Source organism: Dermochelys coriacea, chromosome 24, assembly GCF_009764565.3.
Source record: "Dermochelys coriacea isolate rDerCor1 chromosome 24, rDerCor1.pri.v4, whole genome shotgun sequence".
NCBI lineage: Eukaryota > Metazoa > Chordata > Testudines > Dermochelyidae > Dermochelys > Dermochelys coriacea.
Window position 1 is genome coordinate 13,888,274 of NC_050091.1, and position 70,093 is coordinate 13,958,366.

The following is a 70,093-nucleotide window of genomic DNA, read 5'->3' on the forward strand; positions in this document are numbered from 1 at the left end:
ATCGTGCAGCTGGAGGAGGATGATCGCTCTAAGGAGCAGATTCCTGACCCCAATGGGGCTATAGCAGGATCTGGGAGCAGCTGGAGCGGTAGCCAGGCATCCCCAAGACTCCTGTCCCCGACCAGACGGGGGTCTTCACGATCGGGTTCCCCACTGGGGGATCGGAGACGGACGGGATTGGAGCTGAGTCCGAGAGAGCAAGAGGACTGTGAGAGATGGCGAGAGCCTGAGAAAGAGCTGTAGAAGCAGCAGTAGCATGAACTGGCGGTGGTGGAGCAGAGAGGCAGAGGGGACCTCCCAGGGGTGAGCGGGGATAGGCCCTGGGTTGCCAGTTCTGCAGGGAACCTCGAGACTAAATTGCTGCCCCTGGTTAAGGAGGGGGGGATGTGGATGCCACCTCACTGCCTTTGAGCAGGCTGGCGACTTGAACCAGGGGAGAAAAGCCCCAGTGTCTAGCTCCCTTGCTGGATCTCAAGGCCATAGACTCCGTCAGCCAGATGGGTGGGGAGGTGGACAGGCTCCCACTCCTGACACCAACCTATATGTCTGTGTGGAGTCTCCTGGGCTCAGGCCCCTCGGACACCCAGTGGGAGCGGAAGGTGATGGTCAATGGGGAGACATTCCTGGGGTGGCGAGATCCTGGGACACAGAGAACTGTTGTCAGGCCCCGGGTGGTGCAGCCTCAGATGGTGAGGGGCTGTGTGAGCTGGGTGAGGGTCCCAGGGATAAAGCCCCTCGCCCTGCCTATGGCCCGGATCCCTGTGCAGACCCAGGAGGGGTGGGGCTGGCTGGTCGTTGGGGTTCTCCAGGATACCAGCTGTGAGACCCTGTTGGGGAGTAACTGTGTCTCCTTGGGACAGGATCCCTGCTCCTGTAATGGCCAAAGGTTTGAATTTGAATCCAGAGAACCAATCGGAGGAGAGGGAAATGATCAGTGAAAATGCAGATGACCTGGCTGGCAGCGGGGAGGAGCTGCTCAGCTTGGGCTACTTGCCTGTAACCAGCCCCCTGGGGCTGGGTGGGACAGAGAGATGCTCCCTGCCCCCATGCACACCAGAGAGGGGGCTCAGGCTGGCTCTGATGCAGTGAGGAAAGCAGCGAGCCCACTGCCTACCCCACTGGGACAGCAAGGGCAGCGCTGAGCAAGGGGGGAGCTGAGACCCCAGCTGAGGGGGGGGGGAGAGACACAGGCAGGGCAGGGGATCTGTGGGGAGTGGGAAGGTGCTTGGTAAGGAAAGTCTGGAGGAGCCTAGGCAGCCTTGTGAGCTGATGGCTTTGTCTAGACAGCAGCTGGGGATGGCCAGGAGAGCGGAAGATGAGAGTCCCTGCACCTTACCTGTTAGCTGGGTGGAGAATTGGGACAGGGAAGGAAACGTGCCTGTGTCTGTCAGGGGTATTGACTTGCCTGTGGAGGGAGCTACCCCGGTCTCCAAGCAGTTGTCTGTGAACAGCCCTGTGTGCTGGGACCAGGGGAATGATCCCAAGCTGGGTGTCTGGAAAGGAGAAAGTGTCTCCGGCTCCACTTTGTCTGTGGAGCAGACAGAAGGGGCCTTTCAGCCTGGGATGGTTGAGAATAGTGCAGTTGTCTCAGAGTTGGTTCTGGATTCAGCTAAAGCCCAGGAAGGGAATGGCCCTAAATTTGTGTCTGCTCGGGAGAATGGCCCTGTAACTAGGTCACATCCAGTTAGTGTCTATGTAAAATCCCAGAGACCAGATAATTCTGGTGCTTGTATTTTGCCTGTTGCTAGCGTGTTGTTGGGAAAGGGTGAAGCAACTCTGTCTAATCAGGGTGATACCCTAGCCAGGGCACAAGGAGAGCAGAAAGATGATTTGATTGTGTTACCTACTGAGGATGTGGAAACCTGTAGCAGGAAGGAAAAGATTCCTGAACTTGTGTGTGGCAAAGGGAAGGAGAAGGCTTCCAACCTTTTCTCTAGGAAGTCTGTGAGTTTGCCTGAAAGGGGATTGTGTAGGAATCCGCCTGATGGGCCAGAGGTGATTCTGGATGTAAGTGAGACCCAGGAAGAGTCTGTTGTTGCTCAGGCAAGTGTTTCTCTAGAGCAAGCCCCAGGTGAAGAGGGAAAGGGCAGAATTTCTGTGAAGGGTGAATTGTTGCATAGAAAAGCCCCTAGGGAAAGGAATCCTCCTGGAGTCTTTGCAAGCAGTTACTGCCACTGAAGGGTGTGAAAGTGATTTAATCAAGAAAGTTTCAGTTCCTAACAGCCAGAAATTTTCTGTTGTGAATGGATCCACTGACTTTCCTGTTGAATGACAGGTTTCAGAGTAGCAGCCGTGTTAGTCTGTATTCGCAAAAAGAAAAGGAGTACTTGTGGCACCTTAGAGTTTGTTAGTCTCTAAGGTGCCACAAGTACTCCTTTTCTTTTTTCCTGTTGAAGGATCCAGTGTGGATAGCTTTGAGAAGGTCTCAGATGGAGTGAAAGCTGTTAAGAAAATTAAACAGTCCTATCACCAAGTGGCTGTGTTTGGCCAGCTTGTTGGGAAGACAAGGTTGTTGAGAAAGGGATGTCTCCATGCTAGTTCTGTAAGTGAACAATATGTGGCCCAGGTCAAGATGGGAGCTCTTAACCAAGAGAGCCCGAATTGCAGGCCTCCAGACTGGAGCGCTGGGAGAAGACCCAATCCCAGTTTGATCCCCAGGGGTTTTGGGATGGCAAAAGGGCACGGGCCGCATAAACCTTTCCACATGCGGCATGCGAGTGCAAATGACCACCCCCGACCTAAGGGAGGGCATGAAACTGGAAGGGCCTGGTGTAACTCCCACCAAGGAACGGGAGAGATGCTGGGGCATCCATGGGAACGTTGGTGGGTTCAAACTTCCCCAGGTCACCGGCTAAAGTGACCCCGCTCAGTTCGGTCTCAAAGGGGGGAGAGTTGTGACGAAGCGGGACTGTTCTTAATGTTTCCTCTGAATATTGTGGGGGTGCCTCAGTTTCCCCTATGCAGTTCTTAAGTATCTAGGTGGTGGGATAACAGTGTATGATCATTGCAGAGCCCTAGAGGGCAGGTGTGTGCAGGGATCTGGACACAGACAATGGCCGACACCCTGTTTCCTGGCCACTGATGGCCTGGCCCTTCCCCCTGCAAGGTGAGAGCTAAAGGGTTGGAGAACAAAGGAATCAGGTGCCCTCCTGGCCTGGAAAGGGACAAAGCCCAGAGGAGGAGGGGCTGGAGGGGGAGTCAATTTGGGGCTGGCTGGGGACATGGAGTGAAGTGCAGATAGGGTTGTCTGGCTCACTGCCCCCAAAATGGACCCGGCTGAGGGGTCTTGTTCTCTACACCTACAAGCTCTGTTTTAGACCACGTTCCTGTCATCTAATAAACCTCTGTTTTACTGGCTGGCTGAGAGTCACGTCTGACTGTGAAGTTGGGGGGCAGGACCCTCTGGCCCCCCCAGGACCCCGCCTGGGTGGACTCGCCATGGAAAGCACACGGAGGGGCAGAGGACGCTGGATGCTCCAAGGTCAGACCCAGGAAGGGGGAAGCCGGGTGAGCTGGGTGTCCTGCAGACAGGCTGCTCCCGGAGAGGAGACTTCCCCAGAGTCCGGCCTGGCTTCATAGGGAGCAGGTCCAGAGCATCGCCCGGGGACGCCGTGACAGGAGCCGGCAGCCGGGACCTGAGACCAATTCAGTAACTATGACGACAGGCTCCTGACTTTAAAACCCATGTTTAATGTGCAATAACAAAAAGACATGGAAGCAAAGGAAACACTAAGTCAGGCGGGTCTGGGGCCGGGGGGGGCTGGGCTGAGACTCGGCGGGGCTGGGGCGGGGCTGGGCGTGGCTGGAGGTGACGGCGCCCCCTAGCGCTGCTCTGCTCCGGCTGCGTCTGTCCTGTGGGCTCGGGTGCAGCAGCAGAAGTCGCAGCCCAGGACCTGGCAGCCCACAGAGCAGTAGCTGCAGACCAGGAAGTGGCTGTTGTGGCACTTGGACTGTCGGAGTAGGGCCTGCAGGGGAGAGCAAGGTCAGGACTCCTGGGTTCAATCTCTGGCAAGGGTCTAAGGGTTAGCACAGGGGGGCTGGGAGCCAAGATCCTGTGTTCTCTCTGCAGCTCTGGGAGGGGAGCGGGGTCTAGTGGTTTGGGGGCAGGGGGCAGGGAGCCAGGATTCCCAAACACCTACAGGATGTCTATCAAGCATTCTTACAATGACAATATCCACCTGCTGAAGTGAAGAAACAGATTGACAGAGCCAGAAGATTACCCAGAAGTCACCTACTACAGGACAGGCCCAAAAAGAAAACAACAGAACGCCACTAGCCATCACCTTCAGCCCCCAACTAAAACCTCTCCAACAGATCATCAAGGATCTACAGCCTATCCTGAAGGACGACCCATCACTCTCACAGATCTTGGGAGACAGGCCAGTCCTTGCTTACAGACAGCCCCCCAACCTGAAGCAAATACTCACCAGCAACCACACAACAGAACCACCAACCCAGGAACCTATCCTTGCAACAAAGCCCGTTGCCAGCTCTGTCCACATATCTATTCAGGGGACACCATCATAGGGCCCAATCACATCAGCCACACTATCAGAGGCTCGTTCACCTGCGCATCTACCAATGTGATATATGCCATCATGTGCCAGCAATGCCCCTCTGCCATGTACATTGGTCAAACTGGACAGTCTCTACATAAAAGAATAAATGGACACAAATCAGACATCAAGAATTATAACATTCAAAAACCAGTCGGAGAACACTTCAATCTCTCTGGACACTCGATTATAGACCTAAAAGTTGCAATTCTTCAACAAAAAAACTTCAGAAACAGACTCCAACGAGAGACTGCTGAATTGGAATTAATTTGCAAACTGGATGCAATTAACTTAGACTTGAATAAAGACTGGGAGTGGATGAGTCATTACAGAATATAAAACTATTTCCCTTTGTTTATTCCCCCCCCCCCCGTCACACCTTCTTGTCAACTGCTGGAAATGGCCCACATTGATTATCACTACAAAAGGTTTTCTTCCCCGCCCCCACCCTTGCTGGTAATAGCTCACCTTACCTGATCACTCTCCTTACAGTGTGTATGGTAACACACTGTGTTTCATGTTCTCTGTGTATATAAATCTCCCCTCTGTATTTTCTACCAAATGCATCCGATGAAGTGAGCTGTAGCTCACGAAAGCTTATGCTCAAATAAATTTGTTAGTCTCTAAGGTGCCACAAGTCCTCCTGTTCTTTTAGGGTTCTCTCTGTGGCTCTGGGAGGAGAGTGGGGTCTAGTGGTTGGGGAGTGGGGGGTTGGGAGCCAGTACTCCTGGGTTTCTAGCCCAGGCCTGCCACAAGGGAAGTGTGTGGCCTCATTAATAGGCCCTAGTGTTTGACATTGAGTTAGCCCAGAACCATCCCGGAGGGCTGTGGGCTCAGGGACTGCGCTCCTGGCAGTGCAGCCTTCGGGGCCAGCCCTGCCTGCCAGGGGAGAGCCCCCACCCTGCCCTCTGAATCACCGTGCCCCCCTAGTGTCACACGGACATCAGGGCCAGCCCTGCCTGCCAGGGGAGAGCCCCCCAATTCAGTTCTTACCTGCAGAACCTGAGTTTCTTCTTTGGATTCCATTTCTTGCCTTAACAAACCAGCAGGATTTGCTGTCTGCAGAGACAGGGAGAAGACAGACCTGAGCGATATGCTCGTGCACTGGGTTAGAGCAGGGGGGGCTGGGAGCCGGGCCACCTGGTTTTAACCCTGGCTGTAGAAGGGGAGTGGGGTCTAGTGGGTTACAGGGGCAGGGACTGGGAATCAGGACTCCTGGGTTCTATCCTCAGTTCTTCCTCTAATTTGCTACACAGATTTCTGCAACTCAGGAAATTTACGTTGCATTTTGGTAGACACAATGTAATGCCACAGATTCAGAACATAAACCTGTGGGAAAGGCTGGAGAAAAAGTAGCAAATAAATTATAGAAAAAAGTTTTCCTTCAAAAGCCCCTGGGAGAAATATTCCTAGTCACTTTCGTGCCCCTTGTGTAGCTCACCAGTCTTTGCCCCACTAAGAACATTGAGTTTGTTCTGGAATAAACTCATTCACATTGTGAAAATGTGATTTTGGATAAAAACCTATCTGGACAATTTGTGGTGCAAAAGAAATGGCCATTTCACCCTTCCACAACTCTCTCTGAGATTCCAGATAGACCCTGCAGCTTTCCCAGAGCTTTTAATGGGCGCAGTTCTGGGGACCTTGAGCCAGATACTTGGTGGCTCTGTGCCTCAGTTTCCCCATGCCTGGAAAAAGGGGCTGATAATCCTGCCTAGCACAATGCGGCGCTGATTGGGCAGGGATGGTCTCTCGCTGTGTGACTGGGCAGCGCCCGGCAAAACAGGGCCCTGATCTCAGCTGGGACATCTCGGTACAACCATCGGACAAAGGAAAGAAAGAGCCTGGGAAGCGTTTATCAGGCCCGGGAAGCAGCAGGAGTTTTTGGCAGAGGTGATGAGGAGGATGAGATTCACGCAGGCCACTTGAAGCTTCATCGTGATGTTTTTCTGCCTTGTATTTTTCTGTCTCCTCTTCCCCGCTCCTCTGTCATGTCTCCAAAGGTGGCTGTGTTGGGTCCCTAACCCAGGGCTGTGTTTACAGCCCAGCCATCCCCACCCCGGTCCCAAAACAGCCAATCCCCTGTGTGCCATGAAAGGACAGGTGAGGAGAGGGAAACCGTAAACAGCCCGTCAATACGGTTTTCGCAGCTGGGCTCAAAATTCCAACAAACCATTGGTCAACTCCCCAGCTGATGTCAATGGGCCATTACACCACCGGGGTCATTGGGGGTACCCCAAGTTTCCCCTGTGACCTTGGCTCAGCTCTGCCCTGCAGCCACCTGCTAGCCCAGCACTGGGTTCCCCCCATCAGCTCTCCTGGTGCCCCTCACTCCTGACCCACAGCCCCCTGCTAGCTGATGGGGGCAGCAGGGAGGAGGCAGGTCACCAGGTTGGATGGGCCTAGAGGCGGAATGTTGATGATGCTTTCACCCCAGGCTGGGCAGCAGGGGCTCCAACTGCACCTGTTACCTCTTGATTATTAAAAAGATATTTCTTAACAATCAGGAATGAATACAATCATACAATACAGCGGCAGAGGGGATATTTTCTTCTTGGGTTATAAATCTTTTTCCTCTTATAATAATAATCACACATGCTACTAAGAAGGAAGGTCTTGTGTGTGAGTTACATGCCCGGGAGTGAGCAGATCCATGTTCGATTCGCAGCTTTTTGTCTGAATTCCTGCAACACACAAATTTTTCTCCCTTGCAAGGCACCTCAGAGGAACATCTAGAAGAGCTAACTCTGAAATAAACATCTCCTTGGGCCAACATGACACCCCTATGCCTCATTTTCAATGGACTAGGCACATTGCCCCCCAAGAAGTCCAGCGAGCAGGGATAGGGTGTGTGCAGGGCTCAGCATCCCGAGAGGACACGCTGCAACCAATGTGGAGAAAGGTGTAAGGGGAACAGGACCAAGTCTGCAGCCCAGCACATTTTGAGGGCATTTGTGTATCAAGGTTTCGAGAGTGAGTCCTGAAGCAGGACGACTTGCAACCACATCCTCTGTGTCCTAGGGTGCAGGACAACACGAATCTGTCAGTTGGTGGTTCAAGAGCACGTCACATGCCATTGCATCTACGAACTGATGATTAGACAATCCAGCACTGAAGCACTGGCCTAACTTCAACCATTTGAGCCGTCCTGCTCTGTTTAAAGTGACTCACATGCTTCCGTGCGGGTAGCATGGGGGCTGGGGAAATGCTGCTGCTCTGGATGGAGTCCTGGAGTACAATTCCCAGGGCGCTGTGTTTTAAAAATATTCATCTTAAAGATTTATAGAGCCAGAGGCGTCAACCAAGTTGGGGCCCCATTGTGCTAGGAACTAAGTTGATAAATAGTAAATGATCGTCCCAGGTGTTTACAGTCTAAAGACAGGATACAGGTGCATAGGCAAACACTGGGGCAGGTTGTCAGCAGGGCGTATGGCTGTGGGGTGTTTCTTTTAGAATGGAATCCTAATGAATAAATAAAGTCACTTGGCATAGCCTCCCAAGGATCAACTTTGCAGTTGACAAATCCCACTCAGTTAATTGCTCATCTAACTTTCAGCAACTTTCATGAAAATCTAGGTTCTTAATCTCTGAGATAAAAAAAATCCCCCATCCTCTCCCCATCCTCTGGAAACCGAACTACTTGGCGGCTTACTTGATACGAGTTCATTGTTTTTCATGTGACTTTCAAAATATGCTGTGCAAATATTTGAGCAACAGAACCTCCAAAGGTAGAAAAGGGCAAAACAAAATGGTTGTTTTTCCATCCGCAACTTTCAAAATCATTTTCTTTCTTTGTGCATTTTTAACAATATTAAAGTTAGTAAAACAAGACTTTTTTTAAGATGTGCTGGTCCAAGTAGAAACAAACTCACTTTGGATAAACGCATGCAAATACTTTATATTTACTCCTCAACCATGTAATTGGTCTTTTCTTATCTGAAATCTGAAGAATATTCCCATCTTGCATGACAAGCTATAATCTAGGCAGGGCTTCTTCTGAATTCTGTACCATTGTTCTGGAAGGTAACCAAGATTTTTCAATGGTGGACACAGAATCTGCTTTTCAAACACAAAGCACAAAAGGCCAAAAATACAATGTGATGGGATATCACGTTATTGAAGAACCCTAAATATGCATTTAGGCGCCAGCCCCCGTGCACCCCCTGGCTAACCTCTCCACGCTCGGGCTCTGCGGTTCCCTGGAGTGTGAGCCACTGACGCCGGGGCACGGGGCCCTGAGCCTGATCCGGGGGGGGGCAGCGGCGGGTCACACTCCCAGGAGCCACAGAGCCCGAGTGCGACGAGGGGGGAGCTGGGGTGTGCACGGGGGCTGCGGCCCACATGCATCTGATGCAGCCTGCAGGAGCCCTCGTGGGGGGCCACCGGGCCGCAGTCTGGGCAGGAGAGACGGGGGGTGCGGCTGCTACCAGCTAGCAGCGTCTCCCCTTTGCAGGGCTGCTGCCCCCCTGCACCGCGCCGGCTCCTCCATGGCTGGGGCTTGCCGCCCCCGCAAGCCGACGCTCTGGCTCTCTGGTTCCCCCGGAAGGCGGCTCCTCCCTGCTGAGCCAGGGCACCGCTTTCTCGCGCCCCCAGCCACTTGGCGCTTGTGGCGACCCCCCAGTTCGCCTCGTGGTTTCACTGGGCACAACCAGGTCCTGATCTCAGCTGGGGCAGGGACTGTCTTTGGCTGTGTCTCGGCCACGCCCACCACCCTGCCCCCCCCCAGCCCTGCCCCCCACCCCGCCCAGCCCTGGCCTCAGCTGGGGGCCACTTTGGGCTCTGCTAATACAACTAAGAGGCTACTGCTCTAGGCAGAGTTATGCCAAGCAGGTCGCCCTGTCTTAACCCTTTCACTGCTGCAGCTAAATTTAACCATTTCCAGCTTCTCCCCTGGCTGAAGAGTTTTATCTTGCCTTGGTTTCCCTCAGGGGTTCCCCTCCCTCTTCAAGCCGCTCGGCTGTGTCTGGACACTCACCGCCCAGGCCCGAGGGGAACCAAAGCACTGGGAAGTGGGTCATGATAAATAATGCCCGGTGCTGCGATGTACCCACCTCTGGGGTGGGAGAGCTGGGGACCAGCCACACAGCCATGGCACATGTCTCGCCCGGCTCTGAGATGCAGCCACCTCTGAAGTGTAGTGGTTAGAATGGGGGCGCGGGGGAGGACGGGAGGGAGCCAGGACTCCTGGGTTCTGTCCCTGGCTCCGGCAAGGGAGTGGGGTCTAGGGATTTAGAGCAGGGGGAGCTGGGAGACAGGACTCTTGGGTCCAATTCAGTAAGTATGATGACAGGCTCCTGACTTTAAAACCCACGTTTAATGTCCAATAACAAAAAGACATGGAAGCAAAGGAAGCAATAAATAAGGTGGGTCGGGAGCCGGGGGGCCAGGCTGAGACGCGGCGGGGCTGGGGGCTGGGCGCGGCTGAAGGTGATGGCGCCCCCTAGCGCTGCCCGGCTCCAGCTGTGTCCGACCGGCGGGCTCAGGTCCAGCAGCAGAAGCTGCAGCCCTGGTTCCTGCAGCACTTGCAGCAGTAGATGCAGATCGCTAAGTGGCTGTTGTGGCGCTTGGACCGTCGGAGCAGGGCCTGCAGGGAGAACAAGGGCAGGACTCCTGGGTTCAACTCCAGCGAGGGGAGGGGAGAGGAGGGGAGTGGGGGGTGGGGGTCTAGAGTTTAGCGCATGGGGGCTGGGAGCCAGGACTCCTGGGTTCTCTCTGTCGCTCTGGGAGGGGAGTGGGGTCTAGCGGTAGGGGAGTGGGGGGCTGGGAGCCAGGACTCCTGGGTTCTCTCTGTCGCTCTGGGAGGGGAGCGGGGTCTAGCGGTAGGGGAGTGGGGGGCTGGGAGCCAGGACTCCTGGGCTCTCTCTGTCGCTCTGGGAGAGGAGTGGGATCTAGCGGTAGGGGAGTGGGGGGCTGGAAGCCAGGACTCCTGGGTTCTCTCTGTCTCTCTGGGAGGGGAGTGGGGTCTAGTGGTAGGGGAGTGGGGGGCTGGGAGCCAGGACTCCTGGGTTCTCTCTGTCTCTCTGGGAGGGGAGCGGGGTCTAGTGATTGGGGTGTGGGGGGCTGGGAGCCAGGACTCCTGGGTTCCCTCTGTGGCTCTGGGAGGGGAGTGGGGTCTAGTGGTAGGGGAGTGGGGGGCTGGGAGCCAGGACTCCTGGGTTCTCTCTGTCTCTCTGGGAGGGGAGCGGGGTCTAGTGGTAGGGGAGTGGGGGGCTGGGAGCCAGGACTCTTTGGTTTTTAGCCCCAGACCTGCCACAGTGAAGTGCGTTGGCTCATTAATAGGCCCTAGTGTCCGGCATTGAGTTAGCCCAGAACCGTCCCGGAGGGCTGTGGGCTCGGTGACTGCGCTCCTGGCAGTGCAGCCTTTGGGTCCAGTCCTGCCCACCAGGGGAGAGCCCCCCCAATTCAGTTCTTACCTGCAGACCCTGAGTTTCTTCCTTGGGTTCCATTTCTTGCCTTAACAAACCAGCAGGATTTGCTGTCTGCAGAGACAGGGAGAAGATAGACCTGAGCGATATGCTCGTGCACTGGGTTAGAGCAGGGGGGGCTGGGAGCCGGGCCACCTGGTTTTAACCCTGGCTGTAGAAGGGGAGTGGGGTCTAGTGGGTTAGAAGGGGAGGGTGCTGGAAATCAGGACTCCTGGGTTCTATCCCCAGTTCTTCCTCGAATTTGCTACACAGATTTCTGCAACTTAGGACATTTATGTTGCATTTTGGTAGACACAATGTAATGCCACAGGTTTCAGAGTAGCAGCCGTGTTAGTCTGTATTCGCAAAAAGAAAAGGAGTACTTGTGGCACCTTAGAGACTAACAAATTTATTAGAGCATAAGCTTTCGTGAGCTAATGCATCCGATGAAGTGAGCTGTAGCTCACGAAAGCTTATGCTCTAATAAATTTGTTAGTCTCTAAGGTGCCACAAGTACTCCTTTTCTTTTTGTAATGCCACAGATTCAGAACATAAACCTGTGGGAAAGGCTGGAGAAAAAGTAGCAACTAAGTTTTAGAAAAAAGTTTTCATTCAAAAGATAGCGAGAGAAATATTCCTCGTCACATTTCGTGCCCCTTGTATAGATCACCAGTCTTTGCCCCACTAAGAACATTGAGTTTGTCCCAGAATAAACTCATTCATATTGTGAAAACAGGAGAATTTGGTTAAAAACCAATCTGGACAATTTGTGATGCAAAAGAAATGGCCGTTTTCCTCTTCCACAAATCTGTCTGAGATTCCAGACAGACCCTGCAGCTTTCCCAGAGCTATTCATGGGTGCAGGTCCAGGGACTGGTATAAAGTTCAGGGGGTGGGGGGGTTATGTGTGCAGAGACGATATGTCATGTCAGATTAATCCTAAAGAAATCCATTGCTGGGCAACGCCCCGAGCTCAGAGTCCAAACACCTGGGTTCTGTTCTCAGCTCTGTAGCAGCGAGCCTATGTGATCTTGAGCCAGTTACTTGGTGGCTCTGTGCCTCAGTTTCCCCATGCCTAGAAAAAGTGGCTGATAATCCTGCCTGAAACAATGGGGTGCTGATCTCAGCTGGGAGAGGGACTGTCTTTGGCTGTGTCTGGGCAACACGGGGCACAACGGGGCCCTGATCCCAGCTGGGGCAGGGATGGTCTCTCGCTGTGTTTCTGGGGAGTGCCGGGCACAACGGGGCCCTGATCTGAGCTGGGACGTCTCGGTACAACAATCACACAAAGGAAAGAAAGAGCCTGGGAAGCGTTTACCGGGCCTGGGAAACAGCAGGAGTTTTTGGCCGAGGTGATGACGAGGATGAGAATCACGCAGGCGACTTGAAGCTTCATCGTGATGTTTTTCTGCCTTGTATTTTTCTGTCTCCTCTTCCCCGCTCCTCTGTCGTGTCTCCAAAGGGCCGAGCTGGTGGCTGTGTTGGGTCCCTGACCCAGGGCTGCATTTATATCCCAACCATCCCCACCCCGGTCCCAACACAGCCAATCCCCTGCGTGCCAAGAAAGGACAGGTGATGAGAGGGAACCGTAAACAGCCCGTCAATAAGGTTATCGCAGCTGAGCTAAAAGTTTCAGCATACCATTGGCCAGCTCCCCAGCCCGTGTCAATGGGTCATTACACCGCCAGAGTCAATGGGGCCAGATCCCAGCAGGTGTCAATCAGCACTGCTCTTTCAAAGTGGAGTGACATTAATTGTTGCAGGCCTTTGACTTTAATCCCTCCTGGCCTTTGTCCCAATGAGATTTCAAAACACTTACAGTAAGTTTCATGGTCAGGGTGCTTGTCCCCGCAACATTGCAGCCGATATCGGAGAGGGGCTGGGACAGGAATGACCTCAGGTTTTCTTGTAAATCTCCCAAGTTTAGCAACTTTTCTCCAAGCCACAAGATGATCCTGGCATCAAATGGGGGATTGATCCGGCCAGCTAATTAGGTTGCAGCATTTTGAAGGGGAAAAATGAACTCTTTATTCTGTTTTCCATCATAACACTTATTACAAATCAGCCCTAAATGAGCAACAATCGATTGATCCTAATCACCCATCATCCCAGAATTTGAACATAACCGTGATGAGCTAGGCACACCCACCCAGGGCCTGTCTAACCCAGTTTCTCTCTCTTCCCAAACTCACCTTGATCGAGTTCACTCTGGTAATTCTAAATGGGGATTCATATTATCTAGGTAAGCAGCCAAGCCTTATTGTTTTCAATGCTGCTAAGATGTGGGCCTAAGTGGCTATCATGTGGCAAGGAGTTCTGCAAGTTAATGGCACGTTGGATGGAAAAAGCATTGGGTTAGACCCATTTTAAACAGGCAAGTTTGGGGCTACATCTCTTCAAAGTGGGTATTTTGATTCCAGTCAAGTGCTAAATGGGGAATCTTCACTCATTCTTGATTATCAAGCTAATGATTTCACTAGTGATTTCCACAGGAGAGTTTCTCTGACATGCTGCCACTTCCCACTGACATTCAGAGCACCCCACCCCCCGCACAAAACCCTGCCCTAAAAAAGGATGAGACTGTTTATATCAGGGCTAAAGGATTTCATGGGGGGGGGTGTGTCATGCTGTACGTAACCTGAGTCATTCTGCTGTGTCTTACGCTTCAACTTTGGAAACACTTATGGGATATTAGATCCACTGGGCCAGATCCCAGCTGGTGTCAATCGTCCATAGCCCAACTGGAATTAACAGGGCCTGGCCCAATTCCCAGCTGGTGTGAATCAGCCATAGCTCTGCAGAGCTGCACAGAATCGCTCAGCCTTTCCAGACGACTCTTTCTCTTTCAGGAGTCGGATTTGTCTTGTGTACCCTCAAGTTTCCCCTCATTTAAAAATGACCTGCTTACAAAATCAGACATCAGAATACAACAGTGTCACAGCCCACTATTACTGAAAAATTGCTGACTTTCTCATTTTTACCATATAATTTATAAAATAAATCGTTTGGAATATAAATATTGTACTTGCATTTTAGTGGACAGTATATAGAGCAGTTTAAACAAGTCATTGTCTGTATGAAATTGAAGTTTGTACTGATTTCACTAGTGCTTTTATGTAGCCTGGTGTAAAACCAGGCAAATATCTGGAAGAATTGATGTATCCCTTGGAAGATCTCTGCGTACCCGCAGGAGTACACGTACTCCTGGTTCAGATTATTATTGTGGACATGTTTGCAGGATTGGGGCCAAAGTGCAAAGCAAATGTGTTGATTGTTCTTTGGTAAACGCGTGTGTCACCGCGATTGCTAAGAGCAACTCTTGTCTTTCTGTCCGGTTATTGTCAACAAACAATTTCCAGCGAGGGAAATTTCCTTTCAATGGCCTCAGTTCCGTGAAGCCTGAAGATTTATTGATTAAACAAGACATTTCTGCAAACGCCAGATTTAAAAAAAAAAAAAAAGAAAAAGAAATCAAGAAAGAAAGGAAGAAATGCTGTCCTCGTAAATCGGAGGATATGAATGGTATTTTTAATAATCACTTTTAAAAAGAAAATTCACTGAGTTCACAAAGTTACAGCAACAGCTTCATTAAACAAAAGGCAGAGATGACATTAGCAATATCCGACACAAGAGTCAAACATTGATTTATTAAATTATTTCAATCATTCGCTTCTAGTAATCGCCAAAACTATGAATGGGTCAATCAAATGAAAGAGAAATTTTGCTACCTATATAAAATGACTTCTCGTTTCAAAAAATAATAAAATTATTTAGTTTATTTAAATTTAAATGGGTTAAATTATTTTGTTTGTTTCTTGTATTTGCCGAAAGCAAATGAACTAATTCAATTAATAAACATACTGTACCTGTGACTTTTTGCCTGTGACTTTTTAAAAGGCAATGTAGCAAAGGGTTTTCAGTTATTTGATTCTAGGGTTCTTATGCCTAAAGTAATCACATTCGATGAAGAGGTTTATTTATTTTATTGTCTTTAAGAAATTAAATAAAAACTTCCATTCCCAAAGTCTTTCAGTGGTTTGTTTCATTAATTAGTTAAATATGATGATTTTTATTGGCTTGAGAAAAGAAAAAGCTTTAAATATTTTTGAAAAAAATGATGGGAAATGGAATGTATTACATGATTTCTATAGTTTAATCGCTAACTAATTAGTGCATGTGCATTGATTACACCCAGGGGATCATTTGAATCGATAGGCAGTGAAAATTGACATGATTTCTATTGCATTTTTCTAGTATTTTTGAAAATAATCAGTATTATGTAACAGAAACAATAAATACAAATTTCTAGAATGTTCAAGATTAATTATTAAAGTAGTTAATAAACAGAACTGACAAGCATTTGAATTTTCTTTAGGAAGCAGTTTCATTTTGCAACTTTTATGGCTAAGTAGGGATTTTTCAAATTGAATTAATTAAAATACTTACATAGATTTTTTTCTAAATAAGAACAGGAGGACTTGTGGCACCTTAGAGACTAACAAATTTATATGAGCATAAGCTTTCATGAGCTACAGCTCACTTCTGCTCACGAAAGCTTCTGCTCAAATACATTTGTTAATTCTACGGTGCCACAAGTACTGCTGTTCTTTTTGCAGATACAGACTAACACAGCTGCTACTCTGAAACCAGATTTTTTCTAGTGAGTTTCATAACAAATAAACATTCAATTTAAAAAGTGAGAATTTTTACTGATTCCAGAAAGTGTCTTTTTAAATTTAAATGATTTTTAAATTTAAATGATTTCAATAATTTGTTTCTAGTACTCTCAAAAATAATCATTCAACTAACAAAGAAATAATAATTGGCCAATATAGTAATCAGTTGCCTAGTGTATTAATTAAGTTTCTACTGTGTTAATTAACTTATGCTAATTAACTTGCTACTGTAGTAACTTCCATTCTAATAAACTCACAAGTGTATTCTATATTATATGAATTAATCATATACTATTTTGATTAAGTTAATCAATTGATTAATAATACATATAGGCTAGTGCATTAATTAGCTAACATATTAAACAAGACTGGTTAACTTCTGCCATTAATTGGCTAGTGTATTTATTAAACTAATGAAACAGTATATTAATCAAATAATTTATTAATCACCTACTGGATTATTTAATTTTATTTTAAAATTATTTTATTTAATTAAATTATTTGGCACATTAAATTCAATAAATAATAAAATAAACATATTAAAATATAATTACTCTATTACTTGCTAATATATTTATCACCTTGATAGCAATCTATTTATTAGCTAACCTAGTGACTGTATTTGTTTCCCTGCTAACATATGGATTAAGATAGTAATACGTTATTAACCTCTCCACTAATTGACTAGTATATAACACAGTTAATGTTAATTCAAATAATAATTACTAACTGATCTATTCATTAACTAGACTTTTAATTAACCTGCAGCTGAGTTAACATATTCATAGAACTAAATGCCAGTTTTTTTGGCTTTCAGGAGCGATGATTCCCCTGTGATTGCTTAGCTCAGTTCACCAGAGGTTTGCTGGGGCTCTCCCAGGGAATCAGGCTGTGACATGGGTAGAAAAACCCAAATGTGGCTTTACACCGGTGCCAATGAGGTGGGACAGTCCGGTGGGCTGTTTGCCGTTGCATTGCTTCGGATTTATTGCCACCGGGGCACTTTTCGGTGGGATTTCAGCGGCACCCTCACTGGCGGGGCGGGGGGGAGAAACGGAGTAACTTGTACTCTAGCCTTCGCCTCGTGCTGCTTTTCCATAACTGCGATCCCCACAGGACAACAGACAAACAGTTTGGAGGGTCCCAGGCCTGCCCCCTCACACCCCATAGCATCTGGGCACCTCCCAATATTTAATCTCCCAATACCCCAGAGGGGCTTTTAACACTTAACTCCCACTGAGTTCGATCTACACAGCACGGAGGAGCCAAGCCGGAGGGACCTGAACTGGGGTGTTTCAGACACTAGGTTACCCCTGAGCCTCTGTTCCATCCTCTAGGTGTCACCATAAAATCAGGGGATCAGGGCCCCGTTGTGCTGGGCGCTGCCCAGACACAGCCAGAGACAGGCCCTGCCCCAGCTGAGATCAGGGCCCCATTGTGCCAGGTGCTGCCCAGACACATAGTGAAAGACAGGCCCTGTCCCACCTGAGATCAGGATCCCGTCGTGCCAGGCGCTGCCCAGACCCAGCGAAGGCACCATTACGATGCTGTGGCATGACGGGGCAGTGCCTGGCTCCAGGGGGCTGTTTGCTCAGAGCCCTATCGCACACTTTGTTTGCTGTCCCTCCACGAGGTCAGCTCATCGCTTGCTGGCTGCCCGGACACGGCCGAGCCTCGCCAAGCCCGGCTCCGCTCCGGCGCCCCATGGCAGACCCGAAGGCGCCAGCCGATGCAGCTTGCGGCCCCCCTGCGTGAGGAAGGGAGGAGAGACAACAGCACAATGCACACCAGGCGGGTGCAGGAAATGGGACACGGGGCCTGTCCCCTTTTGGGGGCTCAGATCCGGCCCCACGGCAGGGGACAGGCTGGCTCAGGGGGGCAGAGGGGACACAGGGCCTGTCCTCTCTGGGCAGCTCTGATCTGGCTCCAGGGCAGAGGACAGGTTGGCTCAGGGGGGCTCTGATCTGGCCCCAGGGCAGGGGATGGGCTAGCTCAGGGAGGGCAGGATACAGGGCTGTCCTCTCTGAGGGGGCTCTGATCCGGCCGAGGGCAGGGGACAGGCCAGCTCAGGGGCGCAGGAGAGGAACACGGGGCCTCTCCCCTCGGGGGGAGGGGGAGGGGGCTCAGATCCACCACCAGGGCAGGGGATGGGCTGGCTCAGGGGGGCAGAGGGGACATGGGGCCTGTCCCTTTGGGGGGCTCTGATCTGGCCCCAGGGCAGGGGATGCGCTGGATTGGGGGGGCAGGATACAGGGCCAGTCCCCTCTGGGGGGCTCTGATCCAGCTCCAGGGCACGGGACAGGTTGGCTCAGGGGGGCTCTGATCTGGCCCCAGGCAGGGTATGGGCTGGCTCGGGGGGGTAGGATACGGGGCCTGTCCCCTCTGGGGGGCTCTGATCTGGCTCCAGGGCAGGGGACAGGCTGGCTCAGGGGGGCAGAGGGGACATGGGGCCTGTCCCCCCTGAGGGGCTCAGATCCGGCCCCAGGGCAGGGGACAGGCCAGCTCAGGGAGGCTCTGATCTGGCCCCAGGGCAGGGGACAGGCCGGCTCAGGGGGGGCAGGAGAAGGACACGGGGCCTTTCCCCTCGGGGGGGGGGGCGCTCAGATCCACCACCAGGGCAGGGGACGGGCTGGCTCAGGGAGGCAGAGGGGACATGGGGTCTGTCCCCTTTGGGGGGCTCTGATCTGGCCCCAGGGCAGGAGATAGGCTGGATTGGGGGAGCAGGATACAGGGCCAGTCCCCTCTGGGGGGCTTAGATCTGGCCCCAGGGCAGGGGACAGGCTGGATCAGGGGGGCTTTGATCTGGCCCCAGGGCAGGGGACAGGCTGGCTCGGGGGGGACACGGGGCCTGTCCTCTCTGGGGGGGCTCTGATCCAGCCCAGGGCAGGGGACGGGCTGGCTCAGGGGGGTGGGTGGACTCAGGTCGTGCGGGGTTTTGCTGTCCCTGAAGGCCAGGCGCAAACTCCGCAAACAGCGGCTGGGGCTTGCGACACCAGCTCCGGGGCCAGACAGCGCCGGGGCCAAGCCCAGGGCTGATCACAAGTGGCGCCGGCTCCGGGCGACAGCCAGGCTGGCCAAGCCGCCTGCCAGAGCTGCTGCCCTGCCACCGGTTCCCTCCCCCAGGGGGTCTGTGCTCCAGTGCTGTCAAAACACCTCAAGGACACTTCACTACCCCACAGCAACTGAGAAACCGAGAGTGGGGGGGGTGTTTGTGTGTCCAAGTGGAGATTAGGGGTGGGGGTGGAAGGGAGCCGTGATGCATCCAAATCCAGCTGGGACTCCCAGGTTCTCTCCCCGGCTCTGGGAGGGGAGTGGGGTCCAGTGGTTAGAGCAGGGCATGGGGCTTCCTCGGTGATGGGAGTGGCTCTGTCCCTAACTCTATGGCCGGCTCTTTACCTGTGTGCCGTTATTGACGGAATCTGTAACCATATAGATCACTGTTGCAACCACTGTTCTATATTTGCAGCAAATATTGTACAAAGGTTGTCATGTGAGGTGTCGATGGGAAGGTTAGGATTTGCCGGTTAGGACGATGCTACCTGTAAGTGTGTATCATTTTTGTACTTGGAGTTATGAATAGTGGCTCTATATTGTCTGTATTTCAAACTTGTGCTATGCTTCTGGGTGACACCCCAGCCAAGTTGGTGTCAGCTCTGTCTAGCCTGCTTGGCGGTCAATTAAGGACCGTCAGCTACACAACTGACCCATGGAGAGAAGCAGATACACCTTGGGACTCAGCAAAGCATGCGGGGACCAGCCTGTGGCCAGAACTCTGAGGGTTTTCCAGGCCGTGCGATGGGCAGCTTGTCCTTGGGACAAAGAAAGAAAGACCACATGGCAAGAGACTATAAAACGCTGCTGCAGCTCCTCCAGCTGGTCTTCAATCCTGCTTCTTGCCTCTGGAGGGACTTTGCTACAAACTGAAGCTTTGAACCAAGGACTGAATGACTCATCCCAGCTGTGGGTGTTCTCCAGAGACTTGATTTGAACCTGCAGTTTATTCCATCACGGCTACAAGCCTGAACCAAGAACTTTGCCATTACTGTATGTATATGATTCCATTGAACCAATTCTAGCTCTCATCTATATCTTTTTCCTTTTATGAATAAACCTTTAGATTTTAGATTCTAAAGGATTGATTGGCAAGAGCGTGATTTGTGGGCAAGATCTAATCTGTATATTGACCTGGGACCGTTGGGAGAGTTAGGGGAACAATTTGGCTTGGACTCAATTGAGCTTAGAAATGAGACCGGAGGCAGTTTATGGACTAATCTGCCCTGACGAGGCGTTGGGCAAACAACCTAACTAGCTTTCAGGGGGAGCTTGAGCTGTTTATGAGCAGGCTAGCTCAGGGGCTGGGAATAGGCAACAGGGGATGGATCACTTGATGATTACCTGTTCTGTTCATTCCCTCAGGGATCCAGAACCAGCATGGCAGAGGTGAATCTTGAGGAGATATTCCAGAGAATCGCAGTCCACCACCTCCACTTCCAGTGGGGGAAAAAAAAAAAATAATCAAGATGCTTGGCCGCATGGTGGAAAAGACAACTTCATAAAGTGTCAGGGGGTAGGCGTTAGTCTGTATCTGCAAAAACAATGAGGAGTCCGGTGGCACCTTAAAGATTAACAGATTTATTTGAGCATAAGCTTTCGTGGGTAAAAACCCCACTTCTTCAGATGCAACTTCATAAAAGGTGAGCCAAGAGTAACTGACACCATGACTCAATTTGCAGAGAGCCTGAAACAGCACCTCGGAGAGATGTGAACTAGGAGTCCCAAGGGGGTGTGTATTTGGAAGCGTGAGGGAACGAAACAAAGGCTACTTCCTGGAGATGCAGCACCTTAGTATGGGTGCAGGATTTGGTGCCATGTTGCTGCAGAATACAGGGGCTCTGATGATAAAGGAGGAGCTGTTGGACGGATGGAGGATCGCAAATCTGGAGAGCAGGATGAGTGACAGCCTGACTGCTTGGGCCAGACAGTCAGCGACTGGATAGATAAAAAGGAAGAATCTTTCAGACGTTTCCATTTTTGTTTTATTGCCATTTTAAATGTTCCCCACTCCACCCTCGCCTATTAGAAAAAAGGCATATGAACAAAAACATTAAATAAATAACCCCGTTAACAGAAATCACCAAAAGTGGGAAAAACAAAACAAACATGTTTTTAAAAACAAAAAATATCATTTTTAAAACCCAAAGGCATCATTATGAAGAAAAATCAGCTTTATTTCCTCTCCCTTCTCAAAACCAATGCTAAGTGCATTATTTCAGTGAACGACTCCTGATTTACACCCGGGTTAGCAAAAGGGGAATTGGGTCCCATCAGCTCCCCCGCGTTACTCCTGCTCACCCAGATCAGCAACAATGGGTGCACCCACCTAACTAGGGTGAGTTGCCACACGCTAGATTTTACTTCTTTAAATTGTACACACAAAACGTGTTTCCCAACCATTTTTCACCTTCTAGTCTTTCTCTTAAGAGAAAGAAATTCACTCCAGTGGAGCTATGGCTGCTTGACAGCAGCTGGGGACTGGGCCCCTTCCTTTCTGAAAGGTTTTTTTTTTTTTTTTTTTAAAATGAGAAGTGATTGAAGGTTTTTGGCCCGAACGCTCCTCCGTCAGAAAACGCTGACTCGTCATAATGGAAAAAGGCCATGGGACTCTGTCGATTTTGCTGAAATTTCATTTTGGGGGGAAAAAAATAGAAAGCGATCAGCCCTCGTGCGAGAGGAACACTTTGCCTCCTAGTTAGTTTCTAACAATCATTTCATTTTATGCTGCATTATAAGATTTAGAAAGTCAGCAAGTCAATTTCAGTGGAAATTGTGAAATTCGATGTGTCGTTCCTACTTGGGATACAAACAAATGTACAAGTCAGGGAATTCCCGGGGAAACAGAACTCTAGCCCCGGCCCAGCTCCAGGCTCTATAGTGGGATATTGGAAGCAAAGCAAAGTTTAGCGGCTGCTGTCCTAGCTCTGCCGATTGAGTTAATGCAGCGGCTAATCCTCGGTGGCACACGTTGCTAGAGCCCTGGAGGGGCCGCCACACTGTGAAACCAGAGTAACTGCCCCACCGCAATCAAGGGAGTCACTCCTCAGGTCAGCTTAAACCTAGACCGACTGCTCACGTCAGTGGGCTATCGTCTGGATTTACACAGCAGTTAGCCCTTAGACCCCAATATAAACTCAGGAATTCCCTCTGCACACCCACCGTAACGCCAGCTGAGTTCCACCCTTGAGTAAATCCAGAGTCACCCTCCTTCTAGGTCAACAGTGTTACTCCAGTCACCCCTTGTGTAAATCCAGAGTAACCCCCACCTCAGTCGCCCCGGACGGAAAGGTGGAGTAACCCCACCAACGCCAGTGAGTTACTCCACAGTCACCCCCATGGCATAAATCCAAAGTTGCCTTCCCACCCCTCACCTACGCTGCAGTGCAAATCCAGAATAACTCCACTGAGCTTACTCTGGCTTTACAGCCAACCAGCGGGATCCGGGGCTCATTCCCAGGCCTCCAAGCCAAGAGGGCAGCCCAGCCTGCATTGTGGAACAGAGGCAGCCTTGAAATCACTCCCAGCTCCGCAAACAACCCCATCGCCTTAGAGACCCCACATGCCCCCCAATGCAAACCGACACCCCCTCCAGGATTCCTGGGGCAAGCCGGTGGCAGAGAGATCCCTGAACGGGATGGAGGAGGCAGGAGTGGAAGGGGCAGCTAAGTAACTTAATGGACCTTCCAATCTTTGGTGTTCCACCTTCTGGATCGGGGTAGTCAATTGTTTTGTGTCAAGGCCCAGACTCCAGAGAAAATAATAAAAAAATCACCACAATAAGATTTCAGGGTTTGTTCAAAAGCGCCTGGCGGTCCAGGTTTGGCCCACAATCTGCCGATTGACTCCCCTGGCACTAGGCGGACATAACCCGCAGTAGATCCAGGGACTTTTTATTTAACAAAATGGTTTCTTGGATCAGAAAATGCCAGTTAGTTGAAACCAAAAGTGTTTGTGGGAAAGAATCTGTTTCGATCAATTTCTTGGTTAAAAAAAGAAGTTGCAAAGTTGTTGGTGTGTTGACGTTTTCTAAAACCAAATTTTGACCATTTTCTCGGGTCAAAATGACACTTTGTTTCACAATTTTGAAGTAACAGACGGTAAAAATTATGTTTCGGTCCAACTAGAAACAAAATGCGTCCAAACGACCGAAGCGAGACGTCCCCATCGACCCGCTCGGAAGCATCTTTTCATTTCCGCTTGGTGAAAATTTCAGATTTTGACTTTTTTGGCCCAATTCCAGATGGGAAAAAATGTTCAAAATCTAAACCCCGGTCTTGGGATGGAAAGCGCATTTCCAGGCAGGCTCGCGGGGCTCTCTCTCCCTCACCCTTGTGACAGGACCTGGTGCCCATCTCTGAGCTAAGGGAGCCGGGCCCAGAAGCTGCAGCTCTGAAAGGGAACCCGTGAATCCTGCACTCTCTGCCAACAGCCGGTCAGCCCCCTTGCAAACTGTCCTGAGCAAGCTCACTGGGGAGGGAGAAAAATCTTAGCAAGGGAGAAGTGGGTGATGATCAGGCGCCTCCCAGTGTGCGTTGAGCGAACTCTCCACAGCTCCAGATCAGAAGGGGACGGGGTTGAGATCTGGGGGACCCCCGCTTGCCCAGCCAGCACAGAGGGGGGATGCACCAGGGAGTTCCTAGAGGTCTCTGCTCCTCCCAACATATCTCCTAGGGAGAGCTCAACAAGGCAGGGGAGGTGGGGGCTGCGCAGCAGAGCAGGGACAATCCAGCAGGGGTCCCTCAGGTACCCGAGACACCACATCCGGGGGGGGGGGGGGCGCAGAGGGACATACCAAGTGCAAGTGTCACACCCACCAGCAGGGGGTGGCAGTCTGCCCCCCTACACACACGTCCTGAGCCTTTCCATACCTCACAGCCAGTGGCAACACACAAACCCCAACAACCCTCAACAGAGGCAGGTCCGAGTCCTCCTGGGGGGGAGAGGGGGACACTGGTGCGCACCCAGATCTGAGAGCCATTTTCTCCAGCCGGGGGTGTGCACCCCAACCCCTCCATCCTTCTGCCTGCGCACTGTCCCCCCTCCATACAATTCCACCCCTCCAGCGATACCCCATCGCTCTGCAGACCCCCCCTCCAGCCAGACACCGCCATCCTTCTGCACATCTTCCCCCCCACCCATCTCAGATCTGGGGTCACCCAGCTCAACCCCCATCCCTTCCCCTCCCCCACACCGTAAAACCACAAGGAAATCACCTGATACAATATTATGTCTGTGCAGTTTTTTCCTCTTTTATATATAAACAGAATTAATTTCCTACTTTCCAACATTCAAACTCTGCAATTCAACTCAATCCACGTTTTTTTCCCTTCCTTTTCTTTTCCTTAAATCTGATTTGCCTTTTTTTCTTTCCTTGATTCATTCATTCTTACGTTCCGTGGGGACCAGGACAAAAAGGGTACACAATATTTCCAACTCCAGCGGAAAGTCTTGCTTCTCTTTTTTTTTTTTTTTTTTTTTGCCAGTATATAAAAAAAAACCCCAAAGCTAAAAGCTCGCTATTATAAATTTTTTTTTGTTGGGTTTTGCGAATTTTTGGTTTTTTTAGAGCCATGCTTATTTAAAAAACAAACAACCAACCCAAAAAGCCAAAAAAATATCGTGCTTCGAGAAGAGAAATAAAGCCAAATTGAAGATTGCGAGAAAAGGGAATTGAAGAGATCTCCCGATTCTGAGCCAAAGATAGTGAAATCGACCGCTGAATTTATAATTTTTTTTAAAAAAATTATATATAGGTATATATCTGCCAAAAACCCTCCACAGAAAACAAGCATTTAGTCGACCTTGGTAAATATTAAACTTTCCGGGTTCAAGTTATGATACAGGTGACGTACCTCTATACAAATGCATTTGGAACTAAAAAATAAAATACAGATTAATTACAAAAAAAATAAAAATAAAAGAGGGACCTCCCTCTGTTCAAAACATAATTACAAGAGAAAGAGGGATGAAGAACAGATCAGATGAATGGACACATGGGACAGCCACAGTTTTAGGAAGAGAACGGGCTAGCAATGTTGCGTGTCTCTACTTTTTTCCGGCTGCCTGACATGAGATGCCGTGAGGGGTTTTTTGGAAAGCTCCCCCCCACCCCCCCCGGAAGTCAGACCTCTTGGAAAAGGTAGCTGTGATTTGACAGGCAGGGGGAAAAAAAAAAATAAAATAAAATAAGAGCTACAAACTCGCTAGCCACCTTTGGAAGGTCTGGTGGCCACAAGGGTATTAACTGAATTGCTCAGCTGGTGAGACACGAGTGGATTCGAGCTAATCAGAGCCACGCCAGCTGGCTAGAACTTGCCAAACTGGGCTAGTGATTTGGGATGGCCCCATTCCTGCCCCCCCCACCCCCCAAGTTGCTACATTTTCAAAGGGGTGTGATTTTTCAGAGGTTTGTTGCCTGCAGAGGAAAAATACCACCCCCCCGGGTGTCCAAAACGGGAGGCGGGGGGGGGGGGGAGGGCAGTAACAGAACCCCACCCCCAATGCTTTGGCCATGTAGCTACCTGCCTTGAGAGACATGGGCAGCTGGAGCCACATGGCGGCAGCCGAGCGAGACACACACCGCGGCTTGAACGGAAGGATTGGACGGGGAAGGGCCACTGTGACGCTACAACTTTAAGCCAGAAGGGGGAGGATTTGAACCCATAGCTGGGCTGGGGGAGGGAAATGGATGTCCCAGGGCTGCTATCCTGTGTTAAAAACCTACTATAAAAAACGCAGTTTGTTTGCTTTAATCTTAATATTTCCTATGGGGGGGGAGGGGGCCGGTGGGGCTCAGAGGAGGGGGGCACAGCAAAACAGGGGCCTGCCGTGCAGCTGCCACCTCAGCGCCCCCCCGGGTCGAGTTTGGCCGCGCGGTGTTAACACGGGGAGCTCTCTTTGCACCAGACAGAGGGCAGAAGGGAGGGAAGGAGGTGGGGGAAGGGCGGCGATCCGGTGCCGAGGAGGACGAGGTGGTGAAGAAGCGGTTACTGCCCCGGGGTGTCGCCCACGGTTTCGATGCCGTGCTGCTGAAGCTGCGCTCGGAGGAGGGCGTTCTCGTTCTTCAGCTCCTCGATCTGGGCCAGAGAGAGAGGGAAATGAACGAGTGCGACCTCGGAGCTGGGCAGGGCTGCCCCAATGCATTAACACACCCCAGGACTTCTCCTCGGCCTCAGAGATGTGAACTCTCGTTTCCTGGCCAAACTCCCATCACGCTGACTTGAAAACTTTCTGCTCCAGCTTCCACTGGCTTTGACATTCTCCCTGACCGTGGCACAAACTGCTATGTGGTGCGATGTGTGGCTGTCCCCCAGCTGCCTCACCCCAGAGGTGGCTGCATCTCAGCGCCAGGCGATCCAGCCTGTGCGGTGTTATGTGTGGCTGTTCCCCACTCCAGAAGCAGCTGCACAATCGCTGTGTTAACAGCACGGTGGGACACTTTGGCATGGAAAGGTACATGTGGGGGAACGGACAGGGGTGTGTGGGGGGGGAAGAATATAAGGGGATGGACAGACAGACGGGGGAGGGAGGGGGCATTGCCCCGGCTACCTGTTGCCGTAGCAGCTCGTTGTCCATCTGTAGCCGCTCGGCCTCCTTGAAGGTCTCCTGCATGCGCTGGTTGGTCTGGCGCAGCTCCCGGATGTAGTCGCAGGCCTTGGACAGGATGCCCCCTTTGCTCTGCATGGACGGGCAGGGGAATCCTTCAGCGCAAAATGCACTGGGACCCCCCGCCCCAGTCACTGAACCCCCAACCCACCACCCCAGTTGTGCCCCCCCAATCCCTCAGCTCACCCCCAAAACCCACCACCTGCCCCAGGGTCCCTGGAAATCCCACCAGGACGCCAGAGCACCCTCCAACAACACCCCCCCCCCACGCCCAATCACCCGCATAATCACCCCAGTCCTGCCCCCTTGAATTCCCCCCCACAACCTCAGAACACTTCCCCACTGAATTCCCCCCTCCCACTCGCCCCCCAGGACCTCTTCCACTGAATCCCCCTCCACCAAACCCACCTCCCTGGAACCCCCCCGTTGTGCCCCCCTGGAACTTCCCCCTCACCTCCAATCACCCTCCACATCTTTGGAACACCTCCCCACTGCCCCCCCCCCCCAAGATCTCCAGGACCTCACCACCACCATGAAATCCCTCCCACCATATGTCCCTCCCCACCAATCTCCCCCCAGTACACATCAGCCTCCCTGCCAAAGGGGACCCGCCATCCCCTGGCCAAGAGCAGCAACAAAGCCAGAAAGCTCTGGGGGTCTCCAGGAACGACCCACACTGGGATTTTTATCTGCTTTCTCCCCACTCCACTGCCTCCCGCCTTCAAAACACATCAGCAGGTTCTGGCCAGGAGACTCGGGGCTCTGCGAATCCTGGGTTTGTTATTGGAGGGTCCTGTCAGGCCCCAGTGTCTCACTATAAGGTCTTGTGGGAGCGCTGGGCAAGTATGTTATTGAAGGGTCTCCTGGTGATCACTCCATTTCCACTTGTTATTGTAGGGCCTCTTGGAAGCAGGGGGGGCGCCAAATGCACCGGTTTGTTATTGTAGGGTCTCTCACATGCCCCAGGGCCCCTTGGCAGAGAGATGGATTTGCTGAGCGGATTGCTGATACTGTCCACAGTGAGTTTTCCCAGGATCTCCACCCGGGCACCAGTACAGCTGGGAAAGGGCAGGCTGCAATCCTTCATCCCGCCCTCCGCACTCCTGGGAGACCCTACAAAAACAAAATCAGTGCACAGCCTTGGCCCTGCGCCACAACAGCGAGTGTGGCATCCTCCAAGAGACATAGAACCATAGAATATCAGGGTTGGAAGGGACCTCAGGAGGTCATCTAGTCCCATCCCCTGCTCAAAGCAGGACCAACCCCAATTAATCATCCCAGCCAGGGCTTTGTCAAGCTGGGCCTTAAAAACCTTTAAGGAAGGAGATTCCACCACCTCCCTATGGAAACCATTTCAGTGCTTCACCACCCTCCTAGTGAAATAGTGTTTCCTAATATCCAACCTAGACCTCCCCCACTGCAACTTGAGACCATTACTCCCTGTTCTGTCATCTGCCACCACAGAGAACAGCCGAGCTCCATCCTCTGTGGAACCCCCCCCCCCCCTCAAGGAGTTGAAGGCTGCTATCAAATCCCCCCACTCTTCTCTTTTTCAGACTAAACAATCCCAGTTCCCTCAGCCTCTCCTCAGAAGTCATGTACTCCAGCTCCCTAATAATTTTTGTTGCCCTCCACTGGACTCTTTCCAATTTTTCCGCATCCTTCTTGTAGAGTGGGGCCCAAATCTGGACACAGTACTCCAGATGAGGCCTGACCAATGCTGAATAGAGGGGAATGATCACGTCCCTCGATCTGCTGGCAATGCCCCTACTGCCCAAAATGCCGTTAGCCTTCTTGGCAACAAGTGCACACTGCTGACTCATATCCAGCTTCTCGTCCACTGTAACCCCTAGGTCCTTTTCTGCAGAACTGCTGCCGAGCCATTCGGTCCCTAGTCTGTAGCGGTGCATGGGATTCTTCCATCCTAAGTGCAGGACTCTGCACTTCTCCTTATTGAGCCTCATCAGATTTCTTTTGGCCCAATCCTCTAATTTGTCTAGGTCCCCCTGTATCCTATCCCTACCCTCCAGCGTATCTACCTCTCCTCCCAGTTTAGTGTCATCTACAACTTTGCTAAGGGTGCAATCCATGCCATCCTCCAGAACATCATTGAAGATACTGAACAAACCCGGCCGCAGGACCGACCCTTGGGGCACTCCACTTGTTACCGGCTGCCAACTAGAAATGGAGCCATTGATCACTACCTGTTGAGCCCGACAATCTAGCCAGCTTTCTATGCACTTTATAATCCATTCATCCAGCCCATACTTCTTTAACTTGCTGGCAAGAATACTGTGGGAGACCGTATCAAAAGCTTTGCTAAAGTCAAGGAACAACACGTCCACTGCTTTCCCCTCATCCACAGAGCCAGTCATCTCCTCAGAAGGCAATTAGGTTACTCAGACATGACTTGCCCTTGGTGAATCCATGCAGACTATTCCTGATCACTTTCCTCTCCTCAAAGTGCTTCAAAATTGATTCCTTGAGGACCTGCTCCATGATTTTTCCAGGGACTGAGGTGAGGCTGACTGGCCTGTAGTTCCCCGGATCCTCCTCCTTCCCTTTTTTAAAGGTGGGAATTACATTAGCCTTTTGCCAGTCGTCCTACACAACAACAAACCCAGTGTTTTTGGAGACCCAGCGCTTTCAGGAGACCCTACAATAGCAAACCACGCACAGAGCCCTGACCCCAAGACCCTACAATAATCCGAGCACCCACCAAGCCACCCCACACCACCACCAAGCCAGGGCGTGGAAACCCCCAAGGGTTCCGAGTCCCCCCTACAATAAGCAAGCCAGTAAGCAGACATAAAACATCACCTCCTCACTTCCTCATGGCCTGATGGGAGCTGCCCCATGAAGTCTGTTCCTGGTGGGTGTGTTCAGTATGTGCCTCTCCCTCAACACAGGGAGCTTCCCGCTCCAGTCTCAGCTGCCCCCTCCCTCAAATATCATCCCCCATGCTGTACCCTCCCAGCCCGGCCCAGCCCCTGCCCCTCACCGCGCCCGTCTTGCTGTTGTCAGTGTTGCAGTCTGGAATGATTTTCGATAGCTGGACAATCCAGTTGTTAATTTTGTCCCGCCTCCTCCTCTCCACTGGGGGGGGGGGGGGGGTGAAGAGAAAAACACATGGTTAACGCACAGCGCCCCCACCTGGAGCCTCGGCCCAGTCACAGGGCAGGTTGCCGCAGGACTGGAGCTGATCGGAAAATGTGAGGGGGGCCAGAAAATGTTCATGAAAATGAAAAAATAAAAATTGAGTTTTTGGCCAAAATTCTGAAAAGATGCTTAGGGCCTTCTGGGAGTTGTAGTCGGACGCATCCTGCTCCAAACCACCCTACAGACCCATCTCCCTGGCTGAACTACGTCTCCCATGATGCACCACGGTCTGCCCTCTTGGTCAGAAGATGTATCATAGTAGTTGCGTGGCCGTGGTGCATCATGGGAGATGTAGTATTACCAGAATACCAGACAGATCAACTCTGAGAAAAATGCATGAGGCACCACAGTGCATCATGGGAGATGTAGTTTGACCAAAGAGCTCAATTTAGAGGCCAGCAGGCATGAGGCCATGTGGTGGAATTTTAGTACAACTGGTAGAAAAAAAAAAGACAACCGGATACTTCCTTTCTGAACAAACCCAAAACATTTTGTGAAATCGTACTGATTTGAACAAAGTTTTGTTTAAAAAATTTTAGAAAACAAAAATCTTTCCGATGGAAGAGTATAAACGGTTCCTTTTGAGTTTTTTTATATTTAAAAAAATGTTTAAAAACAGAAAACGGTCCATACTGACCCCCAAAAATGGCAGTTTAAAAATGTGTATGGCAAAAACCATGAATGTTTTGGCTTTTTGGCCAGACTGGGGATGAATATGTTCACGTCTCAACATATTTTGCTGGATGGAAAGTCGGTTTTCAGACCAGCTCTACATTTCAGAATCTAGATATTCAATATTTCAGCCAAACCATGGCAGTTTCAGACTCTCAGCAATCTGTCGTGGAAAAAAATCAAAATTTTCCACAGGAAGAAAATTTTCGCTGTAAGTTCTGTTGTGCCGAAAACTATCCCATTCCAATAGAAAACATTTTGCTGGCCCCAGTCGTGACTGTTCAGACTTGGATCCCCCTGTTAGATACAGGTTGAGTGCACCCCTCTAAGAGCCTTTCAGAACCCTGATATCCCAGCCCGGAGATGATCTGCGCAGAGAGAATTTTCCCCTTGTTTTCTTCTCCATCCGCACACACTAGTCAGTTTCATGTTCCCTCTCATCATTTGCACTTCCAGAATGGATGGAGATTCCCAGACCCACGTGTGCTGCCCGGGACAGGCTGCACTGGGTATTAAAAGCAGCTGGCCAGAGATCTCAGGGCCCTGTGGAGGGCCAGGAGATTATACTAAAAAGAAGAGACATTTCTTACACTTGGCTGAGGGGGTGGATAGCTGGGGGGGGGGGGGGCAACGGAGGCCTGGCCAGATACAATCTGCCTATCAAAGATCTCAAGGGCACAAAGGGCTGTGTTTGGGACGGGGAAGCCCCAAGATAAGTGGGGTGAAACGGGGCATGAGACCAGGGAGATCTCAGCCCGCCACCCACCTTCGTTGTGCTGGGCTCGCCGCCTCTCATCGCGGGGTGTCCGCGTCCCATCCATCTTCCTAGGGGTAGCACACAGAGAGAGGAGGGAGTTACAAGAGGGACAAAAAAAAAAAAAAAAAAAAAAAAATCTGAACTGACACCAAACCCCCATGCGGAGTCCAGGCCGTCCTGAGCTACTGATCTTTCGCTCTCCCTCCTCACACTCACTCTGGGTGTGCAGATCCAGACCCAGCAGGGGGTAGGAGGCGCACGCACGCGCACACACACACACTCCAGTTCCATCCAGCAGGGGGCAGCGGTCTCTCTCTTTCTCAATGTCTAGACTCCTTTCCAAGCCCTCCCCCCCTTCCTGAGAGCCCGCCTCCAGTCGCATGCTCAATCCTAGGACCTAAGCCCCCCTGGTCACAGGCTGGCTCCTCTGCAGGGGTTTCTAATCCCCTGCAAGGCGGACGCCCTGTAGGGGTGATGCCAGGCCCAGGCGGGTTTGCCTGTGGCTGGCTGGCTCCTGGCGAAGTGCTGCTCAGCGTAGCTGGTGGAGAGGGGAAGGATCTGCTGGGCACACCTAGGCAGCAGGTGCTGGTACAGGGCTGCACGCAGCGAGGAGCCCGGAAACCCCGGAGGCTTGGGGGAGGTGGTTAGAGCAGGAGCTGGGGGAGGGGGGAAGCTGGACAGGATAAGGGCCAAGAGAGGTGGACAGGACAAGGAGGGGAGCTGGGAGATCCCCCAGCGATCCACTACCCCTCCCCCAGCAAGCAGATCCCAGCCCCATGGGGGACCCCTCCCCACATAGCTGAAGCTGGGCAAGTTGCAGGCAGATGGGAGATTTTTGGGGCCACCCCCCACCCCAACTTCACAGGCTACATACGGGGAGTACGGGTGCGTGCGAGGAGCGATGGTGCGTTGCGTCCCTGTCTGCAACACATCTTGGGGGGTCATCATCACATAGAACTGGCCTGTCGGGAGAGACAGAGGGAGAGGTGAGACGGATTCAGAACTGGACTCCTGGAAATGAGGACCCCTGGGTTCTATCCGCAGCACTGGGAGGGAACTGGGATCTGGTGGGTTAGAGTCGGGGGTGGGGGGGGGGGTCTGGGAGCCAGGACTCCTGGGTTCCATTCTGAACGACTCCGCCTACGTTCGATCTGAACAGTTCAGCTTGAGCTGCCCTCCAGGTTACAGAAGGGGAAGGTTGGCGCCGCAGGCAGGTTAGATGCCTCGGGGTCTCGTTATCAGACCCCAGAAACGGCCGTAACGAGGGGGCAATTAACAGCCTGATGATGACGCTATTCTGCTGGGATGCTGGTCATTTAAACAAGGAAGGGGGGAAAATCAATCAGGAACAGCCACTGGTGCCCAAATTTCAATCCCGGAGATTCACTAGATCTGCGTCAGGCTGAGGAGGATTTAAAGGGGAAGAGGAAGCCATTGGGGCGTGAGCCTGTTTTGGGGCGGTTCTTTGTGGACCTGGGAATACAGCCCGGAAGTGGTTCTGCCCCATCCCCCACTACAAATACCTGGCGCAATTCATATTCAGGATTTAGGGCAAGACGCTCTAGCCAGGTGCTCAGGATTGGGCTCATGGACTCATGTGACTTTGCAGAACCTCAGTGTTCAGTAAAAGGGGTTTCTGTTCCTCGGGGGCGGGGGGAAAGCTCCAAAGCATTAGTGAGCAAAACTGACACCTGCCTGAGTCTGCCGAGAGCCTGAGCCCGTCGCTGGGAGGGGGGAGCTGCCTCGGGTGCGACTGACGCACCGACACTGCCTGGGTCTCCAGAGAGCCCCCCTCCGTCTCCCAAAATGCTTTCCCACTTCTGCTAATCCTTTCTAGACCTTCCCTTTAAATAAAGCAGGGCTGAGATATTCCAGGTCAGCCAAGCCATCCTCCCAGCATGCTTTGCGGATGATGCTGCGCCAACCGTGAACCAGAGCGGTCAAACCTTCACCGGCGAGGCGTCTTTACCCCCCCCCCCCCCCCGGAAATAGAAACTGCCCAGCTGCAGAGTAGAGAAGTCCTGAGTCTTAGGAGCAAACAGACCCAGCCACCCTTCCTGCCCCCCCTCAAGTCTTCCCAGCCCCGGTGAAACTGGTGGGGTCCTTTCACCTCCAGCCTGTGCCAGTGACTGATCTGTGGTCTGAACTGACACGGCCGTGGCATCCCCCACCGTGGAGGCAGGGAAATACGCGAAGCGGGCCTCCCCACTGACTGCGTCTGCGGCCGGGCTTCCGCCATTGCTGAACGGGTTCTGGATCACAGCCTGAGAAAGAGGAGAAGAGGGCACCTGTTAGAGCGGGTGAGGGGAGCGAGTCAGGACTCCTGGGTTCTATCCCCGGCTCTTGGAGGGGAGCGGGACCAAGCCTGATAGCCTTCCCCACCCTCTGATCAGACCAACGAGCCCATCTAGCCCAGTGTCCTGTCTCCAGCACTGGCCAGAACCAGCTGCTTCCGACAAAGGCACCCCCCAGTGGTCAATGATGGAATGACCTGCCCCTGAGATAGATTTCCTCCTGACCCCACCACCAGCTGGAGATCGCTGCCCTGAAGCCCAGACCTACAGTTCAGTCACCCTCTTCTGCCTCAGTGTGGTCAGTAAGAGGATGGGGAAGATCCAGCCTGCGAGACGTGGGGAAGCCAGGAGGGGCGCTGCGCTGCAGGCTCTCCCCTGGCAGCCAGGGCTGGCCCCAATGCCCCAGCATGGTGCTAGGGGGCGCTGCCCTGCAGGGTGCAAGCTCTCCACTGGCTGTCAGGGCTGGCCCAAAGAACTGAAGCAGAGGGTCTTTTAGAAAGATCTAGATTTCAGGACGTTCAGGTGATAAAGATTCCACCAGGTCCCTTGGAACAGTCATGCAAAGGGTTAATTCTGTCCTGGTTAAAAATCTGCCCCTTATTTCCAACCTAAATTAATCCAGCATCACCCGCCAGCTCCCACTTTGCCTGGCTGAGCTAACCAGCTGTCTGTTCCCCACAATCTCCTCCCCAGGGAGACTCTGACAGACCGGGATCTAGTCCCCTCTGGGCTGTCTCTGGAGAAACTCCACAGATCAAGCTCCTTCAGCAGGTTTTCCAGCCCTCGGATCGTCCCCGTCGCTCTTCCCTGAGCCCTCCCCCAATTTCCTGATGTCCTGTTTGACGCACATCCCCCCAGAGCTGGGCGCAGTCTCCAGCCATGGCATCCCCCATGCTGTATCCAGAGGGGACCCCACTTCCCAGCTCCCACTCGCTCTTCTCCAGCCAGCGGCTTGTTCGCCCTCTTAGCCACAGCAATGCCAGGGAGCTCATGGGCTGTTGGTGCCCCAGGTCTCCTGGATCCTTCCCAGAGCGGCTGCTCTGCAGGGCATAGCCCTGCAGCCTGTGAGCGTGACCCCCACACGTCATTGCTTATGTAGGCCAAGACCCAACTTTTTAAGGCTTTTCAGAAAAGAAAAAAAAAAAAAAAAAAAAGGAAAGAAAAAGTCTGCGGCCATTTTATGGTTAGAGAACAAATAACCAGCATCATCGGACCCCCGAGCTTTTCTCTAGCGTTTGAGCTCTTTAGGTGGAAACGCTTCCTGCACATGGCCAGCACCATTATCGTCATGGCTCAGATGGGGAAACTGAGGCACGGAGCCACACAATTTGGCCACCATTACCTGGCAGACCAAGTTGGGAATGAACCAGCGCTCTACCCAGCAGGCCAGACTGCCTTTTACAGCCTAGTGATGGGACACGCTCCATCCCACCCACGCCAATTAGGTGCAGCAGCAGAGCCTGGGCTCCCTGGGGAAGGGCAGATTAAAAAGGAGAAGCTGGCCACAGAGCTGGGGGGCGTTTGCCCTAGAGGAGAGGCTGCTGGAGACACTATGGAGCGAAGCAGTGACTAGCCCTCCCTTCCCACCCACAGCAGAGGGGCTCCGGCCGGCTGCCCTCTGGCCATCTGCACAGCTGGACCTGAGAAGCAGGGATTAGACCCCAAAAGCTAGTCCAGAAGAGGGTCCTGTGTAAACATTGTTCTGGACTCAAATCGCTTTCACTTCACAACCTCCCGGGGAACTACTCTGCCATTGCCCTGTGCAGATACGTCAGGGGCGAACGGCAGGATTATCATCAGCCCCAGTGCTGGCCCAGAACCCCCCCCGGTGCCAGGCACTGGCCCCTGTCCCAAGCGGCTGACAATCCAGACGGCGGAGCCTACATTCAGCTGCATTAGAAAGGCACGTTGTTTGCTCCTTGGGGCTTGTGCCCCGAGCTGCCTGGTGCAGCCAACAGCCACAGCTGCATGAGACAGCCTGGCCCTGACCCCATCCGAGCAAGTGCATGTTTGCGGAGAACAAAGAGGCCCCCGCAATGTCAGGCTAAAAATAAACCGTGAAGCACTGGAGGGGGTGGGGGCTCTAACCCAAGAGCACCTCCAGCTCCCCGAGACAGGGAAAGTATGGTGGAGACACAGGGACACCTGGGTTCCATTTCCAACTCTGCTGCATCTTTCAGATGGGGACTGAGCTCTCCAGGGCAAGGCTTGTCTCTCGCTGTGTGTCTGGGCAGCGCCTGGCACGACGGGGCCCTGACCCCAGCTGGGGCAGGCCTTGTCTCTTGCTGCATCTGGGCAGCGCCTGGCACATCGGGGCCCTGACCCCAGCTGGGACCCATGGACACTACCATAATACACCTAATACAGCCCACTCTTGCAGTGTGATTTATAATTAACTCCACATGAGCTATCTGCTAAGCCCATTGTTTAGAACTAATCTGAGCTTCCCCAAGGGGGAGGCCACTGGCCTGAGTCTCAGGACTTCAGAGCTCCATCTCTGGCCCTGCTGGGTGACCCCTGGGCAAGTCACTTCACCGTTCCATGCCTCAGTTTCCCCAACCTCTCCAACGGGGCCAGTGATACTGGGCTCCTTTGCAAAGCGATTGGAGACCTATGGAGGAAGAATGCACTAGAGGGGCCAGCTATTGCTCATTCCCCAGTCCCTTTTACTAAGCCCTGGTTAGAAGCCAGGCGCAGCCCGCCCCCCACCTGAGCGACAGCCTGCTGGCCCCCGGTGAAGGCGGCTGTCGAGACCACGCTGACGGCTCCCGTTGCATCCGTCTGTCCATCCAGCTGACTGTCTGTCACCTGGACCACTCTGTATGTCACCTGGGAAGAGAGGGAGACAGGAAAGATCATTTGGGATAGAGAAATGTGAACAGAACCCACAGACAGCACAGGGCCCCTTAGTGCCGTGCTGGGGCATCGGGACCAGCCCTGACCACCAGGGGAGAGCCCCTGCCTCACTTCCTGCAGCACAGCGCCCCCTATTGCCATGCTGGGGCATCGGGGCCTGCGCTGCCTGCCAGGGGAGAGCCCTCACCCCGCCCCCCAGTGTCTCTCACCTGTCCTCCATTGTTCTCTGTGCGGAACTGGTACTGGATATTGTGGTCTGTGAAGGCTGCTTGCTGGACACTAGCAATAGCCACTGCTGTCTGCTCATCGGCGTTCGTGACGTCCCCTGGGAGCCAGGAGAGACCAGTCACTCACACAGGACCCCATCGAGGGAGGGGGAAGGGTTCACACCCCGGCTCTGGGGAGGCAGCATGACCTATGGAGTCAAAGCGGGGCGGGGGAGGCTGGGAGTCAGGACTCCTGGGTTCTATCCCCAGCTCTGGGAGGGGAGTGGGGTCTAATGGCTAGAGCAGGGGGAGGATGTCAGGGTTGCACGAGTCCCACCCCGCTGGTTTAAATGGCCCAAGCAGGAGCTCCAAGTTCCCACCGACGCAACACCTGGACGGCAACAGGGCTTCCTGCCCTCGCCTCACCTTCCTGCAGCTCAACTCCTTCTTCAACTTCTTGTCCTTTCTCGTGGCTGGAAGATAGAAGGAGACAACACCAGCATGAGCCGCTTCAGCCGGTGCTCTACTCCCAGAGCTGGGGATAGAACCCAGGCACCCTGTCTCCCAGCCCCCCTGCTCTAACCACTAGACCCCACTCCCCTTCCAGAGTGGAGGAGAGAACCCAGAAGTCCTGTCTCCCAGCCCCCCAGCTCTAGCCCACCAGACTCCACTCCTCTTTCCCTGCTCTCCAAGACGATGCCAGATGGAGGAGAACCCCCACGTAGCCACTCTTGCTAGAAGAGGCTGTAATTCGGTTTGTGACCGTTTGCCATGTAACATGGATCTCAGCCCCTCAGCAAGCAAAGACCAAGCAGAACTCTGCCCTGGGGGTAACACATACCCGACAACCAATGCCACCAAGCTACCGGATTTCATAGAAACTGAACACCGCCCAGGACCCAGCGGACAATATTTTAACCTCTTTCCCTGCACCCAGTTCACTGCTGGAGAAGACCCTCATTCTCCAAGGACGCAAGGACTACTGGAAAGAGCTATTAATTCCCCCCACATCCTCATCCTTAAATTTTAATCTGCTATAGGATTCACCTGGTCTTCCTGTCCTACACTCTGCAGCATTGCTGTGTGCTGTTGAAGCGCCTCATCCCAGAAGCAGCTGCATTTCTGGCCAGATCAGTTTCGCCTGATCTCTTTTGCCAGCACTTGCTACCATCTCAAGAGAAGCAGAGAGCAGGAAAATGATCTAGTGTTTGAGGAACTAGAATGGGAGCTGGGTTTGAATCCTGGCTCTACCAGACTTCCTGTCCCAGCTGAGATTGGGGGAGACAGAGGGAGAGATGAGACGGACCTAGAACTGAACTCCTGGGTTCTATCCCCAGCACTGGGAAGGGACTGGGGTCTAGTGGGTTAGAGCAGGGCAGGGCTGGAAGCCAGGACTCCTGGGTTCTACTCCCAGCGCTGGGAGAGGAGTGGGGTCTAGTGGTTAGCTGGGGCAGGGATGGTCTCTCACAGGGTGTCTGTGCAGTGATTGACAACAGTGCCTGTTGGTCCTACCATAAACACAAACAAAGGATCCTGAAATCAAACCCAGATATTTCCCAGAAGCTTCTAGCTACAATGCATGCCGTGACTTACTCTCCTCAGCTTTCCTGCAGATGAAGGCTCAGACAGCTGCTTTCCGAAACAGGGTTTCATGCCGGGAGGTATTAGAATGGGTTGAAATCTAATCCTTCCCGCTGGCAGGGAGAGATATTGCCCATGGCCTATCTGGATGCCAGCATGGTATGCAACTGCCCAGAGACACTCCCGCCTGGATGAGCAGGGCACAGGCTGCAGGGAGACTCACACAGCCACTTACACCATCAGTCAATTTCCTTTCCACCCGGTCAGTTTCTTGTGTGCCTGCTAGCCATGTTCGCTGACCATTCCCTTTCCAACACAGGGCCACGATGATCAGATGAAGGCAACAGGTGGGCGCTCGGCGACGCAGCTGCCTGGTGCTACCATGGGCCCACAATTTGTGCACGCTGCACTTAAAGCTTTGTTTTCGTAGGGTCTTTCCTGAATCAGTGACCCAGGGTCCCCCCCCCCAGTAAGTAACAACTACATTTCTTGCCCTGGTAAGCCTGGCAAATGAGGTGCAACTGTCACTCCCTAGCGGCTAGATCAGGCACAGCAGTTTGAGTCAGTTAATTCCTCTACACCACTGGATCTAGTTGTTCCGGTCACTCAGAAGACGTTTACTTTTAGATCCCCCGGTTGTATCCCTGCAGAGGATCGAAGCGGAGGATGGGCGGGGATGGACATTACACACCGATTAACGCCCTTGTGAAATGTATCACGTTATGAAATGCATGCAAAAGGGCCCCGAATGGGACGTGCCTACCACATCTGGGCACCGGCTCTGATCCAGGAACAGACTGGCTCAGGGTATGGCCTCTCGGGTGCCTTAGCTCCCCATCTGGCCCCAGAGCCGGCGGGGGGGCTGGCTGACTCAGTGGGGCTGGAAATGGGACATGAGGCCTTTTCCCTCTAGAGGGCGCTGATGCCAATCCACTTGCAGCTGGTACGGACTGGCTATGGGGGAAGAGAGGAGATGGAAACCGAGGAATGGGATACATACAGAACGTATTTTAAACAATACTAATAATAAATGGGCCAGATTCTGATCTTATGCAGTTCAGGGGGAGTATGAGGCTCAGTGCAGGGGGACTGGGCAATATTCCCTGGCCTGGGCTACCCAGGAGCTCAGACCAGATGATCAAATGGCCCCGCCCGGCCTTGAAATTGACAAAAAGCCATTGTAAAATCAGAGGAGTTATTCTGGAATACATGCCCAATGGGAGCTATTTCACAGACACACAGGACTAGGGGACAGTACAACCCCCCCTCTAATGCCCTCCTGCCAACAAATCCCTTCCCTGAGGGAGTAATGATTGCTCACACAGGCCTCTCTGAGCAGCCTGGACATCCCAGGAACCGCTAAGCACGGCTACGGCTGCCCTGGAGACTTTGTCCCTTAGGAGAGTCCACCAGGCAGACAGGCCTGCTCCTCCAGTCCAGCCGTCCTGGCAGGGCCAGTGAGACATGTCCACCTCTCTCATCCACAGGCGACTTAGTGCAGACCCCCTGGGTGGTCTTTCAGGGTGACTTCGGGGCTAAGGTGCTGGGCTAAGACCCCATGTGCTTGGGTTCTATTCCCAGGCCTGCCACATGTTCCCTTAGACCTCCGTGCCTCAGTTTCCCCCATCGACAGAATGAGGAACACACCTTCCAGGCTTGGAAAGATAAATTTGGGAGTGGCTCAAATACTAGGGACTAAAGGAGAATCAAGTCCCAGAGAGGAGGCTGCCTCCCACCCCCAAAAGTCAATGTGTTGGTAAACCCTGAAATAGTGTTATTTGAAAATGCAATTGCAGTGCCTCACAGGAGTTGTAGTTCAGGAATCACATTCTCCAGGATAGACTGGACTACATCTCCCATCATGCACCACGCTTCCCTCCTTAGATTAGAAACTCTTTGGGCAGGAACTGTCTCTTGCTGCATGTCTAGGCAATGTCTAGCACAACAGAACCGATCTCAGCTGGGGCAGGGCCTGTCTCTTGCTGTGTGTCTGGGCAGAGCCCAGCACAACGGGGCCCTGATCTCAGCTGGGACACGGCCTGCCTCTCGCTGTGTGTCTGGGCAGCGCCCGGCACAACGGGGCCCTGATCTCAGCTGGGACACAGCCTGCCTCTCGCTGTGTGTCTGGGCAGCGCCCGGCACAACGGGGCCCTGATCTCAGCTGGGGCAGGGACTGGCTGCTTCAGTAACCATGAAACTTGACCACTAGCAGGGTTAATTAAAGCTGCCATGGCAGGGAGATCTCCACAGCATCCAGTGTTGCCAGCTGTAGCCGGGAGCGGCTCTGGGACCTATTCACTTCAGTCCCCATGGGCGCAGTTAGTTCCAGCTGCAGTGACCCATCTACTCTGACAATAGCCAGATGGTCAGCACCTCGCACCCGGCAGCACATTGGGGGCATTGGGGCCCGTCCTGACTGTCTGTGGGGCATGCCCCCCGCCCACCCACTGCAGCACAGCACCCTCTGGTGCCATGCTGGCACATGGGGGGTCAGCACCATTCAACGCTAGGTCATTTCACTTCCCAACGTGAAATCTTTTCCCCTAAGGTCTCCAAGACAACCAGACTCCGCAGCACCGAAAGCATTGCGAGACACTCAACGGCTTTAACAAGGCCCAGGCCCCCGCCCGGAGTTCTGGCCTTGCCGGCAATCACAAGGGCAGAGTCGCCCGCTGGGGCGACATGCCGGATGCGCCGCAGCCTCGCCTTTCCACCAAAGGACAATCCAGTCCCATGGAGTCTCCATTCACCTCCCTGGGCCTTGGTTTTTCCATCTGTGAAATGGGGAGGACACCGACTTCCTTTGCAAAGTGCTTTGAGATCACAGCTGGGAAGCGCTAGACGAGAGCTAGGGATTATAACAAGGGCCACACTTTGGGCTACAGCCCAGCTCTCTTCACAGGCGCTGACTCCTTGAGTGCTTAGGTGCTCCAGCATCCCTGGAGAAAAAACAGGGGGTCTCAGAACCCAGAGGGCTGCTGCTCTGGGGGCCCTGGGGCTGGCTGCCAATCAGCTCTTCAGCCCTGGCCCTGCCCCCCTTCCAGCTGTTGAGTGGGGCTGCCCCACCACGGGCTCCTCGCTGCCCCCTCATGGCCTCCAAGGCAGGAGGGGGCAGAAAAGAGCGAAGGTGGGAGGCTCTCAGGGGAGCAGCGGAGGTGGAGACTCAGGCAAGGGAGCAGAGCCAGTGTGGGGCACCCACTCCCACAGGGCCAATAATGTCCCTGGCTCTGGAGAATATTAACCCAAGTTTCCTTCCAGATGCCCATCAACTCCTGGCTCGTCCTGATACTCTTGCTAAGCCTATGGAGGAGGGTAAGGGCTGGAGAATTTTATCAGCTGCCTTATACCGCTAGGAAGGAGGGGGGAGCAGCTGGGGGGGAGCCGCTCTGCCCTTCATCCCCGGAGGAGGTTTCAGCCCTGGACACAGATCACATGCAACACAGGCCCTGTCTCATCCCCCACAGACCCCCTGAAAGTGTGAATGACCTCATCACAGTCTGCCATATACAGGGCCACACCCCTAACTGGTCAGTCTCAGCTCCCCCAGAGTCACCAGGGCCCAATCCCAGCTGGGGGTCAATGGGCCACAGCTCCCCCGGAGTCCATTGAGCTGGCCCAGAGTGTGCACCCCGCCCCCTGCACACTTAGAGCGACACCCTCCCGTCCCTGGGCTGCCCCCAAATGCAGGACACCGATCTGTAGTTCCAGTCTCCCAACTCCCTCCCCTCCATGGGGACCTCTGTCTGCCCCTGTCCCCACCCCCCCCAACTCAGGTGGATCCTAGAATCCTTCCCGCCCCCCTCCCCTCAGCCCACCCCTTTCTCCTCCCCACTTTATCTCTGCTCCCCCCTAACGGCTTCCACCTCACTCCCCTTGACACTGAGGATCACCAGAAGATGCCCCATAACCGCACCCTCTCCCACTTCCAGCACAGCAGCCTCCTCCCCCCTCACTGCTATCTACCCCCCACCTCTTTCTCCTGGACATCAAATACCCATAGGCTTCTGCAGTCACTTTCGGCCACTCCACCGTCTATGGACCCATCCCATCTACATTCGCGCCCCACTCCCTGCCACAGTGCTGACCCTGCCCCAAGTCATCTAGAGCGTGGGGGGGATCCTGGGAACTAATTACTTTGTGGGGTGAACTCCCCCTGCTCAGCTCCCCTGCCATCCCATCCCCACCACGCACAGGTCACAGGACCCTTCTACCTGCTCTGGGCCCCAATGCTAACAAGAGCCCTCCCCCTCCCCCGTCCTCTCCTCTGCCCCCTCCCACCCCACTTCTTCGTTCCTCACACTCCCTGCTCCTGACACTGAGCCACTAAGACCCCAGCAGCCACTTCTGTCTCCCCCTCACCCATGACACCAATTCGCTTAGCTCGCAGACCCCCTGAACTCCCTCCTCCCCCACCAGCTCACTCAGACCCCAGGTGCTCCCCTCTTCCTGTCTCACCCCGGCACCCCAGATCCCAGGCTCTGTCTGCCCCCCTTTCAGTCCTGTCACCAGCTCACCCCAGCCCAGCCCTCACTCCTGTGTCTGCGCCCCCCACACAAATCCACTCAGATCACAGCCCTACCTATCTCCCTCCCATATGGCCCCCCACTCCTGACACCAGCTCACTCTGCCCCCTGGCCCCCTTTGTCTGTCTCCCCCACTCCCCCAACTCCAGGCACAAGCCACACAGACCACTGGACCCCTTCCCCGCCTCCGCCCCTCGGCACACACTCCCCGCCCCTCCCATGTCACAGCCCCCTCACCTATTTGCTTTCCAAACACTCCCTGCCCCCCAGATCACAGCCCCACCCCGCAACTCCCTGCTCCGTCCCTTCCCCTCCCCCCAGGCCACAGCCCCCTCCAACTCTGCCCCCATCGACACTCAAGGCCCCTCCTCTTCTCCTTCTCTCTCCCCCAGCCCGCTGGGCTCCCAGCCCCCCACCCCCTTCCCCCCTTTCTCTCTCTCGCTCTCTCTCTGCCTCGTCCTCCATTTTGTTCTCCCCCTCTCCGCGCCGCTGCTACTGCAGGAGGATCATGGCTGGCTCCCTCCCCTCCCCTCCCCCACCCTGCCCCTCCGCAGGCCCAGCGAGGGGGTGGGGAGGAATCGGGCCCCCCAGAAGAGGGGTGGGGAATTTCCTCCCTTCTTCCCCTTACCTGGGAGCAGCGGAGGCGGTGGCTGTGTCCAGGCCGGGATCCAGCATGTCCATGGGGGGAGAGGGGGGAGGGGGGAGGGGAAGGGGGGAAGGAGAGGGGTGGGGAGGCCCCTCAGCACCAGGCCGGGGCGGGGGGGAGGGAAGGAGAAGAGGGAGAGGAAGGGGGGCGGGTGAGTTTAAATCTCACGCCGGATGGAGGCAGAGGGGACGCGGAGGAGACACGGGAGCCGAGGCGCTGATCACGGGGACAAACACTCGGGTCATGTGAGGAGGAGAGCGAGAGCGATCCTCTCCCCCCCTCCCCTTCCCCCTCTTCCCCTCCCTTCTTCCCCAGCTGGGAGCCCGGGACACGTGAGGGGGGAGCCGGCGGAGCCGCCGATCGAGCGCGGCCTGGACCCCGGGGAAGCGTCGCGGGCGGCGGCGGCAGCAGCGGATGGAACGTTGCAACAATCCGGGGAGGAGGGTGGGGGAGGGGATAGAACGTTGCGACGATCGCGGGGGGGGGAGGGAAGGAGAGCGAGGGGGGAGGGGTGGAACGTTGCGAGCGGATAGAACCTTGGGGAGCCCCCCGGGCCGAACGCTACGAGCGGCCGCCAGGGAGGGGGGGGGCGGAAGGAAGTTCAGGGAACCCCCCCCCCCCGCCGCTCTCCCCACCAGATGGAACGTTGCAACTGTCTCGAGGGAGGGGACAGAACGTTGCGGCGGGCGGGATGGAACGTGGCCAGCCCAGCGCGAGATCGGAAACGGATGGATCGTGGCCGGGGAGCCCCGGATCGAGGGATGCCGGTGGCCGGGGTGGGGCGGGTGAACGGTTGGGAAGCCCCTGATGGAACGTGGCGGCAATGTGCGCGGTGGGGGGAGGGGCGGAAGGGGGGCTGGGGACGTTGGGAAGTCGCCGGAGGTGGGGGGGAGGGGCACGTCGGGAACCCCGTTGGGACAGTCGAGGCGGTGGCGGGAATGGAGCATTGCGACGATCCGGGGGGCGGGGGTGGGGTGGCGGAAGGAACGTTGGGGCTGGAATATTGCCCCGATCGAACGTTACAATCAGCTAGGGAGGAAGAAGGAGACAGAAGGTTGCGACGATCTGTGGCAGAAGCGGGGGGGGGGGGCGACGTTGGGAGCCCCCAATGCAACGCTGTGACGGACTGGTGGTGTCGGGGGGTGGAACCTTGCAACATGGTGGCGGCGGGAGAGACCCACGCGTGATCCGGGGCTCAGAACCTGCCCCCTCCCCCCACCTGCGCGATCTCTCAAGCGGGCCGGCAGCTGCTGCTGGGAGAGTGCCCCCCCCCGGCCCCCGAAACAGGATGAGGAAGGGATCTGCGTGTTTCACCGGGCTTTGACCCCGCTCCTGCATGCAGCACCCAGGCCCTGCGCCTGTCCCGATGCACTTGGCAGAGCGGCTGTCCCCTGGTTGTCAGAGCTGAGCCTGGGGAGCGCTGTGCTGCAGGGAGTGGAGTGGGGGTGCTCTCCCACGGCAGTCAGTCGCCCTAATGCATCAGCGCTAGGGGGCGCTTTGCTGCAACGGGTGGGAGCTCCCCTGGCAGTCAGGGCTGGCCCTGGTGCCCCAGTGTGGTGTGGGAGTGTTGTGAATCCACGCTTTGGGATACCTTTTTATCTTAGCTCTACCTCTCCAGCTAAACTTCTGCATGAATTACTCCATCCTACTTCTCCAAAGCCTCCTAGATCAAGCTGTCCTCCCTTCCTGTCCTAAACAGCCGTGTCTCTTTCGCTTTGCTGAACGAGCACCCTATTACAGATTTACCCACGAGAGCTCCCAGCTATGTTTCCAAGCAAACCACCCAGCTCAAATTGTTTGATTTTTCCAGGACATATCTCTAAACCAGCTCCCAACTGATTCTCGTTCCCATCCTGTTTTTCAGATCCCTTTGGAAACAAAGAAGATGATCTAACAACTTACATGGCTGCAAACCACAGCATAACAAGAACCAGTGGCTGGACATTAGAGCCAGACAAATTCCAGCTGGAAATAAGATGCTGGTTTTTCTCCCTGAGAGGGATTAACCATTGAAACAAAATGCCTGGGGAAGTGTTGGTTACTCTTCTCCATGGCTTCCAGTCAAGACTGGATGCCTTTTGAGATGTTACTGGACTCAGGGCAGGGGGACCAGGGTGAACTCACTGGTCTGGGTTACAAAGGAGGTCAGACTAAATGATGTAATGGTCCCTTCTGCCGTTGGACTGGCTGAAGTTGAATTTTGAAAATGCAGGTGATTTACAATTTTCGTGGCTGCATCATCAAAACATTTCCTGAATTTATCCTGCCTCCTCTGAGGTGGGGAAATACTAGTCCACTTTTATAGGTGGGGAAACGGAGGCAAAAAGAGAGGGTCACACAGGGAGTCGTAGAGCCAGGAATTGAACCCACAGCTCCTGAGACCCACTCCTGCCACCAGGCCAACTTGCCCCAGTGACCCCTTGTGATCGTGCTCAGCTGAGAGGCCAATGATTGAAGAGGCTGAGACTGATGACATGTCTCATCCCAGGTCAGGCATGAGGCAGCTACAGGGGAAGATGGCCATGTGACTGGGACTTAGGTGTTTTGGGTTTGATTCCCAGCTCTGCTAGAAACTTTGGCAAGTCACCTCATTTATGCCTTAGTTTCCCCTTCTCTAAAATGAGAATAATTTTGCCTTTGTCTAGATGGATTGTAAGTTCTTTGGAGATGGGCTCTTACTGTGTGTCTGCGCAGTGCCTGGCACAACATGGCCATGATCTCAGCTGGGGCAGGGCTTGTCTCTCGCTGTGTCTGGGCAGCACCTGGAACAACAGGGTCCTGATCCCAGCTGGGGCAAGGCCAGTCTCTGTCTGGGAAGCACCTGGTACAACAGAATCCTGACTTGGGTTTCCAGCAATATATAAACAGTAACAGTTTTGTCCTATGCTGGTCCTGTGTTAAAGATGCTGTCCTGAGCTCTTAACCCCAGTACTTCTGATCAACTAGTATATTTCCCTGTTTGCAATATGTGGTTTTGATACTTTCCGACCGCCACTACATTTGCTCATTTAAAAGAAAACGGACGAAATAAAATATCTCTGTGGAGCAATTGTTTCCTGTTTGCCCAGGGTGATAAGCGTGGCTATTTATACTTGATGTGCTGCAGTGTGGTGATCACTGTGATAAATGTGCTTTTCAACAACTCTGCCAGGTCCGGGGCTGAGGGCAGGGGGTTACGGCACTGGGGATCTGGGTCTCAGCCCTTTAGGAGGTCAGACTATCATGGCCCTTTGAACTGAGGGATCAGTGGCACAGTTCCCTCTGCAGAGGGTGCTCTGAGGATCAGCATGGAGTGGGGTGTATCCCCGCCTACCTACCCAGGAGTTAACTGCAGAACAGTGGGCCAGTCTAGCACCATGCCCTGCTTTCCCATACATCAGATCAGAGCCATGGGCCCATCGAGCCCGGTTCCTGCCTGCCTGGATCAGAACAATGAGTCCCTCGAGCCTGTGTCCCAGCTCCCTGCTGCATCAGATCAGACCGATGGGCCCATCTGCCCTGGTATCTTCCCTGCCAACCTGGATCGGACCAACAGTTCAGCTTATACACCATGCTCCTGTGCCAGGGATCCATTTTTAAGGGGAGCTCTGGGGGCACTCACCGACTCAAAAAGCCCAAACAGTGCCACTCTGTCACAGCCTTGCCATCGTAACCACTGGAGCTCCCTCTGCTGCCAAGAGAACCCAGCAGCCCCCAATTTTGTCCACTAGATACTAGCCTTGTGGGGCTAGAACCAAGGAATCCTGGCTCCAAGCCCCGCTACTCAAACCACTAGACCCTCATAGCCACACAAGTCCTGATCACAGGCTCGAGCCCCATTGCACAGTGCTGCATAACCACCCAAAAGGCAGTCCCTGCCCACAAAAGCTTCCAATCCAGGACAACCGCTGGCGACGGATGCGAGCAATGGGCCTGACGAGCAGTGGTCTCAGCTGCCCACACATGGCAAGGTTTTTGAAGGCATCCTGGCAAAGGAGGACAGTGGGGATGGATGCCGGTGTGGACCCTCCCCTCCTCACGGAGCTGTCAAGCCATCTGCTCTCCTCCAGCCCTGGCATTAGAGGTTTTTCGTTAAGCTGTCTAAATCCCTCTGTATTCGCTTGTTTGTGCTGGGTTTGTGGCATTAGCTGGGGGTGGAATTGCCTCCTGCCTCAGCTTGTGTGACTGGCCCCTGAGCATCAGTGACCCAAACAGCCTCGGAGGGAAGGCAAAAGCTAAAGTACACGCTGAGGCGGCGAGAACCCAGGAATCTTGGGTCTCGGTAACATCGTCTTGCTGCACTAACCCCCTACACTCTGCTCCCCTCCCACAGCTCGGAAGAGAACCCAGGAGTCCTGACTCCCAACCCTCGGCCAGATCCTACTCCCCTCCCAGAGCTGGAATTGAACCCAGGCGTCCTGACCTGCAGCCTCCCGTGCTCTAATCACTAGTCCCTAGTCTCCTCCCGTAGTGGGGCCTGGCTTCCGAGCCTAGTCTTGCTATTGCAGTTGAAAGAAAAAATATATTTGTTTTGAAAAAAAAAATCTCGCTTTTTCTACATTTTGCCACTAGGTGGTGAGACAGCTGAGTGTAAAAAATAAAAGCGGCCCAGTGAGTTGGCCTGGGGTCAGGACAGAGAGGGGTGTTTCTAGAGAGAGCTGTTTTGGGGAGACTAGGGCAGGGCCCGGAGGAGATCGATGTTCCATTCAGTCACCTAGAGAGCAAGGCTGGCCTGGGCCTAAATTAGAGCTGTAGCTCAGGAAAGCTTATGCTCTAATAAATTTGTTAGTCTCTAAGGTGCCTCAAGTACTCCTTTTCTTTTTGACTCAGAAGGGCTGAGTTCAAGTCATGCCTGTGCCACAGAATCCTTGTGTTGCCCTCAGCAAGCCACTGCATCACTCTGTGCCTCAGTTTCCCATCTTTAACATGGGACACAGAATGACACTGGTTGTGCAGCACCCAGCACAATGGGGCCCTGATCCCTGCTGGCGCAGGGACTGTCTTTTGCTGTGTCTGGGCAGCACCCGGCACAAGGGGGTCTCAGGTCTTTGTATCTTTAATACAAAAATATTCCTTGGAATTATTTTCTTTGCTTAAATAGAAGGAACAAAATGATTCAAAATGGGAAAAATGCAACAGAAATTGTAGAAGTGAGAATAAAAAATCACAATGGATCAAAAGGTTTAATGGAGACTTACTTGCCTGAGTACCACGTGGGGCCTTAAAAAGCCACCCAGTTCTCTGTTCTGTGTTCACACTGAAAAAGCTCACGGCGTTTTTGTAAGCACTGGGGTAAGCTTTGCTCTGCAGCTGTGACATAGCAGCCATGTCCCACCCCAGAGGCAGCTGCATTCCTACACAATACTGGGTGACTGAGCCCTGCGTGCCAGTGATGTGAAGCTGTTAAATACCAGTTGGGCCCACCTGAGCAGTGACGGCATTTCTGCATTGGCTGAATCAGCCCTGTGCAGCTGCTAAATGGCTGTTCCTGACCAGAGACGGCTGCATGTGTCCAGTGCAAGGCAATAACTATGAAGAAACCAAACTGACAGCTGAACTTTCTGTCTGTGTGCTTAGATCACTGGACTCTGAATGCTAAGCATGCGAGTGAATGCAAGCTTGCACACAAAGCCGATCTGACGTGTTCCACCCAGCAGAGGGCATTGGTGTACACACACACACACACACACACGTTTGGAGAGATGCTGCTGATAAATGGATCCAAGGATCCAGTGTGTAGCCCTACCTGGGCTCACACCTGTCTCTCACAGAGACCCGAGGATCTGTCTATCCGTTACACTGTGGCACCACTTGCAGAACTTGTCGCTCCAATAAAGTCTGATTAAGTGAACTGAAATGGACATATTTCATCCAGCTGAGAGCAGTGCCTCCCCAACAGAGCAGGCCTCATCCAGGGACACACATGCAGGGACACACACACACAGAACGGAGCTCCAGCCGGGATGGGGACACACACATATTCCATCCTGCTCGAATGCAAAGCCCTGTAGATGGACAGGAGCACTTTTCTCTTTGAGAAGTGTGGTCGCCACTTTTCACACGAGGAAAATTCTGAGCACCAGGCATTTCTCGGAGCAATCACAGCCCTACTAAAACAAAAGCTCCTTTCCCCCGCCCCTTGAACTGAATCCATCCAGCTATGACAAGATGGGTGAGGTAATATATTTTACTGGACCAACTTCTGCTGGGGAGAGAGGCAAGCTTTCAAGCTTACACAGAGCTCTTTGGGTTATTTTACTTCTTTATTTGCTGCTGGTGCGACCGGTGCTGAAATCCTGTGTCCAGTTCTGGTGTCCACAGTTCATGAAGGATGTTGGTAAATTGCAGAGGGAACAGAGAAGAGCCACAAGAATGATTAAAGGGTTAGAAAACCTGCCTCATAGTGAGAGATTCCAGGAGCTCAAGCTTGGTTGTTTAGCTTAACAAAGAAAAGGTTAAGGGGTGACTTAATCCTAGTCTATAAGTACCTACATGGCAGACAAAATATTTAATAGTGGGCTCTTTGATCGATTATCACAGGAAGGTCTAACAAGCTTCAGTGGCTGGAAGTTGAAGTTAAACAAACTCAGACTGGAAATAGAGTGTAATTTTGAACCATGAGAGTAATCAGAACAGTTTACCCACAGTGGCAATATTTAAATCCAGATTGGTTGGTTTTCCAACAGCTCTCCTCTAGGGGCAGTTTTGGGGCAGTTCTCCGGCCTGGGCGATCCAGGAGGTCAGATGAGATGATCACAATGGTCCCTTCTGGCCTTAAGAGTCTATGAATTGATCTAAACTGAGCTGAAGGAAACAGACTGTCAGACCACATTTAAGTTGCCTCTAAAAGGCTGGTGGAGTTGGTGGCTGTGACTGAATGAGCTTTGGCCCAGGACTTCCCAAAATCTTGTGTGACATTCCCATCCTACATTAGCGATCAGCCAATTGTCACTATAAGGTCTCCCATGGCTACAAAAAGCTAAACGTACTTGACCTTGTACTCAGAATTTCTAAGGGCATGTCTACACTGGCAAAGTTACAGCATCGGCAGTTACAGTGCCGCTCAGAGAGTGCTGAAGGAAAACCGCTGTTGTATGTTCACACTGACAGCTGCCTGCACAATAGCGTGTTCACACTTGCGGCGCTATTCGGAGCGGTCACTCTGGGCAGCTATCCCACAGAGCACCTCTTTCTCTTCTGCCACTAAGACTTGTGGGAAGGCGGAAGGGGTCATGGCGCATCCTGGGTCCTGTCCCAATGCCTCATGATGCATTGCTTCACATCCCAGCAATCCCTGTGCTTCCATCCGCATTTGGCACCAATTTTCAACAGTTTGTGTACTGCACGCCCTGCCTCTTCAGGCTGCAGACATGGATCCCGAGCTGTTGACAAGAATGCTGTTCACACTGACTAATATGTCATGAGAGGCAGTGGAGTTATTCCTTAAACTACAAAGGCAAGAGGAGTGTGACATTGATCTCGCCATGCGTAGTAGCTATGACACGAGATTGCTTGCGGCATTCATGGAGGTGCTGACCACAGTGGAACGTTGCTGTGGGGCTCGGGAAACAAGCACTGAGTGGTGGGATCACATCGTAATGCACGTTTGGGATGACGAGCAGTGGCTGCAGAACTTTTGCATGAGGAAAGCCACATTCATGGGACTGTGTGATGAGCTCGGCCCAGCCCTGTGGCGCAAGGACACGAGAATGAGAGCTGCTCTGTCGCTGAAGAAGCGCATGGCGATTGCACTGTGGATGCTGGCTACTCCAGACAGCTACCAATCAGTCGCTAACCAGTTCAGAATGGGAAAGTCGACTGTTGGAGTCTGTTGGACGTCTGCAGGGCCATTAATCGCATCCTGCTCCGAAAGATCGTGACTCTGGGCAACGTGCGTGAGATTGTGGATGGCTTTGCACAAATGCGCTTCCCAACTGTGGAGGGGCGATAGATGTCACGCACCAGACCACCTAGCCAGTAATTAATTAATCACAAGGGGTATTTCTCAATGGTTCTCTAGGTGCTTGTGGATCACCATGGGCGTTTCACAGACATTAATGCAGGCTGGTCCGGAAAGGTGCATGACTCATGCATCTTTTGGAACACTGGCCTGCTCAAGAAGCTGCAAGGAGGGACTTTCCTCACAGATGAGAAGATCACCGTAGGGGAAGTCTAAATGCCCATTGTGATCCTGGGAGACCCCGCCTACCCCTTAATGCCATGGCTCATGAAGACATACATGGAGCAACTTGACAGCAGCAAGGAGCGGTTGAACAACAGACTGAGTAAGTACAGAATCACTTTGGAGTGTGCATTTGGATGTTTAAAAGCCCGCTGGCGATGCCTGTATGGGAAGCTGGACCTGGCTGATGACAATATTCCTATGCTTATAGCCGTGTGCTGTATGCGCCATAATATTTGTGAAGAGAAGGGTGAAAGCTTCACTCAGAGCCGGACCACAGATGCTCAGTGCCTGGAGGCTGAGTTTGAATAGCCAGAGACTGGGGCACAGGGCCAAAAAGATCAAGGGTGCCTTGAGGCAGCAATTTGAAGCTGAAAGCCACTAATATTTGTTGCTATGCTCAGGATTGCAGTGCTTGTAATGCTAGGAGGTGATTGGTGCACATGATGCAAGAAGGGGCCTTAACATAATTGTATGTTGCTTTGCAGTGCTCTTTTTGCTTTCACTTAATAGAATAAAGATTTGCTTTCAAACCAACACAATTCTTTTATTAAAAGACAACAATCGGAAGAGAGAGTAAAAGGAAAAAAAATTACCAGCGGGGGGGGGGGAGAGGGTATGGGGGAAGGGAAGGTCTCAAGAGGAGGAGGGGTCCCAGGAGAGCTACAGATTTGTGTATGTCCAGGGATCATACTCAACCTTCTCCTTTGGAGTACGATGCAGTGGGTGCTGTACTTCAGCAGGGCCAAACTGCAGAGGGATGGGTGTTGAGTGCAGTGGATAGTGGGAGTCATAGGCGCTGACTCCATGGGTGCTCCCGGGCTGGAGCACCCACTAGGAAAAATTAGTGGGTGCTCTGCACCCACCAGCAGCCAAGCTCCCCGCCCTGCCTTGCCCTGCCCCACCTCCGCCTCCTCCCCGAGAGTGCCGCGTCCCTGCTCCTCCTCCTACCTCCCAGTGCTTGTCTCCGCCAAACAGCTGTCGCGAGCTCCGGGACAGGGGGGAGGAGCGGGAACTTGGCGTGCTCAGGGGAGGAGATGGGGAAGAGGTGGGGCTGGGGCGGGGATTTGGGGAAGGAGTCAGAATAGGGGCAGGGAGGGGGTGGAGTTGGGGCGGGGACTTTGGGGAAGGGGTTGGAATGGGGGTGGGGCAGGGGTGGAGTCAGGGCGGGGCCAGGGGCAGAGGGAGTCGAGCACCCACCAGCACCAGAAGTCGGCTCCTATGGTGGGAATACACACTGCTGGACTGTGAGGAGAGAGGAGAGGAATGCCGCGGGTAGAGAGTGGAGCCAGGAGGTTGATAACAGTGTGTTGGCGGTGTCAGGGCGGTGCAGGTGAAAGAGTTTTGCGACAGCGGCTGCAGGGGAGCGTGGGTGCAGAGCCGCTCGATTTGAAGAACTTGTATTGCCTGGAGCGTGTCTGCTTGGCGCTCCATACCTGTTAAGAGCCGCTCCGTGGCTTCGTTCTGGTGTGCTGCGTTCTCCTTTCGGTCCTTCTTCTCCAGTGGTTCTCAAACTTTTGTACTGGTGACCCCTTTCACATAGCAAGCCTCTGAGTGCGACCCCCCTTATACATTAAAACACTTTTAAATGTATTTAACCCCATTAGAAATGCTGAAGGCAAAGTGGGGTTTGAGGTGAAGGCTGACAGCTCACGACCCCGTATGTAATAACCTTGCGACCCCCTGAGGGGTTCCGACCCCCAGTTTGAGATCCCCTGTTCCTCTCGCTGTCCCACCACTCCTTCAATTCCTGTATCTTGGCGGGACAGTGGCAGGATCTTCTTGGCCGCTTTCTAATTCTGCGCAGCTGTTCTGCCGCTGATAAGGGAGGCTGGACTCCCAAGATCATCTCTGTGAAGTTTAAATGCAACCTTTCACAGAAGCAGTATTGTCTGGAACACAGACAACAATGATTCAGTGCTTTAAAACACAGCCAGGACTCACACATCTGTCACTCACTGGCTGACTCTAGGCAAGCACACATGAGCCACAAGACCCCAAAATGGTGAGTAGCCGCAGGGGCAGGGGAAATCACTCTTCCTGGACCCTGCTGTAAACTGGGCACGTGACTCTTGGGGAAAGCCAGCACTGTAGGGTGGGCCTGATAATCATTCCCGTCCCCACACTTTCCACAGGATGTGATCATTATGGAAGACATCTCGCTCCTGAGGGTGAGCAGGGAATAGAAAAAGAGGTAGAAAAGAGCTCCTGACTGCCTGCTTCTCTGGCCTCCGAGTCATCCTCTGCCTCTGGGTCCCGCTTCCCCTCTCCGTCCAAGATTTCCTCCTCCTGGCTCAGTCCACTCTCAACTGGCACGTGAGCCAACGAAGTATCCACAGGGGCCTTCGCAGTGGAGGTGGGATCGCCGCCGAGCATCGTGTCCAGCTCTTTGTAGAACCGGCAGCTGGTGGGCGCAGCTCCGGAGCGGTAGTTTGCCTCCCGCACCCTGTGGTAGGCATTCCGCAGCTCCTTCACTGTGACCCTGCACTGCAGTGTGTCCCGGCCATGGCCCCTTTCTCTCATGCATCGTGAAATCTGTTCATGGGTATCATAATTCCTATAGCTGGAGCGCAGCTGGGACTGCACAGCCTCCTCTCCCCAAATGCCGACAAGGTCCAGCAGCTCAGCATTGCTGCAAGTGGGGGATCGCCTGGTGCGTGGAGCAGGCAGGGCCACCTGGAAAGATGCACTGAGACCACTGCATGTGTCACCGAGCAATAGGAAGGGGACTTTCAAATTTGCAAAGGAATGTACGGACTGGGGCTGATGGTTGATCACCTGGGGGCAGGGCAGTAGATTTCAAACCGATGACCTGAGAGGTGAGAACAGGCATTGTGGGACACCTCCTGGAAGCTGGTCGCAGTGCTGTAATCGACCAGGGCGTCTACACTGGCACCACGGCGCTGTAGCCCTGGCACTGGAAGCTCGATGCCTCTCGTCGGGGTGGCTTTTTTAAAGCGCTACAACAGTGCAGTTACTGCGTACTAAGTGGCTTGACCATGTGTGCACCTTGGGAGCAACAGCACTCAAAGCTGCTTTATTGTGCAGACACTTGACAGTGTAGACGGGGCCATAGTGAGGGGAATCCAGATACTGCTAATACAAAAACGTAAGAATTACAGAATTGTGCTTCTCTTGTGCGCTGCTTGGAGAAGCACTCCCACAAACAATCCAGTACAAGGCACCGGAACAGGATCTAGAGACAGGGAAAAAATATCTATCATCAGGATCTATCTATCCATCTACCATCATGTGTCCATAAAAACTGGGGAGTCTTGAATATTCACATATTTGAATGTGGAACTTATCTGTCGTTAGAGTAAAAATGCACACTGCAGACGAGGAATATTTGGGGAATCGATTGTTCAAGGTGTCATAACTAGGACTTGGATTTCAAAGGTGCCGAAAATCCTATCAGAGTTTGTTGGGAATAGGTACAAATGCTCTCAGCTTCCTTTGAAAAATAACAAAAGGCAACAATAGTTCTAACGTTCTCTTGAAAGGAGACACCAGGTTCCTAACACCTCTGCCATCAATACAAACACAGATTTTCACATGATGGTGCCCTGTTCACTAGCCGGCTACTCTTCTGTCTAACAGCCTGATCCACAGTCCACTAAAGCCAATAATGGGTCTTTACATTCCCTTCAAAAGACTGTAGTTCAGCCCTTACATCTGGAGAGATGTGACTCCAGTCCCTTCCCGGGATTCTGTGGGGCCCAGTTCATATTGTAGCAGCACCTGCATGGGCTGGATTAGACAGGAGTCGGGAAAGGGGCTGGAGCGGCTGGCACTGTATCACCACAAGGGGAACAGCAAGCAGTACGCCTCCTCCATCCAGGGCCGATTCACAGCCTCCAAGGACAGCACCAACTTCTGCCTGCACATGAACAATCTGAAAGCGGAGGACACCGCCGTGTATTACTGTGCCAGAGACACAGTGAGGGGCAGTGAGTCTGAGCTCAGACAAAAACCTTCCCCTGCAGTAACAGCGCAACGTGTCCGCTGCTAACCAGCCACTCACTGCAAGGGACAGGTGATGAGAGCAGCCCACAGAAAGTCTCCCAGGCTATAAATAGTTGCAGACTGGTGTAGTTTCATAATCAGTTTAATTCATTCCCCCTGGAATTCCTCTTGTTTGTATTAACTCAGCTGGCTATAAATTTCATCGGATGACCCCTGGTTTGTGTATTTGGAAAGGGTAAATAATTGCTTCACTGCTTGAACCCACAAGGCTGCGGCTTCTCAGTGCCAGAGCTTCAGGGTCTGGGGAATGAGGGGTTTTAAGCAGGGGAGGTGAGTAGCCACATTCGCATCTTCTCCTTTTCCTAAGCCCTGGTCTATACTAGACATTGAGGTCGAATTTAGCAGTGTTAAATCGATTTAAACCTGCACCCGTCCACATGACGAAGCCCTTTTTTCGACTTAAAGGGCTCTTAAAATCGATTTCCTTATTCCACCCCCGACAAGGGGATTAGCGCTGAAACCTGCTGCCCGTCCACATGACGAAGCCCTTTTTTCGACTTAAAGGGCTCTTAAAATCGATTTCCTTACTCCACCCCCGACAAGGGGATTAGCGCTGAAATCGGTTTTGCTGGGTCGAATTTGGGGTACTGTGGATGCAATTAGACAGTATTGGTCTCCGGGAGCTATCCCAGAGTGCTCCATTGTGACTGCTCTGGACAGCATTCTCAACTCAGATGCACTGACCAGGTAGACAGGAAAAGGCCCGCGAACTTTTGAATTTCAATTTCCTGTTTGGCCAGTGTCGCAAGCTGCAGGTGACCATGCAGAGCTCATCAGCAGAGGTGACCATGATGGAGTCCCAGAATTGCAAAAGAGCTCCAGCATGGACCGAACGGGAGGTACGGGATCTGATCGCTGTATGGGAAGAGGAATCCATGCTATCAGAACTACGTTCCAGTTTTCGAAATGCCAAAACATTTGTGAAATTCTCCCAGGGTATGAAGGACAGAGGCCAAAACAGGGACCCGAAGCAGTGCCGCATGAAACTTAAGGAGCTGAGGCAAGCCTACCAGAAAACCAGAGAGGCGAATGGCTGCTCCAGGTCAGAGCCCCAAACATGCCACTTCTATGATGAGCTGCATGCCATTTTAGGGGGTTCAGCCACCACTACCCCAGCCGTGTTTTTTGACTCCTTCAATGGAGATGGAGGAAACACGGAAGCAGGTTTTGGGGACGAGGAAGACGATGATGATGAGGTTGTAGATAGCTCACAGCAAACAAGCGGAGAAACCAGTTTTCCCAACAGCCAGGAACTGTTCCTCATCCTGGACCTGGAGCCAGTACCCCCCGAACCCACCCAAGGCTGCCTCCCGGACCTGCCAGGCAGAGAAGGGACCTCTGGTGAGTGTACCTTTTAAAATACTATACAAGGTTTAAAAGCCAGCATGTTTAATGATTAATTTGCCCTGGCATTCGTGGCTCTCCTGGATATATCCCAAAGCCTTTGCAAAAGGTTTCTGGGGAGGGCAGCCTTATTCCATCCACCATGGTAGGACACTTTACCACTCCAGGCCAGTAGCACGTACTCGAGAATCATTGTAGAACAAAGCATTGCAGTGTATGTTTACTGGCATTCAAACAACACCAGTTCTTTATCTCTCTGTGTTATCCTCAGGACAGTGATATCATTCATGGTCATCTGGTTGAAATAGGGTGCTTTTCTTAAGGGGACATTCAGAGGTGCCCGTTCCTGCTGGGCTGTTTGCCTATGGCTGAACAGAAATGTTCCCTGCTGTTAGCCACGCGGGGTGGGGGGGGGGAGGCAAAATGCGACCTTGTAACGAAAGCACATGTGCTATGTATGTAATGTTAACAGCAAGGTTTACCGTGAAAGAGAGTGTACCCATTGTTCTATAAAATGTGTCTTTTTAAATACCACTGTCCCTTTTTTTTTCTCCACCAGCTGCATGTGTTTCAAGGATCACAGGATCTTCTCCTTCCCAGAGGCTAGCGAAGATTAGAAGGCGAAAAAAAACGCACTCGCGATGAAATGTTCTCTGAGCTCATGCTGTCTAGAATCATGTTAGATTCTATTATTGCTGTGGGTACTCAGATGATTTATGATGAGGTGTCCGGTCCCACATCCAGCTGGTGGAGTCCAGAAGGGATGTGAAAAAGCCCGGGGACTCTCTCTGCCTCTCCTGCAAAGCCTCCGGGTTCACCTTCAGCAGCTCCTGGATGGGCTGGGTCCGACAGGCTCCTGGCAAGGGACTAGAATGGTTCGCTCATATAAACCCCGGAGGGAGTGATATACGCTACCTTGATTCAGTGAAAGGCCAATTCATCATCTCCAGGGATGATTCCAAGAGTGAGCTGTATCTGTCCGACCTGAAAGCCGAGGACACTTCCCACTATTACTGTGCGATAGTGAAACCCCCTTCTCCTGGCAGCCGCACGGGGGCAGCAGTGACACACACCCCACTTTGGGCTTAGACAGGAGACCTGGCAACTGGGTGAATGTAACACAAACCTACCGTTTGTTTAACACTCTACTGTTACTCACACCTTTTTGTCAACTGTTTGAAATGGGCCATCCTGATGATCACTTTAAAAGTTTTTTTTCTCCTGCTGATAATAGCCAACCTTAATTGATTTGTCTCATTAGAGTTGGTATGGCAACCCCCATCTTTTCATGTTCTCTGCATATATATATCTCCCTACTGTATTTTCCACTCCATGCATCTGATGAAGTGGGTTTTAGCCCACGAAAGCTTATGCCAAAATAAATGTGTTAGTCTCTAAGGTGTCACAAGGACTCCTCGTTCTTTGTCTCCACAGTTTAATAGAGTCACCATGGAGATAAAAGACCCCGCCCCTCAGCCCTTGATGACATCACTCCGCCCGCCCGCGGCTGGCACTCAGGGCATTGGGGACAGTCACGTGACTCGCAGGGCTGGATTAGCGTTTTAATTGTGGGCCCCCCTGGAGGCAATGGAGCATGGTGCAGGGACGTCAGTCCCCGGAGCGAGGGGTCGGCCAGAGGCAATGGGGCATGGCATGGCAGGGGCACTATTTACAAACCGGCAGTTGCCAGATGCACAGTGGCCTGCCTGGCCCTGTACTGCCAGCCTGCCCTTTCCCCTTGGCGGCAGGCCCATGCCATTGCACACTGCACCCCTGGACAACACCAGAACATGCCCCCCCAATTCACTATGGCCAGAGCCCCCCCGGACTTGCTATGCCCAGCACCTCTCCTCACCCCCCCCAAAATGCACAGCACCCTGCACAACACCACCCTTGCCAGCGCCCCCCGGCCCACAGCCCCACCACCAGGGCTGTCCTTAGGATCTATGGGGCCCTACGCAGTATTATTAAACTGGTACCCCCATGCCCGAATTGGGACACAGCCACCACCCCCACCCACGGACCTCCAGAAGAACCCCCCACCCATTGCTGACACACGCTGAGCTTTGTATGCAGCCGCCACTGTGGCAGCCCGGGCTCGCAGCCTGCGGGGGAGGCTCCAAAGGATACCGAGTTGCCCGCCCCACCTCACAGAGACCCATGTACCCCCTCCCTCGCACAGACTGCACCGCGCTGGTGCATTCGGCTCTGTGAATACGGCCCCTGCCTAAGGAGACTGCAGCATGTGCTGGGTGTGCGGGAACTGACCTGCTCTTACCGGCTGTCCGCAAAGAGACAGGCCGGATCCTTCTCCTAGGAAGCAAGCTGTGTGTTTGCCTATGAACAGAAGGTCACAGCCAAGCAGGCCATAAATTGCTGTGAGGATCTTTGGAGGAGCAACCCTTAGTATTTGGTCAATTGCCTCGGCCCTAGGATATGTGCTGTGTTTTTATTTTACATATAACTTTTTGTTTCCAGTTACTCCTACTTGCTATTATTTGAAATCTACTCTGTTAAATAAATGTTTGCTTGATTTCTCCCTAAGCAGCTCTAAGGGCTGTGTTTAAGGAGAGCAGTGATCTGAGGTATAACTGGCAAGCTGTGGGGTGCTGTTCCTTGGGAGAAAACACAGTGAGTGTCCAGTGCACCCAGGGCTCCATGCTGAAGATGCTTGGCAGGCTTGGGAGCTGGAGTGCACCTCTCGCTAACCTGCAGAGGGACAGTGGGGTCTGCACAGACTGAGGTTTGACTGCTTGTGTCACCTGTGGCTGGTGGAGTTGGAGAGCTGACCCATGGCTAGCACGGGTGGCTCCCGCACGGCAAGAGCAGAGGGTAGCAGGGTGCCTCCCAGCTCTGGTATCCCTGGGAAGTGTCACAGTGGGGTTCGGCAGTGCTGGGGGGGCAGAATTTAGGAATTGTTTGATGCATTCATCCTCATCCGCCCTATGACTGAGAGCTCAGCTCCCCATACACACACCCATGATATGGATTTGCAGGGGACAGAGAGGGGCTGGAGCTGCCAGTTGGAGAGTAGGAAGAAGTCTGGATTAGAGCTGGAAAATGGGATTAAATTTGGAGTTTTTGGGGAAAAAAAATCGCAGGATTTCCATTCTGAAATGGTGCCTCATACTCTGCTGTGGGGATCAGGCTCCCCATCTGGACATCGCCCACAAGGGACTGCCAGCTCCTCGCTTAGCAAGGGGAGGCCGTGCATCATGGCAGTTGTATGACCATGGTGTATCATGGGAGGCTGATCAGGGCCTAGCCCAAAAGCACAAGTCACCCAAACTACAGCTCCCATGAGGCACCCTGGTGGCATTTGAGAATGGAAATATTTCGGTTTTGGGACATACTGTTTTTGATGGCAAGTTTTTGACCAGCCTTCATCTGGATGCTGCAGCTTCAGTGTTTTGGGCCTATTTTAATCCCTGACCATGGTGCTGAAGGTGCCCGTGAAAAGGACTGCCGAGTTGTGTTGACACCTGACCTGCTGGTAATGGGATTGAGCCTCCCACAACTTGTTTATGACTTCCCATGGCGAGAGACCTGGCTGTGGTGTGGAAGAGGATCTATGTTTCTGTCCGCTGAGCCCATTCTAAGATCAAAGATGAGTCCAGGTTGATTCGATTTTACTAATCTTCGCCCCGGGATGCTCTCTCCATATACAGGGTAGGCTGGTAGGGTCTCTCTTCAGCAGATAGGCCGATTTTTATTAAACTTTCAACCCAGGCTGTAACATACAGATCCTAGCTAGACAACAAACATCCGGATCATCACTGAGGATATGTCTACATTGCTGCAGCTACTCTCGGAGCTTGTGTCAACTGACTCGGGCTTGTGGAACTCACACTACAAGGCTAAAAATAACAGTGTAGACGTTCCATGCCAGGTTGGAAACCCAGCAAGGGGAGAGGGTCTCAGAGCCTGGGCTCCATCCTGGGTGCGAATGTCTACACTGCTATTTTTAGCCCAGCAGCATGAGCCCCATGAGCCCAAACCAGTTGATCTTGGCTCTGTGATTCGCTGCCATGGGGTTGTTTTTTTTGCAATGTAGATTTACCCAAGTGGCCAGGTGAGCAGCAATGGGCTTCAAAAACATCTGGAACATCAGTGTGTGTTATGGTCAGTGCTGGAGTTCATAAACATCTGGAGCATTAAGATGGGCAGCGCTGGAGTTCATAAATTGCTGGAACATTATTGAGTGTTCACATGGGATGTGTGGAGGGGTCATAAATATCTGGAATATTAGGATTGGCAGTACTGGGATCGATAAACATCTGGAATATTAAGACGGGGAGTGCTGGAGTTCATAAACATCTGGAGCATTATTGAGTGTTCACATGGGGTGTGTCGAGGATTCATAAACCTCTGGAGTATTCAGATGGGCCGCGTTTGGGTTCATACACATCTGGAGCATTACTGAAGGTTTAAATGGGATATGGTTGGGATAAGGAACCCAGGATTTCCTAGCTGTGGTGGGGCAGGATTGGAGACTGCCACAGGGGCAGGCTGGATGTTCCTCAGGCCTTTGACATCCTTTAGGAGGAAGGTGGGTTCTCCAGGAATGGTGGAGGTGCTCACATGTGGCAGGCTGGTGATCATCACAACATCTGTCCGCATCGGGGGAGTGGCTCCTTGTGCCGGTGGCCCCTGGGAAGCCTGGCTGGCATAGCTGAGGGCCAGCTGCTCCAGACGTCTCTTCTTGAAGAAGGCCTGGGTGGTGGCATGTAGCGGCTGCAGGATCCGAGGCACGGGTTTGCCTGGGTGCAGGAAGAAGTCGAAGCTGGAGCAGTCGGTGGGGTCATAGGATGGCTGCAGGGATGCCTCACCTTCAGCCGGCCAGGTAAATGGGAATGGCAGGGTGAAGTCCTCGGTCAGCACCCGGATGGCGAAGTCATCATCCTTGCCAAATTCCTTGTAGGCCCTCTGGATGCTGTGGAAATGCTCCTCCCACTTTTTGGTGTCTCCATCATAGATGTCTGGGAAGGACCCCGGCAGGGTCTGGACCAGCACTGAGGGCGAGGATACTGTGGCATCCATCAGGCTGTAGATGAGCCCTGGGTTGTTGCTTGGCAGAGCTGTCTGGTTGAAGATGGGTGGTGGGGGGAGCAGGAATTCTTGCTGGCTGCTCCCTACTCTTCCTCCTTTGGGCTTGGAGGTGACGGCTGAGGCCGGAGCAGCTGGGTTCCCTCCATTGCCTGCCCAAAACAACAAGGTGAGAGTCCCAGGGAGGGGAATGCGGAACAGGCAGTGTTGTGTGGAGGGGAGACCAACATGTGAACAGCAAAGGGAGTGGAGGGACAGTAATGGGGGTGAGAGGTAGAGAGACAGCAGAAGGGATGTAGGATGGGGTGGTCAGTTGGGAAGCAGAGAAGGTCTTGGCTGACTTGAACATGGGCATGATCCACCTCCATTGAGAGTGGGAGAGCCGTCTGGCCTGCATGTTATTCTACCATGCCCTCTTCTTAGTCAGTTCCAGAAACAACTGGGTCCCTCCCACACACCATCCCCTGTATTTTCTATTCAGTACCTTGGCTCTGAGGTGAGTAACTGAACTGGCCTGGGGCTGAGGAAGCCATTACTCACATGGCATAGCAGAACCTCCAGAGACTTGTTTACTACAATTGCCTGGGAAACGACAGAGCTCTGGGGTGACATCACACAGGAAAAAGGAGAGGGGAGGTGGTATCTGAAGACAACACATAACAGGATAAGGATTGCTGCGCCACTAGAATGTGTAACTTGGTTACACACCCCTCTTTCTTGCACCTCCTCAGCTGAGCCCTTTGTTGAAGCACAAGCTTTTGCACAGAGTTAAACCTCAGGGCTGTTGTATGTAAAACCTTGAACATAGGTGTTAACAGTTCCCAGGCAGCTTCAGAGAGAGAGAGGGAGGGAGAGAGAGAGAGAGAGAGAGAGAGAGAGAGAGTCCAGTGCAATGTCTTACAAACTAACACTGAACACATGCAAACACCCTGCAAATAGTATCTGGAATTCTTCTGACTAATTTTTAAACACAAGCTATTTGGTATTAAATCTAGCCCTTATACAGCCTTCCCACTTTGGTGTTGTTGCATATATTTAAATACAAGCTTTCAACATAGCCTTTACACGTTAGCACACACATAGCAAACATAGTGCTCTCTGATCTTCTTTCTGAGATGAGGTCTCAGTCTTCATAACATGTAGCATGTGTCACCTTCACCACTTGAAAAGAACAGCAGCAACTTGATTCTTTCCCAAACACTTGCCTTGTCAGCAAACCAAAGTCTAGGACTCCTTATATTCCAGCCCTTGGATTAATAACAGAGTGAGGGAGATGGTCCCCAAATTGGACTAATTGGCTTTTAACTTTCCATGTTCTGTGAGATCCAATAGATACCTCTGTAGTACTCTCTACAGATGTTGTGGTGGGAAATTTCCCTGGTTTGTGTCCCTTCCAGTTGATCTTCATGAAGTTGACTCCTCTTGTTTGGTCAAATTCTGCTGACTGAGGATTGAGTTCTGATTGCAGACATTTCCTTTCTACAGCTCGGGTCATTTAAGGCAAATAAAAGTGACCTCTAGCAACTCTAGTGTTCTTTCTATTCCCATGTGGTGCATATCTTCCCAGGGATTCCTTCTAATGCTGTCTCAATGAGTGTAGGGAATTACTAGCTATCCCAAATCTACTCTTTTCTGAATCTTTCTGTACAAAACCCCATTGGACACAAAAAGCTTTGCCAAGTCTCGTAAGTATAGACAGGTCTTATATTTCTCCTTCTCCTCCTCACCCTGACTGGGCCTAGGGCCAGACTCCAGAAAGTGAATCAAGTGTCCTATATGCCTATCTTGTCACTGCAAAACTTTCCCATCAACAGAAACAGAATCTTGCACATTTGTCCTTCCAGGCTATGGTCTTGGTGTTTGAAACTCTTTTAGTATGCTGAGTTTTCTCCAAGATTGTCCTCCTGAGATCCAGATTGTACTCTGTGCATCTACATGACTGCTTTGCTGGCTGTTCTCATCACAGAAATCCTCCAGCAGGCAACTTTGCCGTTGGTGTGCTAAATTGGGGTGAGGTGAGTTCTCACAGTCTTGTACTAAATGGTCTTGCTGTCCACAGTTGACACACATCCATCCTTTTGTCTATCTTCATACTATTGGCTTATCAGTTCCCTTAGGCTTCTCAGGGGTTAAAATGTCCTGAATTGGGTGGAGCAGGCTTGGCCTATATATCTGCTACTGAGCCAACTGCTGCTGCAGAGGTTTCCCTTTCCAGTCTATCTCAGAATTCCTCTCACTGGTACAGGATGTTCTTTCCCGTTCCTTCACTCACTGAAGGCCAGCTTTACCCAGGAGTTGCCCCTTTTCATCACAGCACTCTTTCTCAATAGATCTCCCTTTAAGCAAGAGATCTTCATAGAGAACGTTTCTCTGCTGACCCTATGGATCCTGAGTACTATTTGTAATGATTTGTGCAACAGTCTAATTAGGGTTCAAATCAGTGGCACTGCTATGTGTACCTGCATGGCCCCACAGTATGCCAACATTTTTATGGCTGATTTAGAACAAAGCTGCCTCAGCTCTCGTCCCCTAATGCCCCTACTCTACTTGTGCTACACTGATGACACTTCATCATCTGGACCCATGGAAAAGAAGCCCTTGAGGAATTCCAACATGATTTCAACAATTTCCATCCCACCATCAACCTCAGCCTGTACCTGTCCACAGAAGAGATCCACTTCCTGGACACTACGGTGCTAATAAGCAATGGTCACATAAACACCACTCTATACTGGAAATCTACGGACCGCTATACTTACCTACATGCCTCCAGCTTTCATCTAGACCACACCACATGATCCATTGTCTACAGCCAACCTCTATGATACAACCGCATTTGCTCCAACTCCTCAGACAGAGACAAACACCTACAAGATCTCTATCAAGCGTTCTTACAACGACAATATCCACCTGCTGAAGTGAAGAAACAGATTGACAGAGCCAGAAGAGTACCCAGAAGTTACCTACTACAGGACAGGCCCAACAAAGAAAATAACAGAACACCACTAGCCATCACCTTCAGCCCACAACTAAAACCTCTCCAATGCATCATCAAGGATCTACAACCTATCCTGAAGGACGACCCATCACTCTCACAGATCTTGGGAGACAGGCCAGTCCTTGCTTACAGACAGCCCCCCAACCTGAAGCAAATACTCACCAGCAACCATACACCACACAACAGAACCACTAACCCAGGAACCTATCCTTGCAACAAAGCCCGTTGCCAACTCTGTCCACATATCTATTCAGGGGACACCATCATAGGGCCTAATCACATCAGCCACACTATCAGAGGCTCGTTCACCTGCGCATCTACCAATGTGATATATGCCATCATGTGCCAGCAATGCCCCTCTGCCATGTACATTGGTCAAACTGGACAGTCTCTACGTAAAAGAATAAATGGACACAAATCAGACGTCAAGAATTATAACATTCAAAAACCAGTCGGAGAACACTTCAATCTCTCTGGTCACTCGATTACAGACCTAAAAGTGGCAATTCTTCAACAAAAAAACTTCAAAAACAGACTCCAACGAGAGACTGCTGAATTGCAATTAATTTGCAAATTGGATACAATTAACTTAGGCTTGAATAAAGACTGGGAGTGGATGGGTATTTACACAAAGTAAAACTATTTCCCCATGTTTATTCCCCCCTTCCCCCGCCCCACTGTTCCTCAGACGTTTTTGTCAACTGCTGGAAATGGCCCACCTTGATTATCATTACAAAAGGTTCCCCCCCCCCCCCCCGCTCTCCTGCTGGTAATAGCTCAGCTTACCTGATCACTCTCATTACAGTGTGTATGGTAGCACGCATTGTTTCATGTTCTCTGTGTACATAAATCTCCCCACTGTATTTTCCACTGAATGCATCCGATGAAGTGAGCTGTAGCTCATGAAAGCTTATGCTCAAATAAATTTGTTAGTCTCTCAGGTGTCACAAGTCCTCCTTTTCTTTTTTGCGGATACAGACTAACACGGCTGCTACTCTGAAACCAGTCTAATTAGAACTAGTCTCGTCTATCCAAATCCAGTTCTGTATCTTCTGTATCAAGCCGCAAGAGTTTCTTGGACTAATGAATGTAATCTAGTGAGTTAGAGCAGTGAGACTGTAAAGCAGGACATCTGCATTCTATTCCCAGTGGTGGGAAGGTGGGGTCCTACTGGTTAATAGATTCATAGCTTTTAAGGACAGAAAGGACCATTAGGATCATCTAGTCTGGCCTTGGGCATAACAGGTCAAACAGTCTCACCCATCATTTCTGCATCAAGCCCATAAGTTATAGACCAATCAGAAATTATCTTTTAAAAAGATATACAGTCTTCAGTCTGGTGAGAAATGCGGGGCTGTGAGTCAGGACGCCTGGGTCCTATTCTCAGTGCTGCGCAGGGTATAGAATCTAGTAGGTTAAAGCAGTAACTCCTGGGTTCTACTTGCAACTGTGGGGGACAAGGGTGCACACACAGAGGGGCAAGCAGGGGCACTCCCCCTCCCCAGTAATCGTCAGGGGCACAGAACTCATCCCTCCCTGGGGCTGCAGTGGGGGGGAGGGAAGAGTGAGCTCCTCCCGGGGCCTGAGCAGGTATATGTGGGGGGGCACAGAAAATGCCCCCCTCAAAAAAGCGGTCAAAGTTAAATTTCTGCGCATTCCCCTGCTGGGAGGGAAGTGAGGTCTAGTGGGTTAGAGCAGAGGGGCCTGGGAGACAGGTCTCCTGGGTTCTCTCCCTGACTCTGGGAGGGATACGGTGTTTAGTGGTTAGAGCAGGGCACTAGGGCTCAGCATTCCACACAACAGAGGAAATGTGAGTGTTAAGGAATCTTTAGAAGTCCATAATCGCAGGACATCTGCCTGTCTGTAACACTCAGTAGAGACCAGCAAAACCAAACCCTTCTGCACCTTTCAGTCGTGAACGCCCCTTCCTTCCCTTTAAGAAACCCACAAAAGAAGAGCTTCCTGCCCTGTGCAGAGTCAGTCTGAGTAGACTGCAGGGACTGTGTCAGGGACCTGGCCCTGGACAGAAATTAACTCTTAGAAGCCACATCTCACCAACACGCAGGTAAGAAAGTACCATACCCTTCAACCCTGCCTCAGTACATCGGAGGCTGGATCGGTACTGGGAATAGATCCCGTTCACTGGGGCTCTATGGAGCCCTTGATGGTGATCTATAGGGAGCTGGCTGGTTACATGTTGCTGATCCGTCCTATTTCTAGCGGCTAAATCATGGTAATAGGAGACAGAAACAATGGAATGTTTTCTGAAAAGTATTTTTTCAGTAAGCAGTTTCTGTAGTTGCCATGGTGACATTATGAAACCATGAATGGGAGAGTGGGGAGGGCAAGGCAATGGGGAACAGGAGGGCAGACGGGGATGGGAAGGGAGACAGGGTTAGGTATTGGAGACCAGGTGGGGAGACGGGAGGCAGTCAAGGGGCAACCAGAGGGCCGGTGGGGTCAGGCAAGAGGGAACGGGAGGGGAGACAAGGTCCGGTGAGGGAGAATGTGAATGGAGGTGGGAGCTGGTGGGGCCGGGCAAGGGGAAACGGGAGGGTAGACGGAGGCTTGGAGGGTGGGGACAGTGGTGGCTGGGTGATGGGGAATGAGAAGTCAGGAGTCAAGTGAATAGGAATGAAAGTGGAGATGGGAGGGGAGGAGTTTTCACCTGGAAATGGCCAATGAGCAGAGAGGTGTCTATGAGACAGTCTCTCTTAAATCGTGGCCCATTCCATGAAAAAGATTGAGAAGCCCTGATCAAATCCACAGAATTGGGGTTTATTTTAGAAAACTTGGGTTTAAAATGTTAGCGCCAATTGCTATGAAAATTTGAATCTCTCGGAGCTCTGCCTTGGTCCTGGGATGCAGAGGGTAGTTTATATATTTCCTCAGTAGCTTGTGAGACGTTTAGAAATCCTGTAGACACTCACTTGCCTTCATTAGGACGGTATGGATTAAGATATATTGTGGAATTATTTTAGAACATATTAGCTAGTTGAGCTGGGCAGGAACCAAATATTTCATTTCTCAGGAAATGCTGTGATTATGAAAAAGAATTCCAGTCTGAACCAAAACACAAATAAAAACATTCAATATTTCCCATGAAAGAAAATTCTGAATTTTTTCATTTTGTGCTTTAGGTCATTTGAAATGTTTTGTTTCAATTTGGCTTTTAAAACGTTAACATTTTTATATGAAAAATAATGAATTTCATTTTTAAATAAAAAATCGAAATATTCCATTCTGAAAATGTTGAAATGCTTCACTTTCTTTTGTTTTCCAAAAAGGAAATTTTTTCAAAATCAGGATGTTTTTCTGGATATTTTGATTTCAACTGAAACACCATTTGTCACTGAAAAATCATTTTGATGAAAAATTTCCAAGAAGTTCGATTAGCTAGCACAGTCTAACAAATGTGTTCTCCCTCTGGCTTGAAGTGGTTTCCATCATAAACAGGCTTACAGTTTGGTTCAATGGCTGTCAGCATCCCCAATATACAAATTGTTCCAGCACGCCTGATCTTTTATCCTCATCACGATAAGCTTTCAGAGACATGATATTCGTTCTTTGTTTGGTCAGTACAAGATCTGCACTGCCGGAACCTACACCTGGATAGCAGGCTATGAAGCAGCACGTATTCATAATTCAGTTCTCATGGACATGACTAACATAATCTTCATGGTGGCCTATAGCCTGGCCTTCCTCTTGAGCATGGTGGGAAATGGATGGATCATCTTCATCACTAGCTTCCAGGTGAAGAAGACAGTCACTCCAATGTGGTTCCTTAACATGGCCATTGCTGACTTCATCTTCACCTCCTTCCTACCCTTCAGAGTTATCTACATAGCCTTGGGCTTACGTTGGCCCTTGGGCAGCATGATGTATAAATTGACCATTACTGTCACCTCACTCAACATGTTCACTAGGGTTTTCCTCCTCACCGTCATCAGTGCCGACCACTGTATCTCCATGGCCTGCTCTGTGTGGTCCCAGAACCAAAGTTCACCCCGTCTGGCTTCTTTGGTTATTCTAGTCATATGAGTCCTATCCCTTGCATTGAGCTTGCAGTACCCTGATCTCTTGGATTTCATGAGCTCATCTTCAGAATGGAATGTCACCTCTGGCAGTCTGAACAGTGTCCAAGAGAACCTCTTGCTGAGAAAAAGAAGGATGATGGCCAGTGTTGCTATCCACTTCCTGGTTGGGTTCCTGGTCCCATTAGCCTTGATCATTACCTGCTACATTCTTCTAGCTGCCAAGCTGAGGAGAAGCCATCTCACTCAGTCCAGGAAGCCCCTCAACGTCCACCTTGTCTTGATCCTGATCTTTTACCTCTGCTGGCTGCCATACCACGTCTCCTACTTCCTGCAGGTCTCATGTGATGCACTACATTCAGTGACGAAAAAACCCCTGGACATGGACATCCTCTTTGCTGATGGCATGCTCTATTTTAACAGCTGCCTCACTCCCATTGTCTTCTTTTCCATGGGCCAGGAGTTCATGGGTTGCAGGGAAAATGCATGTAACTACCAAAATGCTGTTCACTTGGAAGGAGAGCCAGCTGAATAGGGGACAAATGTTCAAGGGGAGATGGGATCCATTCATAAACTATATGCTAGCTCAAGATAACAAGCTTCCTAAGTGTGTTGTGTCCTCCTATAGTAACTGAACTGTACAAGAAGACGACAGCCTACTACTGTTAATTAACATAGGGTGCCTTTAGCATCTGTGCTTAAAGTGTGGTGCTGAAGGTTCTAAGTTCAATCCCTGCTGATGGCACATACTCGGGGTGGGGGATCGCTACACAGAAAGGGATCTAAATTCATAAGGAATGGCTGGGCCTGCAGCGCTTAGGGCACTTGAGCACGGGCCTGAGCTGATGGGAGTCTTCCCAGCGATATCAGTGGGCATTGGATCAGACCATTGGGAGCAAAGCTTGTTCAAAATTCTTTGCTATTGTGCCACTTAAATTCTGGTCTGTAGCATTCTCTGGTGTTTGCTTCCCTGCTGATTTTCTAGGCTCAGTGTCAACATCTAATTGCTTAACAGAACAGATGTGGTGATTTTCTTTTGCCAAGAAAGAAATTTTCTTCAAGTGATGCTCTCATTTGAAATAATTTATAGTGGCTCTGCATTGGGGATGTTCTCTCTTAGCAGCATCCCTGGTGGTTCAGATGGCTGAAGGGAACAAATTCAAGTGTAACAGAGTCTAATCCTGCAGCTTCCCTCACCGATGTTAGTGTGAGTGAGGCTCAAAACCCAGAACACAGTGGAGTTCAAAGAAAATAGCTGTACCAGATGAGCCAGGAGAAAGGTCAATATGCAAGAGGGGTGCTGTGGACATACACAATCTATTTCCCCACACAAACCTACAGTACATACAGGAGGGCTTTCTCAAAGATGGAGCTGCAGGTATATGCACAATTGCTGCAAAGCAGATCTCGTGGCTCTAGGAGGGCAGTAGGGTCTCAGGATTAGAGCATAGGGCCTGGGAATCTGGACTCCTGGGTTCTATCCACCTCTGGAAGG

At 52.1% G+C, this 70,093-nt stretch overlaps 2 protein-coding genes and 1 long non-coding RNA gene across 5 annotated transcripts; 1 reads left to right on the plus strand and 2 right to left on the minus strand.

Annotated features, from left to right (window-relative positions):
• Positions 1-9,583: 9,583 nt before the first annotated feature.
• Positions 9,584-12,505, minus strand: LOC119847672 (hepcidin antimicrobial peptide). Its single transcript, XM_038382623.2, has 3 exons — positions 12,279-12,505; positions 10,970-11,035; positions 9,584-10,140 (listed from the first exon to the last, which is right to left on the minus strand). Exons 1-3 carry the CDS (start codon positions 12,354-12,356, stop codon positions 10,036-10,038), a joined length of 249 nt encoding a protein of 82 aa, XP_038238551.1. The 5' UTR covers positions 12,357-12,505; the 3' UTR covers positions 9,584-10,035.
• An 11,409-nt stretch (positions 12,506-23,914) lies between these two features.
• USF2 (upstream transcription factor 2, c-fos interacting) lies at positions 23,915-43,574 on the minus strand. Its single transcript, XM_038382597.2, has 10 exons — positions 42,972-43,574; positions 36,666-36,712; positions 36,243-36,358; positions 35,887-36,006; positions 32,994-33,147; positions 31,758-31,845; positions 30,893-30,951; positions 29,297-29,391; positions 26,239-26,367; positions 23,915-25,766 (listed from the first exon to the last, which is right to left on the minus strand). Exons 1-10 carry the CDS (start codon positions 43,022-43,024, stop codon positions 25,677-25,679), a joined length of 951 nt encoding a protein of 316 aa, XP_038238525.1. The 5' UTR covers positions 43,025-43,574; the 3' UTR covers positions 23,915-25,676.
• Positions 43,172-46,050, plus strand: LOC119847677. Of its 3 annotated transcripts, none has more exons than XR_006276863.1 (2): positions 43,172-43,234; positions 44,854-46,050. It is a non-coding gene; the product is annotated as an uncharacterized LOC119847677 (long non-coding RNA). The 3 variants fall into 3 exon arrangements; XR_006276862.1 differs by lacking the exon at positions 43,172-43,234 and adding an exon at positions 43,306-43,433; XR_005290151.2 differs by lacking the exon at positions 43,172-43,234 and adding an exon at positions 43,634-43,765.
• Positions 46,051-70,093: the final 24,043 nt, after the last annotated feature.

Excerpts from the sequence above, each read along its gene's own strand:
- LOC119847672 (XM_038382623.2), bottom strand. The coding sequence starts at position 12,356 with ATGAAGCTTCAAGTCGCCTGCGTGATTCTCATCCTCGTCATCACCTCG. Across the intron at positions 11,036-12,278 it reads CCTGCTGTTTCCCAGGCCCG|ACAGCAAATCCTGCTGGTTT; the intron begins GTAAACGCTTCC and ends CTGTCTCTGCAG. Across the intron at positions 10,141-10,969 it reads AAGAAACTCAGGGTCTGCAG|GCCCTGCTCCGACGGTCCAA; the intron begins GTAAGAACTGAA and ends TTCTCCCTGCAG.
- USF2 (XM_038382597.2), bottom strand. The coding sequence starts at position 43,024 with ATGGACATGCTGGATCCCGGCCTGGACACAGCCACCGCCTCCGCTGCT. Across the intron at positions 36,713-42,971 it reads ACCGCCTCCGCTGCTCCCAG|CCACGAGAAAGGACAAGAAG; the intron begins GTAAGGGGAAGA and ends TCTATCTTCCAG. Across the intron at positions 33,148-35,886 it reads GCCAGCAGGCTGTCGCTCAG|GCTGTGATCCAGAACCCGTT; the intron begins GTGGGGGGCGGG and ends CCTCTTTCTCAG.